The sequence below is a fragment of the Sebastes fasciatus genome, chromosome 19 (genome assembly GCF_043250625.1).
Source record: "Sebastes fasciatus isolate fSebFas1 chromosome 19, fSebFas1.pri, whole genome shotgun sequence".
Lineage (NCBI taxonomy): Eukaryota > Metazoa > Chordata > Actinopteri > Perciformes > Sebastidae > Sebastes > Sebastes fasciatus.
The window spans coordinates 20,684,862-20,754,312 of NC_133813.1; the positions used below are offsets into that span (position 1 = coordinate 20,684,862).

At 39.3% G+C, this 69,451-nt stretch overlaps 8 protein-coding genes across 13 annotated transcripts in view; 3 read left to right on the forward strand and 5 right to left on the reverse strand.

The window, feature by feature from the left end:
- Positions 1–2,104: 2,104 nt before the first annotated feature.
- Positions 2,105–15,117, forward strand: slc20a1b (solute carrier family 20 member 1b). The gene is made up of 11 exons (XM_074618151.1): positions 2,105–2,414; positions 3,567–4,269; positions 4,547–4,687; positions 5,620–5,705; positions 5,996–6,092; positions 9,540–9,659; positions 10,985–11,266; positions 11,406–12,000; positions 12,187–12,372; positions 12,504–12,588; positions 13,491–15,117. The coding sequence occupies exons 2-11, from the start codon at positions 3,921–3,923 to the stop codon at positions 13,644–13,646; spliced, it is 2,097 nt and encodes a 698-aa protein (XP_074474252.1). The 5' UTR covers positions 2,105–2,414; positions 3,567–3,920; the 3' UTR covers positions 13,647–15,117.
- A 232-nt stretch (positions 15,118–15,349) lies between these two features.
- Positions 15,350–20,282, reverse strand: LOC141757594 (uncharacterized). 4 transcript variants are annotated; one of them, XR_012591675.1, is made up of 13 exons: positions 20,146–20,278; positions 19,819–19,872; positions 19,678–19,704; positions 18,682–18,732; positions 18,538–18,573; positions 18,420–18,440; positions 18,309–18,344; positions 18,164–18,199; positions 17,998–18,030; positions 17,873–17,896; positions 17,664–17,702; positions 17,534–17,569; positions 15,350–15,460 (listed from the first exon to the last, which is right to left on the reverse strand). XR_012591675.1 is itself a non-coding variant. In XM_074618176.1 (13 exons), the coding sequence occupies exons 1-13, from the start codon at positions 20,198–20,200 to the stop codon at positions 15,447–15,449; spliced, it is 453 nt and encodes a 150-aa protein (XP_074474277.1). In that variant the 5' UTR covers positions 20,201–20,282; the 3' UTR covers positions 15,350–15,446. The 4 variants fall into 4 exon arrangements, 2 of the variants coding, with proteins under 2 accessions (XP_074474277.1, XP_074474276.1); XR_012591674.1 differs by having other exon boundaries at positions 18,164–18,202; positions 20,146–20,272; XM_074618176.1 differs by having other exon boundaries at positions 17,882–17,896; positions 20,146–20,282.
- A 595-nt stretch (positions 20,283–20,877) lies between these two features.
- pcyox1 (prenylcysteine oxidase 1) lies at positions 20,878–26,355 on the reverse strand. The gene is made up of 7 exons (XM_074618154.1): positions 26,100–26,355; positions 25,683–25,835; positions 24,224–24,430; positions 23,926–24,100; positions 23,620–23,831; positions 23,383–23,535; positions 20,878–23,265 (listed from the first exon to the last, which is right to left on the reverse strand). Exons 2-7 carry the CDS (start codon positions 25,795–25,797, stop codon positions 22,595–22,597), a joined length of 1,533 nt encoding a protein of 510 aa, XP_074474255.1. The 5' UTR covers positions 25,798–25,835; positions 26,100–26,355; the 3' UTR covers positions 20,878–22,594.
- Positions 26,356–27,532: 1,177 nt separating this feature from the next.
- On the forward strand, positions 27,533–33,612 carry fam136a (family with sequence similarity 136 member A). The gene is made up of 3 exons (XM_074617798.1): positions 27,533–27,777; positions 27,887–28,027; positions 32,126–33,612. Exons 1-3 carry the CDS (start codon positions 27,691–27,693, stop codon positions 32,312–32,314), a joined length of 417 nt encoding a protein of 138 aa, XP_074473899.1. The 5' UTR covers positions 27,533–27,690; the 3' UTR covers positions 32,315–33,612.
- A 2,661-nt stretch (positions 33,613–36,273) lies between these two features.
- On the reverse strand, positions 36,274–44,131 carry gmcl1 (germ cell-less, spermatogenesis associated). Of its 3 annotated transcripts, none has more exons than XM_074617664.1 (15): positions 43,741–44,131; positions 42,634–42,816; positions 42,381–42,504; positions 42,161–42,257; positions 41,969–42,066; positions 41,753–41,865; positions 41,583–41,648; positions 41,213–41,297; positions 41,025–41,115; positions 40,776–40,916; positions 39,855–39,924; positions 39,624–39,699; positions 39,396–39,541; positions 38,360–38,447; positions 36,274–38,251 (listed from the first exon to the last, which is right to left on the reverse strand). In XM_074617664.1, the coding sequence occupies exons 2-15, from the start codon at positions 42,807–42,809 to the stop codon at positions 38,111–38,113; spliced, it is 1,512 nt and encodes a 503-aa protein (XP_074473765.1). In that variant the 5' UTR covers positions 42,810–42,816; positions 43,741–44,131; the 3' UTR covers positions 36,274–38,110. The 3 variants fall into 3 exon arrangements, with proteins under 3 accessions (XP_074473765.1, XP_074473766.1, XP_074473767.1); XM_074617665.1 differs by having other exon boundaries at positions 42,634–42,811; positions 43,741–44,121; XM_074617666.1 differs by having other exon boundaries at positions 42,381–42,500; positions 42,630–42,816; positions 43,741–43,882.
- Positions 44,132–47,899: 3,768 nt separating this feature from the next.
- On the forward strand, positions 47,900–56,025 carry ggcx (gamma-glutamyl carboxylase). The gene is made up of 15 exons (XM_074618149.1): positions 47,900–48,120; positions 48,381–48,584; positions 48,696–48,854; positions 50,483–50,648; positions 50,732–50,810; positions 50,912–51,018; positions 51,101–51,264; positions 51,362–51,663; positions 52,545–52,676; positions 53,451–53,602; positions 53,679–53,848; positions 53,972–54,102; positions 54,192–54,339; positions 54,830–55,025; positions 55,110–56,025. The coding sequence occupies exons 1-15, from the start codon at positions 48,096–48,098 to the stop codon at positions 55,267–55,269; spliced, it is 2,295 nt and encodes a 764-aa protein (XP_074474250.1). The 5' UTR covers positions 47,900–48,095; the 3' UTR covers positions 55,270–56,025.
- A 56-nt stretch (positions 56,026–56,081) lies between these two features.
- On the reverse strand, positions 56,082–64,649 carry snx24 (sorting nexin 24). Its single transcript, XM_074618174.1, has 7 exons — positions 64,460–64,649; positions 62,767–62,850; positions 61,311–61,415; positions 60,680–60,774; positions 60,557–60,586; positions 60,264–60,328; positions 56,082–59,414 (listed from the first exon to the last, which is right to left on the reverse strand). The coding sequence occupies exons 1-7, from the start codon at positions 64,586–64,588 to the stop codon at positions 59,344–59,346; spliced, it is 579 nt and encodes a 192-aa protein (XP_074474275.1). The 5' UTR covers positions 64,589–64,649; the 3' UTR covers positions 56,082–59,343.
- A 1,419-nt stretch (positions 64,650–66,068) lies between these two features.
- loxa (lysyl oxidase a) overlaps positions 66,069–69,451 on the reverse strand; it is a 6,835-nt gene continuing 3,452 nt past the window's right edge. The window contains exons 4-7 of the mRNA XM_074617384.1: positions 69,334–69,451; positions 66,934–67,029; positions 66,679–66,794; positions 66,069–66,588 (exon numbers count right to left, since the gene is read on the reverse strand). The exon at positions 69,334–69,451 is cut by the window's right edge and continues 39 nt beyond it. Coding sequence (XP_074473485.1) covers positions 66,582–66,588; positions 66,679–66,794; positions 66,934–67,029; positions 69,334–69,451 — 337 coding nt within the window. The 3' untranslated portion in view covers positions 66,069–66,581. The remainder of the gene's footprint in view (positions 66,589–66,678; positions 66,795–66,933; positions 67,030–69,333) is intronic.

The window sequence follows — 69,451 nt, forward strand, 5'->3', positions numbered from 1 at the left end:
TTCTGCTGTAACACAATCATTTCCCAATTGAGGATCAATAAAGTACATCTATCTATCTATATATGTAATATGAAGAATCTATAATAAGTATAAAGCAACACAAAATAAAAATACTTATGTAAAGTAAGTAACTCAAAATAGTATTGAAGTGCAGTATGTACATGTGTCCACAGGAATCACACTTGTAATCAATATCTAGCTTCAATCTTCATAACACAAGTTTTACAGGGTAAATTCTACGTAATATCTTGAAAGATACTTCCAAAGGACAAAGGAGGACGATCTGCAGGACAGATAATAATGCACACAGTGCACTTTCATAGACTAAGCTACTGGAGTTATCCTGCACTATACTCATTTTTAACTGTCTCTTCTGAACTATATTCACTTTTTAATAGTCGTGTATCACAGCTGTTACCCTGCAATATATTCACTTTTAATAGTTCTCTTCATCTCCTTGTATTTTTATATCTTGTATGTTGTTTTGCACTTTGTACTTTGCACTACTAACTTTTTTACTGCCTTTTTACTAACATGTTTTGCACTATGGAACTGTGATGCTGGAAACTTGAATTTCCCTCAGGATCAATAAAGTTACTATCTATCTATCTATCTATCTATCTATATATCATTCTATCTATCTATTCTTCAAGTTTGTTATTGATGCAGTATGTATTTATTTTCTCCCACTACATATCCACAAATAAGGAAGACCAAAACATCTAGATGAAGGGACAGAAACATAACTGAGTGTGTTCCTAATATTGTTGTTCGAGGACTTCTCTTGAAGTGAGATCTTCTGAGGAACATCCACTGAAAGTGCGACGAGTACAAAAAGAAAAAGAATAACTCCTAGAAAGTTGGCTACATCCATCCAGAACATTCTTGTATATATGCAGTGAAATAATAGATGGGAAATACTCTCTTTTTCAAGTCCACAGGAATCACACTTGTAATCAATATCCAGCTTCGATCTTTCTAACACAAGTTTTACCGGGTAAATTTTATGTTAATATCTTGAAAGATACTTCCTTAAGTAGACATCTGTCCACAATTCACATGTAAATTTACAAGGACCAGAATAAATGAGAGCAAGTTTCAGGATGTGATTCGCAGAAGGAACAATTTACATTTATGTCACTCTTTAACTTTTCTAAGAAATGTTTCACTGTATAGAATCTGTGGATCAACTTAAATGACACCTCTTTTACCTTATTTGTTAGAAGGAACTTTTGCGGTAAGGACCAAACTTTCTTCCACTCAATATCACTAACAAAACTATTCCAATAAAATGTTGCTGCCGTAATAGAAACCATGTTGTCCTGAAACAAGGCCCTTATTCTGGAGTCTTTTAGCTTTTATTTGTTGTTTTCCTTCAGCGTATGATGACCTGGTTGTGGCTCTGAAAAAGAGCTGCCCAGAAGCTTTGAATGCTCCCAACAGTGCTGGAATCACATCTCAAGACCTGCTGAACTGGAGGAAACGTAAAGAGGTTCATTTTTTTTGAAGTGGGATCTTCTGAGGAAACTATCCTTTTAGTAATATATGAGAAAATTAATGTTGTAAAAGATGACTTTGCTGTGAAGAGGGACTTTTTTTGAAGACTTTATTTTAAATCTGTGAACAATACAGTAAACAATTAACTGATAGGTAAATACAAAAGAAATGAAGGGATAAATAAAAACAAACATATAAAATAAAATAAAATAAAGTAACATAAACATGCCAGGGGTTAATAAAATAAATAATAACTAAAAAAGTAAAAACATTAAAATGGGAGCACAATCTCACCATGTCATTGATGCAGCATTTATTTATTTTCACCCACTGCATATCCACAAATAAGGAAGACCAAAACATCTAGATGAAGGGACAGAAATATAACTGAGTGTGTTCCTAATATTTTTGTTCGAGGACTTCTCTTGAAGTGAGGTCTTCTGAGGAACATCCACTGAACGCGTGACGAGTAAATAAAAAAAGAAAAAGAATAACTCCTGCTGTCAGCTGGTCGGTGGTGGGCGGGGCTTCCTGTGGGCGGTGGGCGGGGCTTCCTGAGGGCGTATCCGGGTCTCTGTCTGGGTGTATCCAATAAAAACGAACATCTGTTCCGCTCACCGGCACCAGCTACTTCTCCTCTTCGCCACATGCGGCTGAGACGCTCTCATTCAAACTGAGACCTCCTCTCTGGATTAACAGTTATTTCACATCGATAGTCAGTAAACAGCTTTTTGACGTAGTCACTCTACTACTTTGTTTTAACGTCCGGCATCTTTTGTTTGAACGGAGTCGATCTACAAATTACATTATCCCGCGCGCGCTATCGTAACGACACTTGTCTGGTGCGCGCTTAATTAGCTCACTGGCTAGCTAGCATCAGCAGCCATTCATCACCGGACTGACAACTGCAACGTGTGGTAAGTGCTACCATTTATTTAGACTATTCTTTTAGAGTAGAGCGCTCTTTATGTTTCCTGAACGCGTATTTCGACGTTAACGTAAAGCTAAATTATATATAGCTGTGTTCTAGCTGCTAGCTTAGCGAACGGTTCTGTGGGTTAGCTAAACAGACTGTTTGACCTAGGAGAGGTTATTATGTGAATTTGACAGGTTATTATGTGAATTTGACGTCAGATATACGTAACGTGTGGCTCAAACCACGGTTAACGGTTAAATGAAGCCTTGTCTTTTACGTTAATACGTTAATGTGAAGCTAACAGTATTGACCATCTGTCCAGCAGCTCGTTAATAATAACGGGCAGACACAACCAAGACCTATAAAAGGAGGCTGGGACACGCGTCATATATGCACATGCACTGTAGAATCTGACCGAAATTGAGCCAATTACAACGCACGACCGCAGCTTCGGTTACACTGCGCATGCGTCATACCCCGTTATCCAAGACCAGTGTCCTAGCCTCCTTTTATAGGCCTTGGATACGGCACTCAACCTGCTGGTGGTTTGTTCCTTTTATTGAGTCACATCCGGTCGCTTCCCGTTTTACAACAAAAAAAACACGTCAAACATGATTGTAACTGCGTATATATAATAAGCACAGCAGCCGTTTATAGCGGATATAACGTCAGCCTTATGTTAAATTAATTAAAGACTTAACATCTAGTGAACAGATGGTCGTGTTCACGGCTCTGTTCTATGAATGGATGACGACACGTGGAAACGTAGAAACCACTATAATGTCTCCTATAGATAAAGACACTCCTTATCACGATCAGCAGAGCTAAACAATAACAGTAATAAACTGTTACACAGGTGTAGTGTCTGGGTGACATTGTGGAGGACGGTGGTTTAATATAACCTCCTTGTTTCTTTCTGCGACATGTACTAAAAATGGCTTCCGATTGTTTGTTTTTTCGGGAAAGGCAAAGCGTTTACTACTGGTTTTTCCACACTTCTTGCGTTTGTTTATCTTATTCTGTTGTAAAAGAGGATTCACCTGTTTGGAACCCTCCTGAGTGTTGTTGTCAGTGTCTTTCTGTATTCCTCTCTCCTGCACATGATAAGAAAACTGTTATTAAAGCAGGCCTTTTTCTGTGTTATCTTTTTCAGGATGTACCCCTGCTCATCTGCAGTTCCAGTTGCACAATGGCTGTCTGTTCAATCTGTTTGATATCTGAACACCAAAGAAACAGAAACAGATCTAGTTTAATTACAGGATAGCAATAAGCCCCCACTATACCTCTGTTTACCTTAACTGTTTTCTGGTCAGTACCAGGTGAACACAAGTTTGCACTGCTGAATCATCCTGTTTATAACAGGTGGGCCTAAAGAAGTTAATTATTTATTTTAACATTTACCTCTTTATTTTACTAACTGCTGTTTTAGAAATAGCATTAAGTAGCTCTTTTGACAGGCATTTATTCCCTTTAAGATTGTGAAGTAATTTCTCTATAGTCTATAATCATGGTTTCCACAACTGCGACTGCAATAATACTGGCCAGCACAGCGGTCATAGCTACCCAGACTGCTCTGACAGAGTATACGTGGCTGCTGATTGTCGGCTTCATCATCGCCTTCGTCTTAGCCTTTTCCGTGGGTGCCAATGATGTTGCCAACTCATTTGGCACAGCCGTGGGCTCTGGAGTGGTCACCTTGCGACAGGCATGCATTCTGGCCACGGTGTTTGAGACACTGGGCTCTGTGCTCCTTGGGGCCAAAGTGAGCGAAACCATTCGCAAGGGTATCATCGACGTGGGCATGTACAATGGCTCTGAGCACGTGTTGATGGCTGGATCCATCAGTGCCATGTTTGGTGAGTATCTGCAGCTTATCTTATATGTAGTTAAAGCTGCGATCATTGAACCCAAGAATTCATATGAAAAGGCTATAAACATCAAAAGTTTTTAACTTTTACTAGTTTCTACTGTGTTTTGCCACAGTAGGGCAGGTCTTTAGACTGCTGAGAGCCCTCTAATGTATATATGTGTCATTTTGGCTGATTTTTAAAAGTGATCTGAAAAGGTATGTGGAAAAGCTGAAATGAGGTCAACACGTCAGCTTAATGTGATCAATTTAATTATTCTCATTAGGTTCTGCTGTGTGGCAGCTGGCCGCCTCCTTCCTTAAGCTCCCCATCTCTGGAACACACTGCATTGTTGGTGCTACTATTGGCTTCTCGCTGGTGGCCAGAGGCCAGCAGGGAGTCAAGTGGTTTGAACTTCTCCGTATTGGTAAGTCGGACACTCTTAATCAGCTGACCTAGAAACGTCCTCAGTGTTTGGTTGAAATGCATCACAGACTATGTTAATTATAATGACAGGGTGTGTTTGGTAATGCAGTAATATCATCATAATACATCAGCCAGTGTTATGTCTGTGTTGACCTTCAATACTCAGGTCAACAATCCAATGTTAGAAATTTATGAATGGCTGTTGCAGCTTCAGAGCTAAATTCACAACACATACAATATGGAATGTATTTAAACTTGAAATATTATTATTTGATACATACATCAGTAGTGATTCCAGTAGTCCCTAATGTTTTGGAATATTTGGCTGGGTTGTCCAGGTGGTTAAGGCAGGACGTTGATGAGCTCAGTGCACGTCAGAGAACATGAGGCAATTTTACTCAAAGCTTTACAGGAATATACAGTAGCGGTACTGATTTCACAAGTTGTTTCTCACATTTGTTGCATTAGATGGTGGATTTCAGCTCTATGTTCCTCTACGGAAAGTACAAACCTGATGTAAACCAGACTGCCCTTTTTAGAAAAACAACAAGATGGATCCAAAATAATACAATTTTATGTCAATTATTTAATGGAAAAGTCCTGAAATTTTATACTGAGGTTACAACAATATCCCTTATTGATTGAATGACTGTATGAAATATAACATAATCCACCTTGCCTGTCCATGGGACAGGTAGCTATGTTGCCAAAGAATGTCCCCTTTACCAAGGAAAGATTATAGTTACTCAATAGTTAAAACTGGCATAGCCTGAGACGGAAGCTGAGGTGAGATTTCCCGTTTAGAACGGACATGTCAGGATTTTTTCTCAGTAGGAGTTGCATTTCCTAGAAGAAAATATTTTTTTTAGTGACAGAATTTTCAGATACTACATTTCCACTAAATTGCAATGCTCATATTTCTTTAATTTGCAGTTATTTCCTGGTTCCTGAGTCCCCTTTTGTCTGGAATAATGTCTGCCGTTGTTTTCTACATTGTGCGCGTATTCATCTTACACAAGGTAAGCTGGTTGTTATCAAATTGTAGATGGTATGTATTTTTGTGAGTGGGACAAGAACCTTCCGGGTTGATAACGTTTAGGTCAGTTTCAACACTGTACTGCCAAAATGAAATAGAGGAAATGTTTGTTACATGCTGAGAATCAAGCTACTGTTCTCTGAAGCAGTTCTTTATCGACGACATACGAGATTCAAATTACTGTAACCTGACAAACCCTGCAAAATGGGGCCTTTCTGTTCATACAGTGGAATTTTGTTTTTCTGACTTGGTGCTGTGTTTTTGTCCCTGTAGAAAGACCCTGTACCTAACGGATTGAGGGCCCTGCCTGTCTTCTACGCTGTGACTATGGGAATCAACCTGTTCTCTATCCTGTACACTGGAGCTCCGAGTGAGTATCATTGTTTCAGTCATTTTGCTCTGCGTGCCTGCCCACAGCCACAGCTTAAAATAAACCGCTCCATCAGACAGCCGGATGCCCACACATATTCCAGACTGAACCAGACTGTTTACCATTTTTACACAAGCCGTGTTTATTTTAACATGTTTTTTGGGACTCTCTTGCTTGTGGTTCTATGTGGGTCATAGCTGGAATGAAGTTTTAGAGCGGAGCACAACAGGGAGATGGAAATAAGATTTCACTTAACTCTTGACGTCACTGTCTGCCCTTCAGACATGAAGGAGGAAAAGAGAAGTAAAGAGGGCGTTGGAAATGGTCATAGTTGTCCGCTGCCTGTAAATGTATTGCTGCTCAGAATTTGTAAAAAAAAAAAAAAAAAATGCTCTGAATACCTGTTTCCAGAATCTCTTTTATTAAATGAGCAACTTTTGCTCCTTTTGTTTTCTTCTCTCTACAGGGCCTAACAGTTCAAGATGTTAGCTGGCCTGGGCCATTAAATGGCTGCTACAGGCCAGAGTTTGACCAGATATTGTGCGCTGATGTGTGCATGCACATCAGCAGCACGCTCACAGAGAGGAGATCACTTGCAGTTCCAGCATAGCCCATAGCCCTGCTTAGTCAGGCACATTCTGTACAGTTGTGTGAAGTCCCTCACACCTCAACCCACTGTACACGAGGACCTGTACTTGGGTACCTCACATAAACAAAGGTGCGCGATTGCATTTCAGACACCTTAACAAACCCACTGCATCTTCTTAAATTGTCGCCACGCACACTTGAAATCTCATTGTTAAAGCCCCAGGAGACCACAGTTGAGAATCATCACCTCCTGCATGATGATAATAACAATAATAATAAGAAAAAGCATGAATCACAGCTAGTTCAGTGTCCATGTTGTTTTTTTTAAAAACATATTGTTTTTATCATCTAAAGCCAGACATCCCATGTTTATTTCTGGCCCAGTTTTGGATAGCATACTACACTGGCAAGCAGGACAACAACAGCTCATTATTGCTGATATATGCATGCTAATGCAGCAGCGAGATCTGCACCCAGCTGAGTACAGTATGTTTGGTTCCCTGATCTTGCTCTTATCATATTGGTGCGATTGGACACCAGGCATCCCACAGCACATACCTATACTCAATATACACGCCAGTGCCAGAGACCTCAAGTCAGCATGTGCATGCAATTTGGGCCAAAGAATTTGAGGGTCAGCTGTCGATCCTTTACAGACGAGGCTCAGTGTGACTTGGGTTTTTCAGACCTTATAAATCACTCAGATGCTGTCACTCCACTGCAACCCCATTCATTGTAAAATGAAAATCTACCACATAAACAAAATTAGGATATAATTCATACCCTCTTAAAATGTTCCACAAATGTTTGTCACCTGGATATGAAGACTTGTGGCTTTCTAATTCAGTATAAAATCACTTTAAACTCTTCTGGGCATCTCAGATATTAGGAACTGTTCCCTACATCAGCTGAATTTGCCCTGAATTCTGTCCACGTGGCTGGCCTTCAGAGAAAAGCCTGTTTCATGCTGAGTGTCATAGTGACAGTACATTTTGACCCCCCCCCCCCACACCAGCCTCAATTGACGAACTTCAATGCATTTAGCTGGATACGAATTTTCTGCCTGGGTTAACCTCTGAAAAACAAACACCCGGTAGCGACGGTTGCTCTGGGGACACCTAACAATCGGGAACATAAAACTGATACACACATCTTTTTTAACCTGAGCCATGGTCCTGAAACAAAATCTTAGTTGTTTTCAGAGGCTGCTATTGTTATGGATGGATACTTATTGTGAGGAGTGAACATTGGGCTTATAGATCCCTTCAGTGCTGAGACTTAATTCAGCTGTCACTTAATCCTAATACTCCTGCTAAGTGCTACACTGGGTTCTAGACAAAAGTGAGGACAAATAGCCAAAGTGAGTCATAAACTGCCACTCATTGTAATTTAGGTTGGTGGTGAGATGCACGTACGGTAGTGGGGGAAAAAACATGTTATTGTGTACTATAGGCCATGGGATACAGAGGTTTAAGGGAGGGGGTTGGAACGCAGCCGTGGTTAAAGTCAATTTCCTGTGCAGTCCCATTCATCCCACTGCATGGCTGTGGTATAAACTCACCCCTTTGTGTGGGAGTGTTTATCAGACTGCTGGATTTAGGCTATTTAAATCCTTTCTTTTATATTTTGTAAGAAGTTGCCTACAAACAAGTCACCATGACAAAGAGGGTTCATGTGACTTGTATCAGGCCCCTTTGTCATTTCGGGGTTGTACTTTTGTCCCTTTATATTGTTGAATTCCTCGGAGTGTTACAGCACAGTAATGTCTAGCTGAATCACACCTGTTACTGGATGTCCCACTATATGTGAGCTCATGTACAGTGGAAGACAGGAGGAACAGCTGTTACAGAGCCTCCTTCCCGTTTTTCTTCTAATGCTCCTCCAGTCCTGACGGGAGAGAGCTTCCATTGCGTAACTAAATAAACATCAGTTAGGTGCTCTGCAGTCTCATGCTGCAGCGTGACTCAGTGGAGAGAGTGCACTGTGAACTCAAATGAACACGCCGACCGAAACACTTATCGCTTAGCCTTGGCCAATGTTTTCTTTTGTTTATCTTAAACTTCAGTCCCAAGCTAGTGGATGTGTATTTTGTTTAGTTTTTTTTAATTGAGCATGGCCACCACCTCACCAGAGCGGGTATTGTTGGAATTTTCAGCAGCTCTTGTTTTTGTTTTCTCCTAACCACACTGCTGAATTTTCATCCTCTCTGTGTGACAAAGACAACTGCTTCCCTAGGGATATTTAAATAGTTGCTTTCTGCCAGCATGTGCTGCATTATTATCTACCTCTGCTGCATTGGCTTTGCTGCAGTCTTGGCAAGAGGGTGTCCTTATTGCTACAGCAAACAGCTCCAGTGAAGGACTCCCCTTTTCTTTTCTCCTTAAGTAATGTCACCTTTTAAGGAGCTCATTGTCTATGTGCAGTGTGTTGGCAGGGCCTTTTGGGGTCATGGTGACATTTTTGCTCCTTCACCTTTTGGATGTTGCATAACTGTTCACATCTAGGGGTACACATGCTTTCCATATTTTACTAGGATGTGGCACAGTGAGGCAATACAGCTTTTAACAGTTAGAGTCAAAAGATGACAAACATGATCAGATGTTATTGCTGTTCCCCTGTAGTTAATGGTACCATTCATATTTTAAATAAGAGTAGAAGTTCCTCCTAACGTGAACTCATGTTGACTTACTAAAATACTCTCTTTACTTATATTTTTATAAAATTGCTCAGTTGTAAGTTTGTTATTTCAGTCAACTTTATGTGTTAAAGGTAGCATCTGCTGCCTTGTTTTTTAAAAATGCCTTTCTCTACTCTCCTTTGTGCGTCTGATTCTCTCCGTGGCACCTGGCGGTCCTTCAGTGCTGGGATTTGACAAGGTACCTTGGTGGGGCACCCTGCTCATCTCGTTGGGCTTTTCTGTGCTGACCGCCCTTGTGGTCTGGTTCATTGTCTGCCCTCGCCTCAAGAAGAAGATTGAACGTAAGTCACATTTATGGTTTTTGATTATTCTTTTTTTGGCCACCTGATGATTCAGTTTTCAAATCCCTGTCACCAGTTTCTGCTTGCCACTGAAATTGTGGTTTTCCTCACCGCCTTTGGACAAGCGAGGGATTTCCGCATTGTACATGTAACCTCAACCTATTCACACTGAGGGCTCATTAATCCAGCAAATGGAGCTCAGGGATATTTTGTCATAATGGAGTCGCTCTAATGAAATCTGAAAATATTGTCACCAGTTTTTGTTCTATAATCCTGGATTAAAGCAAAAACCCCAAGAGCCTTCTGCATTTACACACCAATAGTGTGGCTCAAGTGTTGAAGAGGAACACCATTCATTTTAACCGTCATAAATGTTTTGTAGTTCCCTCAGTTGTTAACGATACAATGCTTTGTATTCAGTGCTCCCTCATAACAGGTTATGTCTTGCCTTCTTTGTTATTGCATTAACAATCAATTGGGGCAGATTGCAGAATAGCTGTATTACCGTGGCCCACACATTTAGTTCTCAATAGAATCTTTTACAAAACATAAAATCAAAACTTGATTTAAAAAAAAAAAAAAAAGGTCTTTTAGTTTTCGCTACTTGTAGCAATGTTGATAAACTCATTAATTGTCAGAGAGACCACTCTTAAAATATTTTTTTGGGTGATATTGTCTTTACCTGTTGAGTATCTCTTCTAGTAACCGAGAAACGGCAGGTTTATCTGACTAAGCACGACCTGTCTAGATCAGTCTCCAGCCTAATTGGGTCATAGTGATCCACTAATTGGTCTTTACCTCCTTGACTAAAATAAGCCTAGGTTCCTTAAGGTGTCGACATGGCATTTGCAGTGCATGTGTGGGTAGACGGCTGAGGGTGACTTGAGTGCTTCATGTACGGCTTTGACCAGTTTGGATGACGCAATGTGGCCAACTACTCAGAATACTCGTAGGATTATCACATAGAAAATATTGGCACAGAGTATCTGGTGCACTTTAAAACCACAAACAAATGTTATGTGAGCCACAGGCTGCGTTGAGTCTCATCGTCTTTCATAAGTTAAGCTGCTAGCGGTAGTTTAAATATGTTCCTTGTAAGGTCATAATCCATTTATCTGATCCTGTGAACACCGGGGCTCTCTTTTGGAACACGGCATTTGTAGGTCAAAGGGTTTTTTTCTTGACTCTGGTTATGCAATTCTTGCGATTCCCTACAGCTCGGGTTGAAAGGAAACGCATGTGATGTGCTAGTATTTCTCTTCTGTACAGTGTGTATGTTTGGACATGACCCAAGCAATACCTCACTCCAACTCCTCCCCTACTAGGCGATATCAAGTCTTCCAGCCCCTCTGAGAGCCCCCTGATGGAGAAAAGGGAGCTGAGAGAGGCCCAGTGTCCAATCCTGAAACAGACTGCCAAGGAGACTTCTACGCCTACCGACCCAGCTGACAATCAAAGCCCCTCTGCTCAGCCCCAGGCTGCCCCCGAGGAGCGCAGGGTGGCGTTTGACATCGGAGATTCTGACGATGTTGACAATAATAAGGAACGCAGGGTGGCGTTTGACATCGGAGATTCTGATGACACGGACTACAGCAATGCAAATGGTGGTAAGTTTGCCAAGAAACATCTTTTGCAGCTTAATGGTGTGTGATGTAACTGCTACATATATAATCGTGACATATCATACATGAAGTTGATACAACTTAAGACCTTTTTTTTCTTCTTCTTTTTTACCCCTTTCTGCAGCTCCCAAACCGGTTCAACCAAACAACCAGCATTCAGCCAATCAGGTCCAGTTCAACAACCAGGTTCAGTTCAACAACAGGCCAGCACAAGCTCCAAGTAACGGTTACAGCCAGTACCACACAGTCCACAAGGACTCGGGTCTCTACAAGGACCTCTTGCACAAGCTCCACCTGGCCAAAGTCGGCGACTGCATGGGAGAGGGGGGTGACCGACCCATCCGGCGCAACAACAGCTACACCTCCTACACCATGGCCATCATCGGCATGCACGGAGACTTCAAGCATAAGGAAGGGGACTACCGTGCCTACGAGGATGGCGACAAGGGCGCAGTGCCAGGGGGTCAGGAAAGGAAGCGCGTGCGTATGGACAGTTACACTAGCTACTGCAACGCTGTGGCCGAGCACACGACTCCCGAAGCTCTGGGAGAGGCTGATGTGACGCTAGAAATTGCGAAGGAGGATGCAGGTAGCAGCCAAAGCTCTCTGGATGATGACAGGCTCGAGGCAGACAAGCCAGAAGTCTCGACTCTCTTCCAGTTCCTCCAAATTCTCACCGCCTGCTTCGGATCCTTTGCCCATGGAGGAAACGACGTCAGGTAGGCAGATACCTTCATGAAGGTCATGTTAATATCAGTCATCAATGTCATGTTATAATCAGTCATTGATGTCATGTCATCAGCCTGATGGATGACACTTTTTTGTATGACATTTTGACTTATCAAGGTTGAACTCAGTCAGAATCTTTGACCCCTGTTGAAATAATGTCATTCTTTCCTCTGCAGTAATGCCATTGGACCACTTGTAGCTCTGTGGCTGGTTTACACATCCAGCAGTGTGTATTCAAATGAGCCCACACCCATTTGGCTGCTACTGTACGGCGGCGTGGGCATCTGCGCCGGACTCTGGGTGTGGGGTCGCAGAGTAATCCAGACCATGGGCAAGGACCTTACCCCCATCACCCCCTCAAGGTATAGACTCCACAAACATTCTTTTAGTCATAAAACCACATCCTCCTCAGACATTACCAGTCTTTTGAATTTAGCAAGCATGTTCAGACACATCCACCAGAGACATGAGTGTTGTTTTTATTTCCCCGCAGTGGTTTCAGCATCGAACTGGCCTCAGCCGTGACTGTCGTGGTAGCCTCTAACATTGGCCTGCCTGTTTCCACCACCCACTGCAAGGTAAGCTGGTCAAACACTGTGGTCTGGGAAATGGACTGAGACATGGGGGAAGAGCCTATTTAGTGTGAGGGAGGCTAAAGTAAACAGGAACAAAGTCTAGGAAACTGTCCAAATGTGGAGCAACTTTCTCCTCAATAAAATTTTACATTTTAGGTTTTCAGACAGATAATTAGAAGTCATAAGTATAAAGACCCAGATACACCAAACGGATATCGAAGAAGTAACGGTGATGAAGGCCAGCCATTTTGTTGCTTCACGTTGCCTGTGTCCTGGTCAAAAAGTTGCACTCGAACACACCGCAAAGTCTACAGCTGATGGCCAAATACCATGCATGTTCTGTGCCTGCGTAAAAGGAAATAGTTCTCCTAATCAGCAGGTGACAGTAGTCTGTATTTGTCAATCAAAAAGGGAAACTGGAAGACCAAGGACTATACGGATTAGGACTAGGACGGATATACAAGCCGCTATGATACGTACATGAAACAAAGCAGCGTTTTCCGACCATTTTCACACCACTATCGCTCGCCACTTAGCTTCATTCCAGATGGCCATGTTGTGAAAATATCCATGTATTGAAGTGATCAGGTGAGTTGAAGATGAAAAATGAGAAGAGCCTTCTGTGTTTATCCTCTTGACTTTACTCGTTGGCTTGCTGATTCATTTAAGCTGAACAGCCAATCGGAGTGATTTCTCTCACCGACGAGCTCCGCCGCCGATTCAACGTGCTGGTACAGCCAAAAAGCTTCCAACACGGGCAGATTAGAGCCGAGCGTGCGGGAGACACCGCAAAAACTAGGGCGGCAGATGCTCACAGACGGCCCGATAATAGCCGGCAGTCGGCTTGGTGTGTCAGGGCCTTAAGGAAGATGATGGGATTTATCTGACAACTGCTGTGTTTCCAGGTGGGCTCTGTGGTTGCAGTAGGATGGCTGCGCTCAAGGAAGGCAGTAGACTGGCGTCTCTTCAGAAACATCTTCATGGCGTGGTTTGTGACTGTGCCCATCTCTGGTCTGATCAGTGCCGCCATCATGGCCATCTTCATCTATGGCATCCTTTGAGCATTCGGGCTGCACCCCAAGCAGGGGAGGAGAAAGAAACCGCTCCATTGCGCACCAGGAGAAGAGGAGCAAAGTTGGAAGGCCAAAATATATCGCTTACCTCAAGCCGACAACTTTGGAAGAAAAAGGAAAAAAAAATAGAAATGTTTGAAAGGACTTGTGATATGGGCCTGTGGTTCTTGGCTGCATCATCTTCAACCTAGAATTTGCAGTTTGTTCCATTTGGGCCACATTACTTCTAGCGGGAAACTTGCATTTCTTTGTTCTGACTTGCTTTTTCATATCTCATCATTCTGTAACGAGTTAATCTAAAAGCATCAACTGATTTTTTTCTAATACTCATTCTTCCATATTTTTTTTTACTTTGCAACTATGTATATACAACCATGTTCTGTTTTACATGTTAGAAAGAAATGAACAATCGAAATGCAGTATAAGCCTTTTGCCGATGTAACTCTCCAGTCATAACACATGCTGAAAGTAACGTAGATGCAAAAGCAGTATTTTTAGGTGAAAACAAGTTTGTGTGTATGTGCGCGTTTTTTTTCCTCAATTCCAAGTAATTGTTATTAATGTTTTCCATCGGGCTTCATTGTATCCCCTAAACTGTTGGGACACTTGCTGTCCCCCCTCTTGTTATAGAACAAAATTGACTCTAAACTGACTGTAAATTCAGAGAGTTTCAGTGTTTTCTACCATACTTATGCGATCACATTCGTCTTTATGACAATTATCGGAATAATTGACTATGGTAGAGGCACTAATGGTACACACTGGATGACCACTTTCAGAATATATGAAATACTGTATCAAAAAATCAGCGCACCTCTGGCAGGAAATGAGAAAACCCTAATCGTTGAAGTCAGTGGATTATCTACAATCCAGCTCTTTCATCAGTATCTCCTGAGGCTCCTCCTTATCGATCAGCACAGAAATAACTGCCTGAAATTATCAGCCACTTGAATTTGAGAAATGTAACAGCAGAATGTCAACTAACAAACACATGCTGTCAAACAAGACCTCTTAAGTTTCCTGTTAAAACTTGATTGCATCATCTTTGATGGTTAAATGCTTTGGGCCTTCTTCAGCGTTGTTTTTCCAGTTCACCGTGTATCGGCTACTTCCCAGTATGTTTGCACCTGCCCAGTCGTTTGGGTAATTCTAGCTTTCCTCTTTCTTTCTCGGCCTGAAGGTTGTAAAAGAGGACGAACAGGAACCCCATACTGGAAGTCATCTTAACTAGGTGGTTTGGTGTTGAGCTGTTTGAATCAGGCAGACATATGTTGCATGCCACCAGTGTGTGGTCATTTGGCTGCAGTACTAAATGCATATCGGATCTATAGATGCTGTAGTTGCCTTAATTGTTTTGATTTTCCCTTTAGGTACCAAAGAATTTTTTTTTTTTTTTAATGCACATCAACATACTATAGTCCACACTTGTGGATGAAAAAAACAAATAAAAATGGGAAAATATACTGGTGTTAAACTTATTTTTGTCACTAATTTATAATATATAAAACCTTCTATATATAATAGTATATATCACAACAACCAACAAAGTATTGTACTTTAAACACTCAAAGTCAGGTTCTTGTGGTAAAATAATGCTGTATTATCTGAGTAAATATCCCAATAAGCAGCACTGAAATACTGCACAGAAGCATTTTGTCACATGAAACAAAAGAGGACAGAGGATGCACAGATAGGTGGAATAGTTCCCTTTTTATTGGCAGTAAGCTCAGTGCCGCTCAGACACCGGGTAATGAGAGAGCGCTGGGATCCACGTGCTGCTGCGCTTCCTCACTCCAGTACATCTGTGACGCAGGGACAGACAAGAAAGGATTCCTTTACGCTAGCTTTACATTGCAAACACACCACAATTCAGTAGTTTTCCAGGGCTTCACATCCAGGGCTTTCTGATATATGACTCACTAGCTCACTCCTGCGCATCTAGTGATGAATGATGACTGTACCAGTGTTATTTTACTGCCGTAGAGCACAAAGCGAGGCATAATCTATCCCCAAAGGGTTAGGATGTACTGCTACAGGCTGATTCTCTTTTTAACCCTCTGAGACCCACAACAGACCAGTTTTTGTCTTTTTTAGGGGGAGTACAGGGGGTCTTTAGGGGGAGATAGCAGGTCAACAGTAGATGTCCCATAGAAGTGGTGTAAATCATCTTAAAGTTTGGAACCTGAAGATTAATTTGAGATGCAGCTCAGCACTGTGTGTCAAAGTTGTTTAGTCATAAATCAGAAAAAAACATGAATTAATTATTTAAAATAAATTGTAAAAGTGAATAAAGGTTTAGAGCATTATGACGGAAATACATGAAGGTCATTCCTATGCTCTATTATGTCTATGTTGTTGCAGCAATTTGTGGGTTGATACTATTTGTTACACAGATTTGGTGCTAAATTTAACCTTTTTTTACCAATCGAGAATTGATAAATATGATCAATAATCCCACCAAAATACCAGATTAAGTCACCAAGACCTTGAGGAACACCATAGAAAAAGCCATGCTTGTGATTTGTAATAAAAAAAATTCACTTCTGTTCTGAAAACTGCTCTGAAACTGTGTTTTTGTCCATATACCTAGGAAAGCTACACATCCTCTGAATGCTCTAGGTCTCTAGTTTATGGCTGTGAAGTTTCATGAGGCAAACAAATGGTCTCGCTACAACGAAATGGCTGCTATGGGGACTAACATCATCACACATGAATACAATTGGGCTCATTGGATCCACAAGAGTCTCAGCTTTACAGTGATACCCAATTTATGCAATTCCACGACTATTTAGGGAGCTCAGTATGCAGAAATATGCAAACACATCATTTTAGAATAGGCGAAAATAACAAATTTGTACTGCATTAAAAAAGCTGGATGTTTTTTGCCCAGAACTAAAGGGGAGACTCGTGGGTACCCATAGAACCATTTTTATTCACATATCTTGCGGTCAGAGCTCAAGGGACCCCTTTGAAAATGGCCATGCCAGTTTTTCCTTGCTAAAATATAGCCCAAATGTGGAGCATTACTTTGTCTCCTTACCGACAAGCAACCATGACCTGGTTGGTACCGATGGATTTGTTAGGTTTTTTAGTTTCATATGATAGCTGTACCTTCACTCTACCTCTAAAACTGAACCTCCTGCTACAGCCTCTGAAAAATGGTAAAGTCGGTCGGGATTTTGCCCTCTCAGGAATTTGAATCTAAAAGATGACCCTTTATCGCCGCATCAATAACCTTGGACCAGAGGAATTTCATCAATTTTAAAACAATCCGTTTGGCATCTTTTAGGTTAGGGACAGTGCATCCTTGGTCTAAAAATAACCAGGAGCAGATGATACAGTATAAATCAAGGACAATAGCTACCTGGGGACAGACGTCTCAGACTGCCCTGGATTCTTGTCCTAGATTTACTCACATACAAGGAGGACTGTGTTCCAATAAACAATCTTATTTTGGAGGTCAAGCAGCCAACCGATCTCTGTGCTGACTCAAATATCTCTCTAGAACATTTGTTTTGACTCTTTTTACTCATTAAAACTGTTTTTACAAGCTGTGGAGCTGTGAATTTATAAGTGCTCTTGAGTCATTTTACAGTTGATTTTGAACCCGACCTATAAAGGCTTTTTAACACCATTTGAATCTAGCTGAGACCAGCTCTGACTGGCTCTGTTTTGCACATTCTGTTCATTGCATAACCTACAATTTGACTTTCACTGTGTTGCTCAAAACAGTTCACCACATCTTGCCTCAGCAGGTACTACGAGTCCGCCTAAAAAAAAAAAGTTAACCACCGTCTCTGGATAATACTAGTGAACAGATAAGGATACATTTATCATTACAGATGTATGTGTGTGTGGCATTTAGACGTTTTCACCTTGTTCCTTCTTGGTTGAATCCTGATTGGCTTCATCTGCAGAGGAGAAAATGGAGAGTCACAGCAAGTAGTTTTAGTGTGGGATTCATCAGTATGTGAGTGAGTCAGTGGCCATTTTACTTGATCTTACCCACACTGCTCACAGTCTCTGACACTGTCTCATGGTGCTCTGGGAAGACATGAAAATTAATTTGAGTTTAAAAAAACTAGAGACAGTAAAAAAACTCTTAAATCCTATTTGGACAAACTGCTGTGTACTATATATTGTTGTTTATCACTAAATAAAAGAAGTTTAACAACTAAAAATGTATTAGTTGTAGTGTTTTAGTGTAGATTTACATCACTTACCCCTCCTCTGTCTCCCTGTCAATAAATAATAGACACAAATTGTCATTGATAGAATGAAAGGAGCTGAAATTACAGTTTTAATGTGCTGAAATAAAAACTTAGTGTCGCAATCTCACCATCTGCTTCCTCAGAGGACTCAGACTGGGATTCTGTGGGCGAGATATCAGTCACAAGTTGTGATATTTTACATGTTAGTGTACTTTGAGGTACTGCAGACCTTTTTCTAATCTGTCCTTTATTACCATCTGCAGGCGGATACTTGAACAGTAAAACCTCTCTCACCCTCTTGAGCTGCTGCGTCAGAGTTCCCACCTCCCTCTGCTGGAGGAGGATTTCACAGTTACGTAATGTTGAGATATCAGGTACAGAAAGATCACATGTTGTCTTTTAATTCAAGCCAGCAGGATGCTGTTGTTTTTTTACACACCTGTGTTGTCATCCTGAGCTCCAGTTTGCTCCTCCACTGTTGGAAACAGGTGGCGTTTAACACACGATGAATATGTTCAAGTGTTCATCATAGTATATAAGTATAACTTACCAGATCCATCTTTAACGGCCTCTGCATGTAAAATGTTTGAAAGATTGCATTACAAACTGAGCCTGAATCAGCATTTATTAGTTTTGAATGTGGTCAGAACTCATGTAGTTCCTCTTACCAAGGTAGCGAGTTTCCTCATTCTGTTCCTCTGTAACTGCACAGGAAAGGGTTAAAAATAACACAATGAATGAAAGGTATATTTGCTTATGAAGTTGCCTCATTTTGGGTTTTGGGTCATTGCCCTGGACTTTGTCAAACTTACCATTCATCTGAGCGGCCTCACCCTTTTGAGCGGCCTCAAACTCCATCTGATCTGAGGACACAGAGTGATAGGATGACGCAATACAAGACAATGGGCAGTTTATGTAGTAATAAAAGTGAAGAAATGTAGTGTTACAGATCAAATAAAAGTGAGTCTGGTAGGTGGCTTTCACAAACCGATGAGTCTCCCTGTGTCATTATAAAGTAAGGCTGTCAATCTATTAAAATATTTAATCGTGATTGATCGCAAATTTTCAAAATGTACCTTAAAGGGAGATTTGTCAAGTATGTAATACTCTTATCAACATGGGAGTGGGCAAATATGCTTGCTTCATGCAAAGTATGTATATATTTATTATTGGAAATAAATTAACAACACAAAACAATGTCAAATATTGTCCAGAAACCCTCACAGGTACTGCATTTAGCATAAAAAATATACTCAAATCATAACATGGCAAACTGCAGCCCAACAGACAACAACAGCTGTCAGTGTGTCAGTGTGCTGACTTGACTATGACTTGCCCCAAACTGTATGTGATTATCATAAAGTGGGCATGTCTGTAAAGGGGAGACTCGTGGGTACCCATAGAACCCATTTTCATTCACATATTTTGAGGTCAGAGGTCAAGGGACCCCTTTGAAAATGGCCATGCCAGTTTTTCCAAGCCAAAATTTAACACAAGTTTGGAGCATTATTTAGCCTCCTTTGCGACAATCTAGTATGACATGACATGGATTCTACAGGTTTTCTAATATTCATATGATAGCAGTATCTTCACTTTTAACTTTTTGAGGCTGCTACAACCTAAAAATCGCAAGTGTGTTAAAGAAATTAGTGCCACAAATTTGCGTTAACACGGTATTATCGCGTTAACTTTGACAGCCCTGTTATTAAGCAAATGAAAAAGCTGCCACTCTTGCAGCCAGGTGAATTAATACACACAGACTTGAACATAAAGTACATAAAACACATCAAACATCAGTTTCACAGTACCTATCTTCTGCAGTTCACTTAGCCCTTCTGCATGAAAGACACAAGGCATTTGCATCAGTGTTGAAGCATGCAAGTATCATCACCCTTACATAACTAATTTTTATTATTGTTGATAATTGTATTATGACAATAATTCCTCACCGGGCTGAGCAACTACTTCCTCTTTCTCTGCAGATTCCAGAGAAGCTGAGAGAGCTAGAAGTCATCACAAGTACATAAAGACATCGGTCAGTAAGCACATCAGTAAGGCTTTAAATAAATACATAACTGAACATCTTCTGCAGTAAATAGGCATGAATGGGTTTTCTGTAGAAGCACATTATCAAGTGAACATACATAAAAACAAACAAGACTTGAATGTTTGTACCAGATTATACCCTCCCAGTCTCCATCAGTGGAGATCACCCCATTTTAAATCGTAGTCATATTCTAATTCCCTTAAAAATCATAACTATTTATTTTTCTTACCGGAGTGAAATGCTGCTACAGCGAGGAAAACGCATATTGGCACTAGAAATCTCATCTTGGCTGTTGGTCTGGGTAGTGGAAGATTTTGGGTTGTTGTCAGTCTCCAGCCTCTTATATCTTCAGTCACATCACATGCTCTGCATGGACAGGCGGCTCTGGTACCATTGTCCCTCCCTACCTGAGAGGACAGCTGGGTGGCACATCACCACACAGACGTAGCCTTATTCAGGCCGTCAATGCCGCCCATTGTTGGCCCCTCAGTCACACGGGCCTTTATTTAGGGTGTTACTGTGTCTGTGTCTGTACAAAAGAGAAAAAAACGGGAGTCCTTGCATCAGAGCTGAAAACAATGTTCATTTCCTTTTTGGGGGATGGAAATGGTGATTTCACCGCACGTCCATGTGCTTATGAATGATCGGTCACAATGTCGCTCAGTGAGACAATTCCTCAATTAATAGTGCAGATCAAAGAGAGGATGCAAATGGATTTTAAAAGTGAAACGAGATAGAAAGAAATAGTAAACAAGAGTACAAGTTGAGTCTAATACACAGGCGAGAATAAAATGGGCATCAATATCACCATTACACATCTAATTTGCAAATTGCTTCATAGAAAGTGAGATGTATGAGTGCAGAATGTCTTGAGAAGTGATTCAAACACAATTGAATCCGTCTTTTAATACATACCAGATATGGCTTTGGAGTAAAATGTCAAATAAGAGTACAAAGCAGACAAGGTCTCATCTCTTTATTGTGATTGTAAACACTTGCAAAACATACTGTTTAGTTTGGAAGGTTTCAGTATTGATTAAAATTATATTGTAATATAATAATTTTGTAAATAAGAGCCTCATTTTATTTGTGCAGAAGAAGCCAGACAAAATACTCCACATGGTTGTTTTTTTGGCATTTATAAAGAGAAGTGTAAACCTGAAACTTTTCCGTCAATTAAACAGCACTATTAACATTTTTGCTACAGTGTCTTGACTCACAACCAGAAAACTTCTTTCAAAAATCTAGAAATATACACCTTTAAAAGTGCTTTAAGAAACAATTAGCAAACTACAATTTTCTTCCCAAAGTAGCTAAAGAACGTGAAAGTGGTTTACATAGGTACAGTAGCATGACATCTGATAAACCACAGGCACAGGATACTTTAAAAAACAGATTCTCCTCCATGTTACAACAAAACACAGAAATGCATTGTGCTCTCTCAGTTTGGTCCCGGTGATCTGACTCACTTCATTAAAAATGACACAGGAAGACCCAAAGGACAAATGATTTCCAAAATTAAAGGGAGACTTATCATGTAATAAAGATGCAAGCCGATTACTCAGATATATTTAAGGCACAATCATAGTTTTAACAAGCTGAATTCATACACCTCGTCAGCGTGATTAGACTGTCCAAGTTATTAAATTTATCAGTAAACATGGACTTGTTAATACTTTTCTTAACTGAAATCAATGACATCCGATTTACAAAGACAACGTCTTAGTTGCACAAGTCTGTACTCACTGACAACATATGTCTGCTGAGGAGGTAGAGAGACAGAAGACATCAATAAAAGGGCAGTAACAAGCTGATTTGCAAGACGTTAGCTGTACCGTGTTCATACCTGCAGCAGTGCACATAAAAAAAATCAAAAAATTTGTTCAAGACACACTCTAAGACAGAGGAACACTTAAAAAGCGTGTGTCTACCCTGGAGTGCAGCGTGGTTCACAGTGATTTACAAAATTCAGCACAGTACATTGTTGACCCACCTTTAAGTGTGATTTGTGCTATTGTTGCTGCTGAATGATGAACCGTGGTGGCTATTGATTGGGTGATTAAAGGATCATTCCAGTTGGTCCTTTTTTTTTTTTTTTCGGTCAATATTCCTATTGGTAAGAATAACATTGTACTCACCAAGTTAACTTGTTGCTGAGATCTGGGAAAGCAGAGACAACGCTAAAAAAGAAGTGAGACGGGGCAAGAGACGGGTAGGCAGACAGGTTTAAAACAAACCCCCCAGGTTAGCCAGAAGCGTTTGGAAGAACAGCTGCTGGTTTAACTGTAAAACACCATATTTGTATGTGTGCACAAGGATTAGAAACGGTTTTACCTCCAAGTAAAGTAGTTTAGATAATCTGTTGACTCGTGTACAACCTGTCTGACTGTTTGACTGCTCGTGTTCTTTCCCCTGTCATTATAGCGACGTCACTGTATTTCCCAGATCTTAGCAACCACTTTGCTGAGCAAAAGATAGAAATGATGGCCAAAACTACAACAATAAGATCCAACTTGTAATAAACTGGAATTGTCCTTTGAGTTTAAAGGGGTCAGAGCACCCCAGATACCTGAAAGAGAGTTGCCCTGACAGGAGTGTATTTATAGTGCAGCAGGCGGTGTCCACGAGTATCTGTGCGGGTTTATACTGTACTTGATTGATCGTATTTTATTGCTTTTTCAGAGTTCCCCTCTTAGTCGGGTGTGCAGGTCTTCCTGGTCGATCTTGTCAACCTGTTGGTGCCAGCGGTGGTGCGCCAGCAGGGCCACGTTCCTGCCGGAGATGGCGCTGATCTCCATGGCGCTAGCCGCCCACTCCAGAGCGTTGAGGTAGTACAGCCGGTCGTGCAGGACGAAGGGAGGCGTCCTACGGTGCGGCGGGTGGTAAGAAGGATAAGCCAGCCACCGAGTCTCCGACACTGAATCCCAGGAGAGGAACATGTCCTGCAGCTGCTCTTGGGACAGCGGCTGTTGGGAGAACACCTTCCAGACTTTGGTCTGGCTGGCGGGGGGGCGTTTGTAACCCTCAGGGATGTGCACGGGGTCAAGAGAGCTCAGGCTGTTGATGAGGGAGCCCTCCGAGTCTTTGGTGAGGACGTCAGACACGGTGAACTTCGAGGCCAGTTCGGTGGTCCCGAGGTAGGACATGTTGAGCATGCCGTGGACCAAAGTGGCGACAGTCTGGTGGTAACGTCCGGGGTAGTGAGAGGGGATTGGAGGGGAGAAACCCGAGAAGGTGATGTCGGACTTTCCCTGGTGTAGCGGTGTTGCTATTACCACTATGTCGTACAGAGAGTGTGCTGAGCCTGATTCTCCGACATAGTTAACCTCGTAGAAACTGGCCACTGTGCCTGAAAATGGGAGACGGAGGGAAGTTAAGTATTTGACATTAAAAAAGTGTGAACATTAGAAATGCATCGGTGGGAGAAAATGGCCAGTTCTGCCAAACGAAGGAATGTGAAAGGTACCTGTCTTGGATGGTCGGACTTTTACTGAAATCGACGTCACTCTGGCAGGGATGAGCTCACTTTTGCTGTTGTACAGCAGTCCTGAGCACACCCTCTTATTGCCGCCGTCCACTGCCCACAGGCCTGAATCTGCTCCTGCTAATGACACTGCCCCTAGAAGACAACACATACAGTAAATGTTACCTCTATTTTACAGATTTTCAACAAAAACCTTGGGATACGCAATTCCAAACATACCAACAAAGCCATTGATGCGGACACTTTGGCCGTAGTTGACTCGAGCGATGGGTACGACAATATCGTTGAGGAAGGTCTGCGAAAATCCTTCGCCGATCATCGCTTCCTCCAGGGTCTGATTCCGCAGGGTAAGAAAACTATCGCCGCCCATGGCGTGAAGGAGCCGATCCACACTGGAGAATGAGTAACCAAACTGCTGATACTGGTAGATCCTGTGAATAAAAGGATTTACATGATCACCTGTGTTGATATTCGTGGATCTCATGTTGAGATTTAGGAGCCATGACAACTACTTTTCCTCCTCACCTCATGAATTTGTCCATAATACTCTCCACCCACATATGCATTCGGAGAAAGGTGAACCCGTATCGCCAGAGCATGCGCAAGAAATTTACTATAAACCAGTCGCTCTCTTCAAACGTGAGCTCCTTTCCATCAAAGATTGCCATTTTAGAGGGGACATCTGTCCTTGGAGGAATACCTGAACACAAACATATAGTAAGAGGGTTATTCTCTAAGTTTCAAATACAGTGGATTACATACCAATAATATTTTCAATTATTCATGTGTTTGTGCTGAATCTGTTTAAATTAGGATAAGTTACCTAGTTTTTCAATGAAGTGCTTCATATGCAGGTTCAGAGGATGGATCACGGAGCCTCCCGTCTCATACTCATACTCTCCGATCTTCACCGTCGCTAGTCGTCCGCCAACAACGCCGGGTTCGAACACATCGATCTTCACCCCGGCTCCAAACTCCTGCCTCAGGTAAAACGCTGCACTTGTGCCACCTATGCCTGCTCCGACCACAGCTTTAAAAGGAGCAATGACAACACAGTGAACCCACTTTGTAACAGCTGGAATCATTCTCTTGAGGTCACTTAAATATATGTATGTGAATATTTTCATTTGATTCATTAATTATTCTTCATTTGAATAATAGCGCTGGTTATACTGTTGGTCCATATGCACATTTATAAGATGAACTTTCCCCAGTTTTATTTTATTTGACACCTGCAGCTTTACTTTTGTGAGATTACTTATTTATATATTATTATTATTTTTGATCATTCAGTCTACAAAATGTCAATATATTCTTTGTTGCATTTAAAGAGATGTGGTTTTGTGATTTATTTAAGAGGGTGAAAATCAACCAGGTTATTTGAGTCTCATTGCAATGATTAAAAGGGTTCATGTGATTTATATGGTGTATTCTGATGCATGTACCCTTTGTAGCGTTTGACAAGACTCTGACTATAAAAATTGTCAGGCCCCGACCTGACTGGCCGACCAGCAACTTTAAGACAAACCGCTACAATATTTTCCCAGAGCTCAAGGTGACGTTTTGAGACGGCTTTTTTTTCTCAATAAATGACTAATAAATAAATGATTCATCTATTATCAGAATCGATCGAGTAACTGATTAATCGACTTTCATTCTGTTCCCTCTGATGAGGCCTCATAGTTTGGGCAACGGCAATATCCTCTTAGAAGTGACTTTACGAGTCCCTGATTCAGTTAAATCATAGGTAAAAAAAAAAGATCAGACTACTGTCTAATATATAAAATATCATCCCATTAAATTATTGGTGATCTTTCATATTGACTAACTGACTGATGAATTTGACAGGGCACTACAGGAGGGCAACTAATCAGCAGTTTAAGTATTGAGGGGATTTTATTGCAAATGCCATCTCACTGTAAACTCACATACTGAGTGTGCCACCAGATAGCAACCTTATTTGCACAAATTATACCATATGCAAATGATGATGTATGATAATCTATTTTTTCTTTAAGTTTTATGTACTTCAAGTATTTTTGTTTTAGTTTTTTTTACTTGCTCACATATGTCAATGCAACTGTATTGTGGGTAAGGTCACAGTGAGGTCTCGCCCACATAAATATAATATTATGAACCCTCTACTTTAAGCATCATAGGGAGGATAATGCTTGTCTATCCTCCAGTGTGTCAGACTTTAGAAGATGGAAGTATCAGAACAAATTGAGTAGGTATTCTAGTTATAGAAAGAATGATTGATGTGTTTTTTGGGACAGGCTTACCTATCTTTTTGGGCTGATCTTGCAGCTCTGGTGGGGCTGAGGCTAGACTTCTTCTCCCAGTGTGCCAAAGCCCCAGAAACAGCAGGGCTCTCAGTGGCAGGGTCCGTGGATTCATTGTGGTTTGTCTAGTTCTCTACTGCACTATTGGAGCATCTGTACAGAGAGGAGTAAGCATCAGCCATCATCAGTTCCGCATACACTCTTCTTACAGTATGGGTGAGTTCCTGAAGGCAACAGTCTTTATCAGTCCTGGTCAAAGGTCACACTCACAGGAGTTCACACTCACGCCAAGAATAACAACACTAACTTGTTATAAAGTCGAGGCTAACGCTATCAGGTCTGTCTAGTATAATATATATAGTATATATCTAATATTAAACACGTTATAAAGAGAAAGAGGTGCGTTTAAAGACTCACTATTCACACTGACACTAGAGGAGGGCTGCTGTTGATCCAGAAGTAGCTTCACAGTTATCCTCTCCGTTACAACTCAAGATAAATATAAAAGTAAAAGTAAATCTTCTCCCTGTCTACTTAAACAGACAACTTAACTGTTAACAAAAGCCACTATCGGACTAGAAAGTGTCAATAACTAACTAAACTAGTTTAAGGGTTGAATCATGTCGGAGCGCCGTGAACGTCTCTTACTGTTGACACACACTTCCGGGTACGCTTATATTTGAATTTCACAATAAAAGGTCGTAAAATCTTATTTTGAGATTTAAAAACTGAGATAAGTGTGAGCAATTTCTCTACAATTAATGAATAATATAATTAACCTTTTCACAAGATAAAAAAAATGATGTATAGGCAAGCCAACGCAAGGCAGCTTTATTTGTATAGCACATTTCAGCAACAGGGCAATTCAAAGTGCTTTACATAAACATTCAATAATTAAAACAGTTATAAAAACATTAAAGATTAGAAAATAAAAACAAGCTAAAAAAAAAGCTAGGATACAAGCTAAAATAGAGTATAACACACAAGAGTAAAAGCTCTAGTGCATTATAAGATCATTATCTGGTTTAATAAAAGGCAGCAGCAGCAAACAGGAAAGTTTGAAGCTTTGATTTAAAGGAACTCAGAGTTGGAGTTGGTCCTGCAGGTTTGTGGGAGCTTGTTCTAAATATTTGGTGCATAAAAACTGAAAACTGCTTCTTCTGCATGTTTAGTTCAGAGTCTGGGGACACTAAGCAGACCTGATCCAGATGACCTGAGAGGTCTGGATGGTTCATAACATAGAAGAAGATCAGAAATGTATTTTGGCCCTAAACCATTTAGTGCTTTGTAAACCAGCAGGAATATTTTTAAATCATTGCTCTGAGAGACATACAGTAAAGGCTAATTTGTAATTTAAAATCCAGTTATGATAACGTACTGTTCAATGATTTATACATGAAAAAGGGCTTGTGGACGTTTGAAGAACCTGAGCATCATTTCTCACGAGATAAATAAATAAATATTGAGAATAAAAAGGTAGTTTAGTTTATTTATTGACTACACTTAGGGCGTTTTATATTTTAATAATTTATTTATTTATTGTGTTGAGTTGAATGTGCTACTTATTTTGTACTGTTATTACCTTGTGCCTTTTCTACCTTTTTTCTTTTCTTAAAGCTGACTCGGTGTAAACTGCTCAGAATTCCAATGTACTTATAGGTGCAAATGGCAAATAAAACTCTTGAATCTTGAATAGTTCATCATCTCTGATAAGTCTGAATCAACTGGGACTCAATTTTGAAAAACAAAGCGGAAGTGGAGATTTTGTTTCTATAACCGGTTGCGGAAGTAAAGCGGAAGTAGCTGCCAATGTCTCCTCCTCATCTTGAACCATGCTTGAATGGAGGTGACCTTAGTAGTAAGTGTTTGTTATATTGTAGGCTAAAGGAACTTGCCGTGGACACATCGCGTCAGTCCGGTCTGGTTTAGATGCTAAGCTTGAATCTTAAATATCAGTTTAATCTTAAATATCAGTGAAGACTTGTTGGAGAGAGCAGCCCGGACAGAGATGGCAGAGGCACATCAGGCTCGAGTTCATGCTGCTGTAGAAGACATGGTCCAAAGCCTGGAGAGGGACCACATCCGTGTGATGCAGGCAGGTGTCTTATCTGTGCAAACATGAACTGTGCATGCAGTGCTTTATTGTTCTACCAGTCTGATTATGTGCAGCACATGTGTCTTATGTGTGTGTGTTGTTGCTGCAGGGTCGCATGTTCAGGTGCTCTGCAGACTGCTGTGATCGCTCCTCTGACTCCATGTCTGTGGTGCATCGGTGCATCGAGAGGTGTCACACTCCTCTGGCCCAGGCTCAGGGACTGGTCACTTCAGAGCTGGAGAAGTTTCAGGTGAGGCAACATTTCGATGAAATAAAGTTTTTTTTTTTTGTTTTTTTTTTAATAAATAAAATACTTTATTTCAAAAGCTCGATACAGTAGATTCATATACATGTTCAGATTGTTTTTTTCTTTGACTTTTGTATTTTTAATGACTTTTTTTATGACAAACTATACTATATTTTTATGACTTTTATATGACATACTATGTTTTTATTAATGACTTTATGACAAACTATAATATTACTTTTTATATGACTTTATTTTATGACATACTATACTATGATTTTTTAGTGACTTTTTAATGACATACTATTATATCACTTTTGTATGACATAATATATTATGATTTTTTATGACTTTTATATGACATACTATGATTTTATTCATGACTTTATGACAAACTATAATATTACTTTTTATATGACTTTATTTTATGACATACTATACTAGGTATAGTTAGGTTAGGTTTTTTTTTTTAATCAATAAAATACTTTATTTCAAAAGTTCAATACAGTAAATTCATATACATGTTCAGATTTTTCAGTACAATTCTGCAAATATATTTTACATTATAAAAATAATATAAAAATAAAATAAATTATACAACAAATAAAATGTAAGGAAAGGAAAAGATGAATAAAAACAAAATAATAAAACAAACAAAAAACAATCAGGGTCTGTTAAACAATTGGAATATATTTAAAATGTCTAAACAATCTAATAGTTTTTGCTAATTTAGAATTTTTGAGATTTAAGTTATCAATCAGACAAATATATTTTAAAATCAGTATCTTTAAAAATAAAAAAGGGTATTATTTTAAGCCATATCATTTTATGTATAATATTTGGTAAGATAATCATACAATTATGTAAATCTCATCTGCCGAAAAACTGGGATTGTTGACAGTGAGTAATATCTCAATCTTTGTTAGTATGATATCTTTTTCAAAATGTTTTGAGAGATTCTTCTGTAAATTTAACCAAAAAGAAGTAGCATGATCTACAAACACATGTTCAATAGGTTCCCCTTTTCAATTGCAAAAAGTGCTTATATTGTTAGCAGTTGCGAAGAACTTGCAAATAGTATCTTTAGCAGGGTAGTACCTGTGTACAATCTTAAATAGAAACTCCTTGATTTTATTTGGAATTATATATTTATGAGGTAACAGATATATAGTTTTTCATTGTTTTCTTTTTAAATATAGCCACCTATATTTACATATGGGGGGTAGTAATATGTTCAAGATGAACATGTTCAAGATGATTTCTAATAAAAGTGTTAGTACACTTTCTATCAGATATAGAAACCCCATTAATAGTAAGGGGATATACATTTGAACATTATATATGTCTGAGGAAACCTCATAACTATATTTAAAATAATGTATACACACACACAGTGAACCTGAGACTTTTGGGGCCCCTGAGTGCCCACTTTGCCTAGTTGGTACTGTAATTCAGCCTTGCAACATGCAGATATAATTGAGGTGCTGTTGAAACTACAGCATTACAATGATTATTAGAAAGATTAAGGGATTCTTATTACTGCGTTGCTTCTAACTGGAGTATTTTTTTAAAGTCAGTATTTAAGTAGGATTATACTAAAGTGAAAATACTTCAGTTCTCTTCATTTCAGCATAAGCTACAATGTCCCTAAATAACCGTTATGCTTGCAGCCAGGAAAAGCAGTAAACCAAATAATATCAAGTTAGGTTACAACAGCATTAGCAATACAACACACAGCTGAAATCATAGAGTTCAAAGGTTATGCGCTCTGATAAGCGTCCGAAATTGGGTGAAAACGAGGCCATTCATAGTAAACAGTCAGTGAACAAGAGAAGAGTAATCTGGTTCTGTTTTGTGCAGTACATTTTATAATTTTTCCAATTTCCTCTGCAAAGCGGTTGATTTTTGGAACCCGTTTTTCCTTTTTTTCTTGCACTAATGTATTCCTTTTTTCTCATGACTTGTAATTTTTATTTTGAAATATGACATTAGCACTGTAATTCAGGAAAACAATGTGTCTTTTTCCAAAAACAGAACTTTCAGACAGATCAAGGACGGTCAACCAAAATACAGTGTTTTTCTTAAAAAATAAAGAGAAAAAGAAACCATTCAAAATGCAATTCTGAGAGACGGTACAAAAGCATAACTCGCCTCACTGCCTATGTATTTATGAAAAGAAAGAAAAGCCCCACTTGAATAAATGTTTCCTGCCACACATCGTTTGTGAAAATCTTTCATATGCGGCGACTTCTTCTAACTCACCCTGTCCTGAAGAGGAGGTGTCTTCTAGTTCTTAGAAGAATTCACCTTCCAAACATTATTGTCGTCTGGGTCCAGTCCTCCAGTGTTTGTTGAAAAACAGACTAAACCTCAAAATCTCCTAAGATGTGAAGTTTTGGACAGAATACAAACGGAATGAATCATCATCCAGAATTGATGTATTTGGGGTCCATAGTGTGTGTACTAGTATACTCTTAGTCTTAAGGCTTTTTAAATGAAATTGCATACTATACTATGATTTTATATTACCTTTATGACATACTATAATATATTTTTTTTTATGACGTTTGATTACATGCTATGCTTTTATGACACACTATATTTTTATGACTTTTTTATGACACTATTGTTTTTGTAAGGAGTTTTTATGACACTATAATATGACTTTTTAATGACATACTGTGATTTTTTTATGACATACTATATTTATGACATGTATTTAAGACCTACTATAATTTGAATTTATGACTATTTTATCGCATACTATAGTATAATTTTTTATGATTTTATATAATATGACTTTTATGATGTTTTGACATACTGTACTGTATTTTTATGACTTTTTCATGATGTACTATGACTCTTTTATAACTTTTTTATAACATACTGTGATTTTATACTATATATATTATATTATATCACATTTAATACTATTAATATGACTTTTTATGACATACTATACTATATTTATGACATTTTTTACGACATACTTTAATGTGACTTTTTATATGACTATTTTATGGCATACTATGGTTTTTTTATAACTTTGTGACATGCAATTTTTTTTATGACATACTATACTATGATTTTTTTTGTGACTTTTTATTGACATACTATTATATCACTTTTGTATGACATACTATATTATGATTTTTTATGACATTTATATGACATACTATGATTTTATTAATAACTTTATGACAAACTATTATATTACTTTTTATGACGTTTTATGACGTATGCTTTTTTATGGCATACTATACTATGATTTTCTTATGACATAATATGACTTTTTTTAATGGCCTTTATGGCATGTTATACTATGATTTTTTTTTTTAATGACATTCATATATCATACTGTACTATGATTTATTTATGGCATGGACCAGGTGGTAGAGCAGTTGTCCAGAAATCAGAAGGTTGCTGGTTTGATACCCGGCTCGTTTTATGACATACTATACTATTTTTTCATGACATACTATGACTCTTTTATAACATACTGTGATTTTTTTTAAAGACGTACTATAATATGATTTTTATATGACTTTATTTTATGGCATACTATACTATGATTTTTATATTACTTTTATGAAATACTATAATATGACTTTTTTATGACATACTATATTTTGACTTTTAAATAACGTACTATGATTTTATTAGTGACTTTTAATGACTTTATGACAAACTATAATGTGACTATTTGTATAACATACTATGATTTATTTATGACATATTACTTTTTTTTAATGACTTTTATGACATGCTATTCTTAGATATTTTTTTTTAATGACTTTTGTGTCATACTACACAAGGATTTTTTTATGTCACGATCCAGGTGGTATTGAGGTTGTCCAGTAATCAGAAGGTTGTTGGTTAGATCCTAGGCTCATCTAGAGAGTGTTGAAGTTTCCTTGAGCAAGACACTGAACCCCTAACCGCTCCTGAAGAGCAGTATGGCAGCCTCTGCCATCAGTGTATAAATGTGTAAATGTATAAATATGGGCGCCAAAATAAAAAGCAACAGGTTCCACGACGCAAACGCACTGCTCATGTTCCCAATGTGTCCCGGCCAACTAGCTATCCTCTTTGCCCCCTCAGGACCGTCTGACCAGATGCACAATGCACTGCAACGATAAGGCGAAGGATCTTTTCGATTCCGGCGCTAAGGAGCCAGCTGTTCGATCACTGATGGACAGCTGTGTGGGCAGTTGTGTAGATGACCATGTGAACCTGATCCCCAGCATGACCCGAAGACTCAAAGACAATTTGGACTCTATACAACAGTAAGGAGCGGGATGGAAGACCGTAGTCCTTCCTGCGGTCATTGCACATACAGAGGTGCACGGTCACTCAACTCAGCCAGTTTGACCAGTAACAAGTGAAGAATAGAGGGCTGGAATACTATGAAAGGGCAGAGAGTGAAGTTTAAAATGCATTGTGTGATGCAAAAGAGTTTTGACTGGTTTTAGAGACGGATTCTGAATACTGGTGTTGTGGAGATTCAAAACGGCTCACGAGACTTGTTATTGTACTATGTGTAATCTACAAGCAGTAACCTCCCTGGAGACTGGGAGCTTGGAGTTTTGTCAGATTTTGGTTTATCTGCAACAAGAAAGAAATCCAGTGACGCATCTGGTGTCGCGTCATTAGGTGTTTTCGGACCAAACGGTTCTGGGGACTCACTGAGAGGAACTGCCCACTGAGAACTACATACTTTCAAGGGCTTTTTTCTGTTTGCACTCGCACCGCCAATTGGAACGCTGAAGTGACGTAAGCCGGCCAGCGCCGCACGCACACATCTCTAGCTGGGATATCAGCAAGCAGCTAGTTTGCTACATTTCACAAGCTCTCATAGCTTTTTTTAGTATAAGAATAAATAAACAACTTTGTTGCATGCCACAGTCATATAAACTCAAGCAAAATAGTTGTCACCAAAGTACCGTTTGCGATTTCAGTTTGAATCTGCTATCGTTTCTTCGGCTCAGTGGGTTAGCCTTTGAGCTACTGGGTTAACTCGCTAAGCAGCGGCTCTTGCATGTTCTTTGGCTCAGTGTTTTTGAAAAACATGGCTCATTGGCTCATGTGATCGACCAATCACCGCACACTTATGTCACTCACGGTTCCCATTGTGCTGGGAGAGTACCTACTCTGAAATAGGAGCTAAAAAAGTCCCTCAATCCGGCGTTCCAAGAACTACGATCGTTCCTAGTTCTTGCGGTGAAAAAGTTCCTCCGGTCCGAAAACGCCTATTGTGTGTGAACAAGATGCCAACTCAGACATGCATTGAAGAGAAGTGTGCATAGGAAACACTCACTCACAGTGCATATCTGAGTATCACATTTTAAAATACTGGTATAGAGTACACCACCCAATGAACATGATCCACATCTGCATCAATTCCTGCATAAAGTTTTGACTGTACGTTATGTTGAATTCTTCTTCTCAGTCATATTTAATTACTGAAGGTTTTCTCCAGTATGAGCCCTCATTCTTTTTTTTGTCATTTCATTGTTGTTGAGCTGTTCTGTGATTGTCTGACCTCTCGTGAGATATGTTCATATATCTGAATTAAAAGTACTGTACCTGTACCTTTTGGACTGCATTACTTCCACAATATCAACAACATGAGCTCTGCTTGCAAATAAAAATACAAGGCAATGATGAATGCCAGTGATGCTTTTCTTATTTCAAGGTCTGCAAAAATCTCAATTATATACAAATAATGGTACAAGAAAGGCAACACAGTAAGGTGGACGTCTGACTAACTGCAGGTGAATATTGTACATAAACAAATACAAGGAGCAGTTAACGCACTAGATCTGATTGATTTTTTTTACCCAAAATATTTCAGCAAAATATAGCAAGGGAAATTATATTCAAACTTTACTTCAGAAACCACAACAGACTCTGCAGAGGAGTCAACTGAAAACAAAAGTTGCACCACCTACACATTGATCGTTGAGTCACTGACAGAAAATACAGCGATGAGTCTCTTTCTGCTTCTTGCATAATTTAGTTTACACCTTATGGAATGAGGACGGAACCTGCCAAAATCAATATATAAATAAATTACTCTACAAACAAAAGTTATTAAATGTAGCTAAAATATTTAAAATATTATTTATTTTCCCAAACTTATTAATTTCTGTATTCTTTTCTTTATACATTTCTTAACAAATTTCTTTATGTATTTCTGCCTCATTATTTAAATGCGGGGGCTGTCATTCAACGTGTGTTGTCATGGGGTCAGCGTGCATAGATTGACTATAAGCTAGCTAATGGGGTCTGCTTCTGCTTGTCAAATCCAGTCTTCATTCCCAGCTCCATGCAGCGGGTCATCAGCCTGTTGCTGCTCCCCCCGCCGCTGCCCCGTACCGGTAAAGGTGTGCAGCTCAACCGTCTGCAGCTGAACTGTTTCGCAGACCCACCGCCAGTCACCTCCCCGAGATTGAGCTCGTTCAGAGTGTGGACCTCCAGGCCGAAGCCGCTGGAAATGCGCCGCGCCTCTTAGCGACAACGGCACCCTGATATCAGAGACTCTACTCGAGCCCGGAACAGTGGCACACACTGGACTGCTGGGCGCTGTACACAACCCCGCTTCCTATGATGGAGATAATGGGCACGGCAGCATGTCAGATATCAGAAAAAAAAAAAAGTCATAATATAGTGTGTCGTTAAAAAAGATCATACTATAGTATGTTGTTAAAAAAAGGTCAAGGTATAGTAAATTGTTGTTAAAAAAGACCATAGTACAGTATGTCGTTGAAATATCATTCACGACATACTATACTATGGCCTTTTTTTTAACGATATACTATACTATGGCCTTTTTTTCAGGACATACTATAGTATGACTTTTTTAATGACATACTGTACTATAGCCTTTTTTTAACGATAATTTACTACACCTTGACCTGTTTTTTAACGACATTGTGTACTATGACCTTTTTTTTAATGACATACTATACTATGACCTTTTTTGTCGTTGAAAAAAGGTCATAGTATAGCATGTCGTGGAAAAAAGGTCATAGTATAGTATGTCGTTAAAAAAAGGTCATAGTATGGTATGTCGTTAAAAAAAGGCCATAGTATAGTATGTCGTTAAAAAAAGGCCATAGTATAGTATGTCGTTAAAAAAAGGTCATACTATAGTATGTCGTTACAAAAAGGCCATAGTATAGTATGTCGTTAAAAAAAGGTCATAGTATAGTATGTTGTTAAAAAAAGGTCAAGGTATAGTAAATTGTTGTTAAAAGAGGCCATAGTACAGTATGTCGTTGAAATATCATTCACGACATACTATAGTATGACTTTTTTAATGGCATACTGTACTATGGCCTTTTTTTAACGATAATTTAGTATACCTTGACCTGTTTTTTAACGACATTGTATACTATGACCTTTTTTTTAATGACCTTTTTTAATGACCTTTTTAATGACCTTTTTTGTCGTTGAGAAAAAGTCATAGTATAGTATGTCGTTAAAAAGAGGCCTACTTTAGGCTTTTATGACTTTTAATGAAGTTTTTGGACATACTATACTATAACTTTTTAGACATACTATACTATGACTTTTTTCGACATACTGTACTATACTATGACTTTTTATGCATTTTGTCAACTACTATACCTATGACTTTTTTGACCTACTATACTATGGTTTTTTTAATGACTTTTTCAACTTGCTATACTATGGCTTTTTTAAATATACTATACAGTAATTATGACAATTTTACACAAATGTGTAACAGGATAAAATGATGAAGTGATGACATTTTGGACAGATCTAAACTGCAACTTGACTGATTGGCAGAGGCATAGAACCGCGAGGCAGTAACTAGTTTCTAATTAGTGCTGAGCCTAAGATCTCCTAGTTTCTTCATTCATTCTTCATCCAACCTTTTTCATTCGTTGCTCCTACTGAACAGAGATCAACCTGAATCTGGACCATTTTGCAGAGAATATGTTGTGTGGGACTGGTTGTTGAAGTTTTTCATCGATCATCTGATAAATGAAAATGATAAATGTATGCAATAAAGGCTTAGTCATCACATCAAGTGTTAAATCACTGACATAAATAGAATAAAATTGCTGGACAGCTTTGTCAAATATGTTACTGTAAGAGTGTGCCAGTGAACGTCAACTAGTAGGAAATCAGGCAAAAACTTTTGTAATATCTACCGAAGCATAAATACATGAATAACTGCAGCTGTAGTAAAGACCTACATTGAAAAAGAGATAGGATCATGTGATAGCACCACAGCCCATGTGAATGGGCAGTTTTATTGGCTGTCGAGAATTGTATTTTCTTTTGCAAAAAATAAATCCATACAAATACAAATGAAGTGAAAAAAATAAATAAAAACTGAACAAAAACACCTTAAAACTTCATGCCAGTTACAGTTGCAGCTATACAGGTGAGCAATACTGACTAGAATTAGTTAGCAGTACATGTTCGCTTTACAGATTTTCAAAACAGCATGAGGTAACTGATTGCCAAAATTGCCAAACAAATAGTGACCAAATCAATAGCACAAAAGTGTACAACGACGTAACTGCAAAGGTATTTTGTGTGGTGATGGGAGCAGTCTAAATAGCCTGCCTAAATGTGTCAAACAAGGAAGTAAAAGAGGAGCAGTGGGCTCCAGTAACAGCAGTAAATGGACATTTGACAGCGTAGCTGGTAAACACTGCAGACAGTCTCAAAATCTGAAGTCTGTCAACATTTCTGTTATGCTGTCAACATCAGAACGCTGGTGTCAATGATCGTACATCCAAGTGTAAACAGTGTAAATCAGGCCAATGAACAAAAACTCCTGAAGGCTAAAAAAAAAAGAAGGATTATTGGGTTTATATGGATTTTTTTTACCTCACGATGCAGGTTTACATTTAGGTATGTAACATCATGGTTACTTGGGCTTTGTGACTTTACTTTTATCACTTGAATGCAATGTTGTTTTATAATGTGAATACTGCAGTAAATGTTATTTACAAAGTACAAAGAATACTTGATATTGAGTATAATCTGGGAGAGGGGGTGGTGGACTTTCCAATCCGAAAGCCTTAACAGAAGCTACTCTGGTGTAGAACCGCACAGATACATGTCCAATTTAAGACTGAGTGAGATGGACCTCAAGGGATTAAAGAGTGATAAAAACACAGGCTGAAACTCCTGCTTTTACTGCATCTATCAGTTAGTTTTCACAATTCAAAAAGGGATGTCTGTTGAATGTCGTCATCAGCTACGCTACATTTGACCGTACAACTTTTCACAGGCGTGGAAGGTTGCTTACGTTACGTCTTACGAGTGGTAGAGATGCTGTGTCAAGATTTAATTTACTCTTTTTGCACCTTTTAAGTGTTGGCAGAGATTGTACAGCATCTTTCCCATTTGGATTCAGCCAAAACAAGTCATGTGAAATGTGTGCCAAGTTTGTTTACGACACTGTTGGTATACGTGGTGTTTTGCGTGCTTGCTGCAATGCACAGAGCAGTTGATTCAAGTCAGTGCAAACAACAGGTGAGTTTTTGAGCGCACCCATCAGTGGAGGGAAGGGGACACATCTCTGACCAAATCCCACAGTCAGTTTACATAATGGTCAAAACGAGCAACAGACTTGAAACTTCCCATACAAGTCAGTAAAGGTCCAGTTTCACCCTCTGAAGCTGTTCCCTGATGATGTTCCCATATTCCAGGATGATAAACAAATTCCTGGTGGTTGATAGAAGTAACTCGGGGGGGTTCCCATCTTGAGAAATGGTCCGACATCCCAGTGCAGACAGTTCATGGCAGAGGTCCAAAGTTTGAAGCTGCTCTGAAGTCAAAGGTGGCCGAATCCCTCCTGGCCACTGCCTCTGCCACGCCGTAAATCCTATTTATGCGTGGCTGACCCCCAATGTGCCAAAACACTGAATACACAGATACAAAACATTTTCGCGAAACACCTCACTGTGTTACATAGCATGCTGATGGTATGTCCAATGTCGAAGTGATGTTAAATGTGGCGGTGGATTGTACGTACAAGCTTGTGTCAGTGTCTCAGCTTTACCAGAGTGAAAGGACCAGTTAAATGCTGAACGGGCATCAAGACACGCAGCGAGCAGTGCTTTCTTGTTCTGAGGAGTCTGGACGGTGGTCCGAGTGAGGCGACGTATACAGGAAGTTACAGCACACGTAGAGGGGGAATGTTAACAACCGGCTGTCCAGGTTCATCACCACATACTCCTGTAGTCATTGGAGGGACAGTAAGAATATTTAACAAGTCAAGAAGAGCATCTTATACAAGGTAATGAATAAATTGAGCCATCTATTAGGTTAACAGTGCTCACTGACCTGGTCTTTCTCAAGGGTGAGAAGCTGGTAACCTGTTGAGCGACTGCAGACCAGCTTTCCACGGCTATCGAAGGAGGCAAGACGTAGCCTGAACAGATAAAAAGTGTCAGGTAGGTTAAAGACTTTCCAAGATTAAAGCTGCAGACACATACACATTGTTTTAAAAGGAATTTGTCTGTTTATACTTTATTTCGAACATGTAAAAACAAAACTAGATAACAGTAAAAATTTAATTATTGATAAACCTATACACATACTCAGTAAATGTTTATCATAAACGACACAATTTACATCTGACATGTTCGAAGAGTAGGAGGAAGTATGCGCTTATTTATTCCTACTCCTTATTCGCTAATAATCCATTAATTCATAAACTTTATCTCATATATATATATATATATATATATATATATATATATATATGTATGTAACATTTTGGGAAACACGCTTATTTACTCTCTTACCGAGAGCTAGAGAAGATCGATACCACTCACATGTCTGCACGATAAATATGAAGCTACCACCGGTAGATGGCTAACGTAGCTTAGCATAAAGACTGCAAACAGGTGGAAACAGCTAGCCTGGCTCTGTCCAAGAATAACATCTAACTCTCGCGAAAAAAGTGAATGTATTTCCCAAAATGTCAAAATATTCCTTTAAACAAACATCAGACACCTAGTTTCAATACATGACTATTATTTACAACAGCTAAATAAGCTCAGTTGTACAAATGTGAATGAGAAATGTGATAGAGAAGTGTAACAACTACTCATCATATTAAATAGGTACACAATACATTAGTAAAAGGTTCCCAATTCTGTTGCAGTTGAACTCCAATACGTATCCCCAACTTACAATGTAGTACAACTTTACTGCTATATCACTACATATGTGTTTGGTTTGAGACAATTCTTCCAGATGAGTTACTATGTTCTTTCCAGATTATACCTTTATCAAGTTTATAAAATGATCATCTTAGTTTTCTTATTAAATCCACAGTTTAGATGAATATTCAAAGGTTGGCTGCACTACACACCTGAATGCCAGATGCCTTCGAGGTTGCAGACTCACGGCGCCCCCACATGGCTGACTCAGAGTATTTCTTTTGAAGACTATGAAACGGTTTGTGTAGGTCACCAGCAGGTCAAAACCAAAGTTGAAACCTGTCCACCGCCAGCAGTACTGAGGAAAGGAAAATATTTGTTTTTTTTTACTGTAAAAATTAAGTCAAATACAGGAGAAAAAGTTTGATTGACCGACTCACATCTCCATCTTTAGTCAGTTTCCTGCCGCACCTCATGCTGCTCAGCTCAAATTCATCTTTGTTAGCTTCCTGGGGACTAATGACAGAAAGGTGCCTTTGTCATCCCAACAGCATTAAAATCATATTATGCATACAGTATAAAGGTTGTATAAAGATGCCGCAGCAGCTGAAAGATACAGGTGAAATTAAACAGTCTAATGACATTACAATTGTTCGGTCTCAGGTTCTCACCCATTATCATTGTCAAATTCTGTCCGGAGCATAGCAAACCACTGGTTTTTGTACACCGACGTTAACCAATCTGGAATAAGTTGAAAAATAGAAAATATCAGCAGCTCATAAACACATGCAAAGAGATGTAAACATTAGGATGAACGATGGTAAAACTGCTTTACAATTTGTCTTAAAGTTTTTGTTAAATTCAGTAAAATGTATGTATGCAAGTTTGATTCTTTAAACCACTTACAATGAAATGAGACAACTTAAGCAACTGAATTGCGTACAAAGATGGAAATAGCACATTGATCAAATAACTGGGCTTATTTGTCCTAGAATAATCAGTCAAGTAACAAGAAATCCAATGAAAACTGAATTTAAATCAAATCCTTCACTGTATTCAAAACCACTTTATAGGGGTGTAAATCACAGGTTTCATCACAATACGATATTATATAGATTATTTGAACAACAATACGTTATTTGCAGATATCACAAAGTCTGCTACGATGCAATTTAGATTTGATTCAATTCAGGGGCCTGCGATCAATATGAGATAATATCATATGGCCATTTAGAACAATCAGTTAAATTTATATTAACTCACGAAAAGCAAGTTAATTATGTTTTGACAATGTTATTACTGAGCTCTTCTAGATATCTTAATGAGAAACAATCTATTCTTTTAATAAAAAGAATAAATATAAAGTGGGAATTTCAAAAATAAAGATTTATCTTAAAGATGAAAATATGTATTGAAGTTTTCACTTTGCATCAATGATATTGGATCGTTGAATCAATCGATCCAGATCAATGTATCTTTACACTCTTACCGCTTTACGGCTTTGATACTAGATAATGAAATTAAAGATTTATTTTTCCAGAGCATAGAAGAAGCATATTCATGAAATTAGGTCAGACAGAGCCACATCTTACCAGGGGGCAAAATATTGTCTCTCTCCAGGATGCGTGCAGATGCGAGGTCGTTGATGATGTACTGGAGACGAACGTATTTGAACACTGAACGAAAAGGTTCGCCCTCCTCTGTGATCAAGAAGGGCTCTTTCTCACACAGGTCTGTGGAATGAAGTCAATTGGAAACAATGTCAAACATCTGTGTGTGGCTGCCAACGAAAAAGATTGCATATGAAGATCACTCTTTCATAAGATGTGGCCTTACTGTACCTGTCCTGCGTTTGCAAAGCCAGGCATCGGCGTCAGCCAGAAGCTGCTTGATTGGGCCGTCCCATGACGGATTGATCTGCAGAAACATCCACTGCAGAGAGAGGAAATGACAAAGAGAGCTCTTAGGAACAGGTCTGATGCTACAGCGAGTGTATCTGGGAGTTGTAAAGCTAAACGTCTTCATGTACCTTTTTCAGAGCAGTGTATACATCCATCTCCACCTGCATGACAAACAGGTCTGAGGACTGGATGAGCTGCTCCATCATATCTGCCCTGTGAATGCAGGGCAGAGACAAATGGTGAGTATGATCAAAGACAATATTTTCACACCATGGTTCGAAACATAATTTAACAACACATTTCATTGTCCTTATTAAAAAGGTCACAGCGCTAAAACTTTTTGAGAACATTTTAATTAAGTAGCACATTGTAATCAGATTAATCAGTAATCAGAAAATTTGAGTTGATACCTTCATTATCAGAAAAGTTACGATGATACCTAAAGAGAGGATAAGGGCTAGAAGAAAAACTAAAAAACTGTGAGCTGAGCACACTCACCCAAGTTCCTTCATCAGGTCGACGTTTTGGTGGGTCATCAGGTTGTTCAGAAGCCACTCAAGACACCTGCAGAAAGAGATGCACAAACACATATACAGTGTGATATGAGAACACAGCATAAAACAGTTTTACCCTTTAGTCGCTGCAATTTGCAATAATTAAAATCTGACTTTTTCATGACTAAATCCAAGCCATAGATGCTGGCACAAGCATAGTAGCCGCACACGGTCTTCGCACTGATGTTTTCCTTCATGGTCTCTCCGCACTGCTGGATCAAGCCGTCCTGTAGACAACAGCAAACCACGAGACTTGATTCGATTTTGTATCATATGACTGCGTGTACAAAAGTCAAGATGGTCATTTTGCGTTTGAGACAATGTACTGACCAGCTGTAGCATACAAGCAGCTGCAAGAATACTGACAACTCTGCTGGGCTTGATCAGAACATCATCCCGGTACAGGGATCCAAACACGACTTGTAGAGCTACACACACACACACAAAACAGTAAAGCACTATCAGTAAAACACATAAACAAACACAATCGACTGCTGCTCTCTGAGACTGAAGGCTTCTCACCTTCAGTGTCGATGTTCTGGTCGGGGATCTCTAAGTTGATTTCCATCATGTTGGACTCCTTCCAAGAGCCGCTGAACATGCTGGAGAAATATCCTGACTGCAACATGCAAGAAGGAGGGAGAGAAACAAGAAAAAGAAAGAGTATTAAAGGATAGACAATGATAACCCACATCAATATAGCACTGATTGTCTTTGTGTTGTTTTTGCATTGATGTTTTACCTGGCACAGGTACACTTTGTGGAGGTTCCACTCCTGTCCCAGAGCACTGATGCGGATGTCACTGTTTTCCCCATTCAGGAACAAAGTCTGATAAATGTATCGTGATGTGCTTTTCAATTTCTTCCTGCTCAAGTTTGGAAAACACAACCAAACAACAGACAAGAGACAAAAACAAATTAAAACAAAATATTGATGACTTAAAAATATTTGACACTGAATTGCTTTTTCTTTTTTTTTTTTAAACCAGACTTGCCTGCGAGGTGTATCTAGTATGCTGTCGTCCTCCTCTTGTTCACTGTCACAGTCACACTGGGCATTTCGTTTCCTCTTCTTACACTCACATCCATGCTTGTGGCTGGTACTTGTGCCCTCTGCGACCTCCTCTGGTTCCTGAGAGGGCGACTGGAACCTGCTGCCCAGACTTCCCATCTCTACACTTTCAAAGAGACGTGAGATAAACAAAACAAGTCAGCTGCACATTGATCTTGACATTGCAACAGAGCTGCATAGATCAATATAATATCAAAATCATTAGAGCAGATACTGTTGGGGACTTTGCTTTTGCAGTATCGTGATATAGCTTGTGTTGGGAGTTTTTTGTTACTTTTCTTTAGGGTTTTAACTAACAATTAGTTTAATTCCTAATTATTTTGTCGATTAATTTTTCGATTAATTGACTGTTCAGTCTATAAAATGTCAGAAGACAATGAAAAATGGCTATTACAAATTCACAGAACCAAGGTGACGTCTTTGAATTACTTATTTTGTCCAACCAATAGCTGAAAAAACTGCAAATTCACACATTTGTGAGGCTGAAACAAGCAAATGTTTGTCATTTTTGCTCGATTAATGACTTGAAATTGATTGATTATCAAAATTGTTGCTGATTAATTATCTGTTGATTCACTTTTCCTAAAGGCTACATTACAGTTCAGCGATGCAATTGCATTAACTTATTTGAATGTCTTGTGAAATTAATTAAATATATTCCACATTTTGATAATAAATAGTAAGACTCTCCAAAATATAAGCACTTCTGATCACATACAGGGTATATGTATTTGGTAAAATAAACATTGAGAATGTAGTATACATCTTCATAAAAAAAGTTAATGTTCAAGAATGAAGCAAATGACATTAAAACATATATTAGGACTATAATAATCTACCTATTAAACTAAAAGAAAGGTAAACATTTGGCCCAAAAGGCTTAGAGATTTACATATGCTTGTATTTGTATGAAGTAGCTCCACTTGTGCATAACACAGTCTGATGCAAGGGGCTCCCTCCTGCAGCCTATATGCAAACCAGATGTAACATTACAGTGTGTTCAACACAAACAACCACAAAGCTAACTCACCTGATGATCAGCACCGGGCAGGCTGAGGGAGAGGTGTAGGGTTAATGTGGACGGTAAACACCGGCTGATTATCTCTGGGTCAGACAGTCTGTCAGACAAACAAACCTGAGGGGAGCTAGTCAGAGCTAGTCTCAGAGATAGCCTCAGAGCCTCACAGCTAGCTTAGCTGCAGGATTCACCAACGAAAACAGGTCTGAAAACAATAACAGAGATGTCTCTGACAAGCTGCTGCTCCACACAAGCCTCCAGACCGCCAAACTCTCTCTGGTTCCAGTCACATGTTTCTAAATTACAGCTTTAATGAACCAGGAGGCAGGATATGATGAGGTGTTGTTTCTGCCTCAGAAGAGCTGTGGCTGCTTTTGTTACTCTTCTTCTCTCGCTGAATAGTGGTAGCTTTCTACGTCACAGGCGGCTTCTCTGCTCAATGGCACCACCTACTGGTAGACGGACGGTATTGCACAAACCTGGAAAATGGCCTTCAAATCTATCAAAACACTGTTTGTCTGCATATGTCTGCCTAATTGTGGTGGCTTTTTTTTTAACTTTGATATTTATTTTGCATTTCCAGCTCTGGGTTGAACATCATGAGCATCCATACAGAATTCAGCAAACAATACAACACTTAACAAATTGAGCAAACAGTACAACATTTAACAAAAACAGTTGTCAGGGGCAGTCAAACATGTATATATTCTCCAACAACACATGCATCATGTTTCATGTTCCGTGTAAATCATCCATTTTTCCCAGTTCTTGTTAAAGATATTGCTTTAAATTTTTAGTTGGTATGTCAGCTTTTCCATTGAAAAAATATCACGGACAATCTCAAACCAGTGATCTTTCCCTGGAGGTTACACTTTATTCCAGTCTCTTGTTATAGCTTTTTTGCTGGCTATAAGCAGAATTTTTGCCAGATATCTATCTGATCCATGCAACTCTTCAATGTTCCCTATAGGTACATGACAGCACAATTGTTTGGAATAGCATATCCCATAATGTCATTAATAGTTACATTTACATTATTCCAGAAAGGCTTTAGTTTAGTGCACCTCCAGAAAACATAGGTATGGTTGGCCTCCAGATTGCCACAGATTGCTGGGTCTTTAGCTGTCTGCTTTTGATTTGCGGTGTTATGAAGAACCTAGTAAGATTTTTCCATCCAAATTCTCTCCATACTCGCGAACTAGTAGTGGTACACTGTGTCATACACATTTTATAATAATTATTTAATACTGCACCCATTAATGTAATTCACCATACAAGTCTAAAACAGATAAATATGATAATGATAAAGTAAAAAAATAACAACATGAAAACTTGATAACCAGAGCTGAACCTTACTGACCAGTCCATCTGGCTCCTTTTGAGTCCAAAGGGCACTGCAAAACCAACAGTGTTTAGTCATTTAGGTTAACCCTGATGCCTTTGCCAAATTCAGACTTTAATTAAGACTGCACTGAAACCTTTGAGAGGAAGATTATGATTTAATCATTTATATTGAGGAAAAAATGGCCCAAAAATTTATATTTAGGCTATTAATTATATTTTCTTTTTTTTGTTTTCATTGATTTGATAGGCTAACTTTAGAATATGTTTGAATCAATACTGAAAGCAGAAAGCAGGGTGGAAGGGTGGAACAGCCACCATTTCTTTTTGTGTGAAAAGCCTGCTCAATATCATGTTAAAAAAAGGTGTCATCTCCTGCTTTCTGTTGGTTAATTCAGAGGGTAAAAACAACAACAAAAGCAGCTTTTATTTTATTATACATTACACAAATAGCCTATAATTCAAACAGTAAATTTCAAGGAGAAAAGATATTATGTAATTTGTCACCAATTATAGGTAAAATACTGTATATTTAACCTTACTTATACCCCTATTTTTTCACTACTTGTGTACATAGCAGTCCTGTCTATTCCTCACCTTTATGTGTCCAGCTTTGTTGTACTTGTCCTTGCTGTTTTTTCTGTTTCTGTGTAAGTACATTTAGACAGATGCATAAAAACCGGAGTCAAATCCTTGTATGTATGTACTTGGCAAATAAAACTAATTCAGATTCTTTATTTAATCAGGTTGTCTCATTGAGATCAGGATCTCTTTTGTAACATTTCCAATAACTAATGAATAATGTGTGATTTTTTACATGGGTTTAAATGGAGAAGGGAGTTAAACGGAGGAAGTCTGGGAGTTCAAAAATGCTTGGAAACACAACTAACTAAATCGTAACTAAGCAAGCAAAGAGCTTTGTCTCTATTTCCCCTATAATTAGGGCCAAATTACACAGTCTTTGATGAAAGCACTGCCTGAAACAACACGCTTTCTTGTAATGTTGACAGGTTTTATTATGTACACTTGAGTTGTCTGTGTGAGACAGTGTCAGTGCATCCAAGGCAACCAGTGCACAAAGTCCTTTCTTGTTTTGCCCATTCAGACCACTTCAAAACCTCTCACACCCTTAACCACTCACATTATAAATACACACCCAGAAAGACCAAGACCACACTGAATGGAGGCTAAGCTAATACCTGAGTATGATGAAGTGTTTAGTCTACAATCATCTGCAGTGTGGTCAAAACATACCACCAGTTTTTACAGACAATTGAGATTCAGTCGACGATCACCTTCCAAACCCTTAAAGAAATAATTAAAAACTTGACTCCACCTGCCACTGTGAAAGAAGGGATACATCAAATTGGAAATGATTCTGCACTATTAATCAGCCTCCAAAAACTATATTCAATGAGGACTTATCCATACACAAAAGCCAGATCCAAATATATAAAACTGATTAATGATTTATGCAACAACAGCGATTTTGTGAAGGGTTACTGTATTCTAGTAGCGCGTAAAAAGTTTTCCTTGGGTCGTACTATTCTAGGGAGAAAGTCAAGTCTATAGTTATTTTCTTCTGTGAAGATATACACACAATATCTGATATGGTGATCTGTGTTTAATTCAAAACAAGGCATTAAACACTTCACTCCCTCTTTCTTTTAGATGCAGAGTAAATAGCATTTAGCATCAACAACTCTGACATTGCCACCTGTCTTTAATAATGTGACTGGCCTCTTCCTTAAATCCTGAGATTAAATCCCTCATAGCACTATCTTTACTCCAAAACCTCTGGGTCGATAAACACAATGCAGGCAAACAGATATGATTATACAACACATGACTGCCCTCCAGTGGTATCCTGTGGTATTCTAGTCATGACAGTAGCTTCACATATTGAAGGAAAAGGAGTCACAAGAAGAGTCACAAGATGTATATGTGTGGTAAACTATGAAAACACAACATGTAGCAAAGAGCACAGATGTTTGTCAGTGTGACTTGTTGACCAGGGTTTGCCCTCCTCTTGAGTACACATGCAGTTGTTGTACAATAAGAAGAAAAATGTATTGATGCAAAGAAAAATAAGGGGGGCTAGCGAGTCATAAGGGGGCGCTGGCGAGTCATTTTGCAACGGCGAGTCCGAGACCTTTAAAATATCAAATTTTTCACCGCGTCTGATAAGTCTGCCAAGTTAAGCAACTTTTTGAGATGGCTAAGGTCGTCAAAAAGGCGATTCATTTCGGAGGAGAAAAATAATAAGAACCCTTACAGTTTCAATAGGGCCTTCGCTGGCGCGACGTTGTCGGTGCTCGGGCCCTAAATATAATATTATATATAATGTAATAAATACATATGAATATCTATTTTTCAATTTAAATAATTATTTTATTGTATTTTTCTTCTTTTTTAAAAGGGAGGAAAATGTGGTACAAAATGTTTAAGTGTGACCTGATTTTCTTTTTTTTTTTTTATTGTTTTTCCAAGAGAGGTTACATTACACAACAAATACATCAGAAACAAAAAAGAAAACAATAATAACAATAAAACCAATAAGACTGCAGAAATAAATAAACAAATATATATACTCTACATAATATACAAAAGATAAATGTTTATTTTTTTAAGATTATTCTAAATTTATCAGTTTTTGAAAATTAATGACAAATAATACACAAATCTTTTGTTTTTGTTGATGTAAGGAAAAATATTGTATCTTCTAAAACAGAGCTACTGTCGACCGGATATGACGTACGGTGTGTTCCCTTAATGGGCATGGCCACATGAAGAATCAGCCAATGAACGACATTCCAATCCCTCCGAACCTCCCATCATGCTCCCTCCTCTCCCTGCCCGGACTCGCAAGTGTGTGTGGGACTGTGACACGTAACTTTGTCCCCTTTCAGAGACGTGACCAGGCAGCAAACCTCCACCTGGGGCAGGGAGAGAAGAGACGGGACCTTTCTGACCCCCTGTCCCCAAACAAAACCCGTTTTTACCGTTTATACTGAACATTTTGCACCATGGAGGCGAGAGACGCAGCTGCAGGTGAGTTTTTTATTACCAGTGAGAATCAATGTGGCGTTGTGTTGTTGTTTAGCCAGTGTAATAACAGCATTTAACCAAGCAGAAGCTGTAATTTAAACCATAGTTTGGTGTATAGATAAGAGCTGCATGTTTTGTAAATCATGCAAGGATTAGCATGCTACATGTTGACTATGTTGACATAGTGTTCAAAACACAATATATTGCTTAGTCTTAAAAACATTGTACCTTGTATCACGTTTATGGTCCTGTTCAACGTCCAGGTGCTCTTGTGAGCAGTGATGGAGAGGAACAAACTGCACAGGAGGATGCAGCTTCTAAAAAAGATGCACAAACACAGACCAAAAGCAAGATGGAGATGATCTTTGGGTTCAGGAAGGAGGACCTGACCTCCTGGCACAGCCTGGTGACCCTCCTGAACCGCCCCACTGACCCTGCATCCCTGGGCATCTTCCGCTGCTTGTTTGGTAAATTGCTCAGACCAAGACTGCCTGCAGGGTTTAAGGGATTTTGCAACATGGTTGAGATTGCTCCTAGAGGAGCTAATAAAACAACTTCATCATGTGTCTTTCATGCAGGTTTGCTGATGGTTATCGACATCACGCAGGAACGTGGCCTAAGTCACCTGGACTATAAGTACCTGGATGGGGCCCCCGTGTGCCGCTTTCCCCTCTTCAATTTCCTACAGCCACTGCCGCTGGATTTGATGTATCTGGTGTATGTGGTGATGTTCTTCGGTGGGTCACACTCCTTTTTTTTAAAGTTAGAAGCTTGTGTCCAAAAGGTTACAGGTTGTTTTCTCACACTTCAGTGTTCCCTGTGGCTTGGTGAGGGAAGGGGACCCCAGTCCTTTTGAGTCTAAGCGGATGCAAATGTTTAATAGGAGACGGTCTCTGTGGGGTGGCTGTCTGGGAAAGATGAAAGCACATATACCAGACCTGCAGTTTTCCCTCCAAGCCAACTAAACCATGCAAGATTTAGTTTGAGTCTTACAAAGATTTTGACAACTAATGCAAATGTGGCATTCACTAGTTTATGCAAGAATGCAAACTGAAAGCAGAACACTGTAAATAAATACTGATAAATAAAATAATTGGGGTTACAAACCTGGTACTTTACCAAGCGGATACACCAGCCTGGGTACAAATACATGTTCTGCTCTTAATCTCAACACTTCACCTCTCAAATTGGTTTCTCCTAAAAAATCACGTTGATTTAACACCAGAGAGGAATTTCAAACCCACTTAATAACTGACATTTCCAACATTAAAACCATCTGTTAAAATATATTGTTTTGTATGTAGTACTTAAGTACTCCATTTGTATATGATATTTGTCATATTATACAACTTTTAACGTAGATTATTTACATACAACATACATTATAATGCACAAATTGTGTGGCAAAAAAGTGGCAAGAATTATCTCAGTCAAAATAAATACATTGTATGTTCATATCCAAATCATGTTATGGCACATGTTACTATGTCAATTATTCTCACTGATTCTCTATTTAGTGGCAAGTAAATTCATTATAAATTGTAATCATTTTGCATGTTTTATTTAACTGTCTTGATTTTGTCCAAATTTCTCCAGCAAATTTAGTATTGCACTGCCATAAAGTTGGGGGACTTGTAAGAGTCCCTAGCATTGGTCAAACTTCAAACTCCTATATTGCCCATAATGCAACACTCTATAGCATCTAGAAATACCCACGTCTGTGAAACTCTACACCTCCATTTTTTAACGCACGCTTTCGGTTTAAAGTTTGTACCCTCCAATCCCAAAGAACTACAGAAGACATTAAACAACTGTATTCACCAGCTGAGTAGCACTCCCCATGGACTAGTTAACAGATATTTATGTGTAAAAATAGATAAATTAATAGTAACAACTGTATTTTATTATTAACAAGGGGTGTAAGAAATTACCGATACACGCGAGTATCACAATATTATGTTTTGTGATACTGTATTGATTCTCAAAAACACTCGACTTTTAAGTAATAGTTTATATGCAAATATTTGTGGCAGACCGTGGCTCAGATTGCACAAAAAGTAGTGCTATATGATGCAGGATGTGACAGGGACTGTGGCAAATGCAAATGCAGGTCCCACTGTTCTGATTGCATAAAAAGCAAACTTTTTTTTCCTCAGATTTTATGCATATGGTGGTGTGTTCTTTTTACAATGAATTGTCCTAAAATTAGATAAAAAAAAAAGAAATTGCATTATATCGCCTTGCTTACCAGTATCGCGATATATTGAATGGTAACCCTGTATCATGATACGCATCGTATCGTCAGCTTCTTGCCAATACACAGCCCTAATGTTAACTAAAGTTGTGTGTATGTTTCTCATTCAAGGCGCTTTGGGCATCATGCTTGGCTGTTTCTACCGTCTCTCCTGCCTCATGTTCATCTCGACGTACTGGTACATCTTCTTCCTGGACAAAACGGCGTGGAACAATCACTCGTACCTGTACGGCCTCATTGGGTTTCAGCTCACATTCATGGACGCCAACAGATACTGGTGAGATGATGGTTATAGGTGTGTGTCTGTACGTCTATATATGTGCGAGCTCAACTTAGCTGATGCCTGTGTCTTATTTGTAGGTCAATCGATGGATTGCGGAGGCCTTCTATAAGAAATGCTCACGTGCCTCTGTGGAATTACACCATGTTGAGGACGCAGGTTTGTGCACTCGTTTAACAGATAATACTGCATATATTTCCAATTATTTATAAACATGGCTTTGGTACAGGTGATCTAATGATGCTTTTTGCTCCTCAAAGATATTTATTGTATACTTCCTCGCTGGAATCAAAAAGTTGGATGCTGATTGGGTGGAGGGATACTCGATGTCATACCTGGCTCACCATTGGCTGTTTGATCCTTTCAAGTAGGTGTTATTTAGCAGCCTTCGATCACTGACTGTTGTATCTCAGTACCCTCTCGCTGATCTACCACACATTATTTTTCAGAGTGATCCTTCCTGTGGAGTTAATTAATCTGCTGGTGGTGCACGGAGGCGGTCTCTTTCTCGATCTGACGGCCGGCTACCTACTGTTTTTTGATGTCACACGACCGTATGGGATATTCTTCGTCTCCTACTTTCACTGCATGAACTCTCAGCTCTTCAGCATCGGTGAGTCGTCATTAAAAACACTTCTCTCGTTGCCGTGGATACTTTAAATTCTGCCTTTAATTTGTATAATCTTATTGCGAATGTTAATCCTCCACAGGGATGTTTTCCTACACAATGCTCGCCACCAGTCCCCTCTTCTGCTACACCGACTGGCCAAGAAAATTCTTCGCCCGTTTCCCAGCGTTCCTCGGGGCTGTCCTGCCGTTCACCTCGCCGGACCCTCAGCCCAGTACTTCCTGTGTTTACAACGAGATCCAAAGCACCAGCACCGAACGCCAGGAGACCCTGCCTGTCGCCAAAGTTTCCAAACTGAGACTAAAGCACAAGCTGGCCTCCATTTTCACTATTCTCTACATAATGGAACAGTTCTTCCTGCCTTACTCCCACTTCATCACACAGGTACGTCTAAGATCCTGTCTTTTTCAACATTGAAGATCCTAAAAGACTTTTACAGCTGACTTGATCTAAAGAACCAATTAGTAAATTGTTGCATAACGTTCTTCCGGCACTTTTTTCTACACAGAGAAATTCTGTTTAATAAGATTGTACTTTGCTGTCAGCAAAAGCCATTTAAACCTTCTCTGAGTCACCAGACTGATAGTTGCTCAATCAGAGTCAACAGTCATTGATCCACAGCAAACAACAGCTCAGACCGGTGTTGTCAGCAGGAGGGTGAAAGCTTACTCAAAGAGAAAGATACTCATCATCCAGTCTCTGATATGAACATTTTGCATTTTCTCTTGATTCTTTATTAATTTAAAGGTGCTAAATGCAAGATTGGGAGCATTTCTATTGCCTCTGCACAGCTCTCAACATGGCGACAGATTAGCTTGTAGCTAATAGTGAAAACAAAGGTAACACAGCTGACAGAGCTAACAGTGTTAACCTGGGGGGGAACCAGAGGGTGGGTGCTACACTTCCACAACAACAGCGGCGCCGGTCGGTACGGCGTTATCAGCTGTAACTGCAGTATGAGAGCAGTGCAGAGCGGTGGCGCTCACATGCACTAAAAGCATGTGCGGTTGGCCCAGCGATGTCAACAAAACAGATAGAAGCTTGAGGAAGAGAGACTTCATTCTCTGCTCAGGTAGACATTACTCCTCTATATTTTTACATAGCAAATAGTTGTTTGCTGCTATATTAATACTCTGAATATTGTATAGAGCACCTTTAAAAAAAGTCTTGGTTTATATATAACTTAAATAAAAACTGGTAAAAGGGTGAGAAATATTTTAATGTGTGATTTCTATTAGTATCCTAATATTTTTGTTTTTCTGCAGGGTTACAACAACTGGACCAATGGCTTGTACGGCTACTCGTGGGACATGATGGTTCACTCCCGCAGCCATCAGCATGTTAAGATCACCTACAAAGACGGAAAAACTGGAGATATAGGATATCTGAACCCGGGGGTGAGTTACAGGGAAAAACACTGTCAGACACAGAGTATGAGAGCAGTACAGTTTGTCTTAACGGTATATCAGTGCAGCATAGACGATCATGATGTAGAGTACGTATGTACGCAAGTAGAGCTGCACGATTATGGCCAAAATGATAATTATGATTATTTTGATCAATATTGAGATCACAATTATTTATCACGATTATTCATTGATTTTAAGGACAACATATTTGTATTGCACTTTCACATTTAAATAAACAGAGTGCTTTTACTTCCATGTTGTGCTACATTCCTGCTAACGTACAAGTCTTTGCGTCAAAATAAGACTTAAAAAAAGTTCGTTGCATTTTCGTTTTGTCGGGCAAAGCGAGTAATATACAGTATATTACTCTCCTACTCTGGACTGCACTGGAGATTTTCACAGGCTGCAGCTGTAGCACTTGATTTGATATGCAGCAGAGTTTTCTATGAGTGGAGCGCACTTTTTAAACGTCAATATCGCAGTCGATCATGTTCATTTAATTCAAAATCGTGATAGCGGTTAATATTCGATTAATTGTGCAGCCCATGAGTCACATTGCAAATCATGTACTGTAAGGTAAATAGGGCCCTTCAGTCATGTCATGATAACACGCTTTAAAGTTTAGATGGCAAAAACAAGTTTTGCTTGTTTAAGAAAAAATATTAGCACTATTTAAACCACTTTTGAGAATGTAATTTTCTCTTAAGTTCAGTTTAGCCGACTACTAATTAAGTATATAATTACACCGTCTGTATACTGAAGGTGTTCACACAAAGCCGTCGCTGGAAAGACCACGGAGACATGCTGAAGCAGTACTCCACGTGCCTCAATCACTTCCTGCCCCGCTATAACATCTCTGATCCTGAAATCTACTTTGACATCTGGGTGTCCATCAACGAACGCTTCCAGCAAAGGTATGAGAGAAAAAAGATGCTATTAATGTAATTACTTCAAATGTATCAAATAAATAATGTTTTTTTTTCCTCTAAGGATCTTTGATCCCCGTGTGGACGTTGTGAAGGCAGATTGGTCACCTTTCCGACCAAACTCATGGCTGATGCCTCTACTGGTAGACCTCTCACCGTGGAGGACCAAGTTCCAGGAGATTGAGGGCAGTTTGGACAATCAGACTGAGATCGTCTTTATCGCCGATTTCCCAGGTTGCAAATCTCTCCTGGTCCTTTTTATTTAGATGGAACATTTTGTTGTTGCGTTTACCTTTTATTAATTCTTGTTGCTACATGGGTTGCCTTTGTGCTAACTGACAGTGTGTTAACTTTTAGGTCTCCACTTAGAAAACTTTGTAAGTGAAGATCTGGGCAACACCAGCATCAGTGTACTGCAGGGCAAAGTGAGCGTTGAGATAGTGGAGGAGAAGAAGAACTACACTCTTCAGCCTGGCGAACAGATAAAAGTAAAGTAACACGCCATCATCGCCATTACTGTTTAACCTGGACACACAAGCAAGCATTCACCATAATGTGTGTGTGTGTGTGTGTGTAGGTACCTGCTGGGGCTTACCATAAGGTGTACACAGTGTCTGAAGACCCGTCTTGCTACATGTACATATACGTCAACACCACAGAGGCGGCGCTACAGGAGAACTTCACCAAGCTGCATGATCTTCAGGAGCGTGTTCGCAACGGGACAGGTAAATGAGAATATAAATATAAGAATATAATAGCAAGTGGATGTAGTCACCATGACGTCACCCATTGGTTTGTGGACTACCGTTTTGAAGCCTCGAGTTTGGCATTTTGGCCTTCGCCATCTTGGTTATTTGCAACCAGGAGTGACATGGGAGGGTGGCCAGCGATTGAGACCATAAACTCATGTTTACAATATTTACTGAGGTAATAAATCAAGTGAGAAGTAGGGTCATTTTCTCATAGACTTCTGTACAATCACACTTCTTTTTGCAACGAGAGGAGTCGCCCCCTGCTGGCTATTAGAAAGAATGCAAGTTTAAGACACTTCTGCATTGGCTTCACTTTACAGACCCGGAGGTTGCCACCTGGTTAACACCATGAAGCGCAGCGTTTAATAATGGAATTATTGTATGAGGAAAAATAGAGTCCAATGCAAAATTTATAAAAAATGTGCTAAAGAAAATCACCAGACTGGACGGTCTCTTCCAACAGAAACCGAGCCCCTTCCTCCTGAGCTGCAGCCTCTTATTGACGATGAAGGGTCAGAGGTCAACGCCACTGACCCGATTGTGCGAATGTTCCTGAAGAGGCAACGCCGTATGAAGGAGGTGAAGAAGCGCAGGGAGGCCGGTGCACTGGAGCGACTGGAGCGCTTTGCAGTGAAGAAGTACTATACGCTAAGGAGGGGGTGAGTGTTGTCCTCTAACGGCGCACTAACATGCCAAAAACATCCGTGAATGTGTCTCATTAACTCCGTCCCTTTCTCCGTTAGATTCTTGATGACAGCCATCGCTATGAGAAACCTGGCGGTGGGTCTCCCTCCTCTGGAACAGCTATCAAGAGAAGTTGCCTTCGCCAACATGAAAGAACCTCAGGCAGAGGCCAACCAGGACGAACGGCTGAAAGATGAAGTCGGTCACGGAGAACTTTAAAGCCGTCGTTGGGACCAAAGATGCTGTGTTGAAGTGCTGGATCACACATCAGATCATAAAACAGATGTGTGTTGTTACTACTGGACTGTTACTGGGGCATCGCTGCCCAGAAAATCAAAGGATTTTTAATTTTCTATGCCTCTGAAATATTCTGCGTTTCAGATTATTTCTAAATGTAAAGCCAGTATTTTGTTTACGAACCTGAATTTATTCAGCAGCACATGTTTCTGTTATAGCTGCAGCAAAAGCAGAATACTTTATGTCAACAGATGTGCACTACTTTGCTGTGCAATATTACATTTCCTATTTGTTAAATTTTGTTAATTTTATAATTGCAATTACGGCTCGGTGACATGACCAAAAAGAAATATCAAGACAACACAGTGACAATTAATTAAAAGTGCTCCATGACAGATGCATTACATGATCTGCTGGAGGATCCTAATTTAAATACGCTAAATGCTTCTTTGTTTTGAATTAAAACCAACAAGCATGTTACTGAACCGTTTTGAGTTTTAAGGGGACAGATTTTGGCAAACATACTGACATGAACAGGATCAGGTTGGGTGATAACTCCTCCTGTTGGCTTGAATTTCAATAATTCTGGTCAGTTTTTAGGGAATATAATTCTCTGATCTTTTATGCTAACCCTACAATGTGATAAAAACTGACTGATTGAAGTACAGAGCAATTGTTAATGTGTCAATCGACAGCCTTTTCTAGTCACTTTTCTAATAAAGAGCTTGTGTCAATACATTTGATGTTATTTTAATTAAGAATCAACTTGAAGACTTGCAGTCCGACAAACGAGGTTTGTGGAAATAATGAGTTTTATTGGTGTCAGTAACATGTCGCCCATCTTAAAGTGCTACAGTAGAAATCCAGTGTTCACTGTAGGTTGACATTATGGCACATAAATGACACTTTTCACATATAGTCAGAGCACAAACGGTAAAACGTTACACAATATAAATACATTTATAAATCTACAAGATGGATCTCTAGGAAATGATTGTTAAAACATAAAATCATGATGTATTTAGTTGAGGTTAAGAATTCATTTGATTCAGTATAAATATGTAGTCGTCACTGTGCTGTAGTTGAGGTCCAGTCACATAAAACAGACAAGTGTCATTAATTACTGCCCAAAAAGTGACATGCAACATATTGTTTCACAAGAGCTACAAGTCATTTCAAGTGTCCACATCAGGAGATGGTTTGTACTTAACAAGGAACAATATAAAGACAATATATATATGTATTTTATTTCATATTGCACAGTGTTTTACTGGTTCTAAGTCTTTTAAATTACCATCCCTTATTTTAAAAATGCTCTGTAAAACAAAACACACGTTGCATCCCTTTAAATGATGGATGACTATACCTATAATCACCACAAGTGAAAAACTCACCTTCTATATTATGTGTAAATTCAACATTAAACTTAACAGGACTGGTATTAGTGTTAGATACTGGCCTTTAGTGAGTGTTATCAGAGGCATTTTTTTCCTACTTGTGTACGCAAATCAAACATGATCCTCATTTTCATGCGAAAATAATGTGAAAATCTACTTGCACCAAAATCTACCAAACGTGTGTTTTTATTTTTGGGACAATATAACAGGAACAGGCCTGTGCCAGCTCTAGTCCGAGATTTCTGCTTTGATTTAATGATTATAATATCCTTTTGTTTTCTTGCGTTAAAGGGTAACTTCTGTATTTGTCAACCTGGATCCTATTTCCCCATGTTTTTGTGTCTAACTGACTAATGGGGACAATTTCGTTCCAGTATTGAGGGAGAGTGCTGTAGACGGCAGCTGCTCATGGGGTGCAAATTAATCCTATTGGGGCAAGCTGGCACCGCTATTTACAGTACAACCACTAAAAGTGTTTGTTTTTGCCACAACAGGCTCTGATTGTTATTATAAGTGTCTGACATTATGGAAAGAGTCTCGCTCAAAGAGAAGTCTCGTTCTGAAATCTGGCGAGGTGACGTGTTGCTGGAAGACAACGGTGGAATAGTGGTATACATCCATGGTGGAAATGCAAGGGCCAGACGGGCAGTTTGTTGTGTTTGAGTACAGAGAGGGTAGCTTAGTGTTATCTAAAAGATTTTCAATGTCATGGCTGAATATTTAGATGATTTCCACGATGAGGTCTTTGAATTCGATGGCCGACAATATTTATTTAAGCCAGAGTATACGGATATTCAGATTTCACAACGAGACTTCTCCTTGAGCGGGACTTGGACACAAGAACAAACAGACCGGATCAAGCGAAAGGTAAGAAAATGCTATATTTCTTTGTAGGTTTCTTTCCATAATGTTGTCAGCCACTTATCATAACAATCTGAGCCTGTCCGTGGCAAAAACAAGCACTTTTAGTGAACATAGCGTTACAATGACGTTGCTCACTTGCCCTCGCAGCTTGTTTTGTGGCTGCCGTCTACAGCGTTATCCCTCAATACTGGACCAATTTCAAAAATTGTTGTCCCCATTAGTCACTTAGACACAAAAACATGGAGAAATAGGGTCCAAGTTGAAAAAAAGCTAAGTTACCCTTTAATGTTATTTTGAACAAACTATAACTATTTTCAAATGTTGTACTTAGATTTAGCATGTGCTGTGGGACATCAACAAACAGGCTCATTCTTCTGCTATGCTATCAGCTGTCAGTCCTCATATCTCATCATTGCATCTTTCGTTGAACATCTGTCAAAATGCAAATGAAGGAAGCAAGAAGGCATAGATAACAAATGGAGAAGTGCCCTTGAGTTTGACCTTATCCTCTCTTAAAGGGGAACTCCACCAATTTTACATTGGGGGGGGGGGTACTACTGCATATGTGAAAAAAGTTCCAGAGCTCCAGACGGAGCTGCACCAAATCTGATAAATTGCCTCAATTGTCAATTGAGTCAGCATCAGTTGGGGCTGAAAACAACAAGTCTGATAACTAAAAAATCTGGGAGTGTGGAGTTTGAAAGAGTTTAACAGACCTCTGTAGGCCGCTCCTAATCTTAACTTGAGGCTAGAAGCTTGAGGCTACATTAGCCACTACTAGGAATACGTGAAATAAAATGTGTTTAACTACAACTCTGATGACATCACTCTTTGCTCACAGGTTGTGCCACATATTTCCGTCTGTCTTAGGTTACATTTCAAATTCCTCAAGCTCATCACCTCCCCAAACTGAGCTACTGCTCCTCCAGTAGCGCCACTGTAAACACTACAGTACTCCTTCACAGACATCTGATGCTCAATAAAAAGAGCTCCACATCCCAACTCTCATTTCACTTCCACCCTAACATGTGGCACATAGCTGTCAACTCCACCAGAATGCACAAAACACACTCAAAATTGTTCCACGCTGTCCCACTGCTCTCCTTCAGATGGCTAGATTTGGCAGCTCAGAAGAAACCACAGTAGTTGTGCTACAAAGAGAGAGGGCACCTCCCTGTTTGCAGGCCAACATCCAGCTCCGCTCTTAAAGGCGTGCTCTGTGTCTGGCAAACTAACCTTCAGTCCAGCTGGCATCAGCATTTCCTTTCTGGTTCCCCAGAGTTTCAACTTCTGCTATTTACGTACTAAAAGCTCTCAAAACAACACTTCAGTTCTCACGTACTTTGATCTGCCTCTTATCTCTATTTCCAGTTGATCCTGTGTGTTAATTTCACTCATTACTTTCTTAAGAAAGAAGGAAAATATAAGTTAATTTATTTGCTATAATCTGAAAATAATCTTTGTAGTCTTTACTTAATTATTTAGATTCTAATGCCTCGAAACATCCAAGTTAAGTTGCCAAACTGTTTCGCATGTAGTTACATTTTATAGCTGACTATTTCTTTCCATTGAAATATGGGTCAATATTGCTTCTTTTAAAAACAACTGATGGTGACGGTGCCAGTCGTTTATCGAGAGAAGAAAATAAATGTATGGGTTTTTTGTTTTATGCTTTGGAAAATGTAAATGAGGCTCAGTGTAACATGCCACGCCCTTCCTGATGCACACCTAAAAAGGTGTGAAAACACGAAGCGTCCGTTTGTAGTGACGTGCCCGTAGATTCAGCTCTGCAGCTCTACCTTGGTTGAAGATCTGGGTAGAAAATTCCATGAACCACACCTTCAATCACAACATTTGAAAATGCATCTGAAAGGAAAGAAGAAAAGAAAGTAGGGCGATTAAAATAGTTCATCACAATTAATCGCACAATTCTTATCTGTTCAAAATGTACTTTAAAGGGAGATTTGTCAAGTATTTAATACTCTTATCAACATGCAAGTGGGCAAATATGCTGCTTTACGCAAATGTGTGTATATATTTATTATTGGAAATCAACTAACATCACAAAACAATGACAAATATTGTCCAGAAACCCTCACAGGTACTGCATTTTGCATAACAAATATGCTCAAATCATAACATGGCAAACTCAAGCCCAACAGGCAACAACAGCTGCCAGTGTGCTGACTTGACTATGACTTGCCCCAAACTGCATGTGATTATCATAAAGTGGGCATGTCTGTAAAGGGGAGATTCGTGGGTACCCATAGAACCCATTTTCATTCACATATGTTGAGGTCAGAGGTCAAGGGACCCCTTTGAAAATGGCTATGCCAGTTTTTCCTCGCAAACATTTAGCGCAAGTTTGGAGCGTTATTTAACCTCCTTTGCGACAAGCTAATTTGACATGGTTTTCTAGTTTCATATGATGCCAGTATCTTCACTCTAGCTTTAAAACTGAGCCCGCTACAACCTAAAAATCACAAGTTGCATTCAAGAAATTAGTGGCATTAAAAACCAATTTGCGTTAAGGCATTATTATCCCGTTAACTTTAACAGCCCTAAAAGAAAGTTTTTCAAATTAAAGATAAGATGAGTAAGAAGTTCATGCCTATTTTTTGCCTGAAAAGGATATGTACAATAGTACATATAATAGTACAATTTACCATAAAGCACAGAGACATTACGATATAGACGTAGGTAGCCTGAACTCACCGTGAGCAGAGGGCAGCAGGTAGGGGTCTCTCAGAAACAGCAAGACCGGCTGATGTGAAAGTTTACTGAGACGAGACAAAAAAGGAGAAATCAGAGGGTTTGTGGGAGGCAACATGCTGCATATGAATTAACAGGATGAAGAAACGTAGGTGGTGTCACTGACATGCTGCTGGGTGAAGCTCAAGAGCAGAGCAAATAGTGACTCACCGGTTCAAAATGGTGCAAAACCAGAATCTGACGTGCTGTTTTCATACTCTAGTTTTTAAAATATTCACTGAAACAAATCGACTCACCTTGATTCTTCTGATTCTGTATCAAACGACCTGAGAGAAGAAAAATAAAAGTTAAGTCTTCTAGTAGCCTGGCAACAAACAGATAAAAAAAAGAAAAAGCCATGAAATTGAGTTTCAACTCACCCACAGCTTTCTGTTTTTGGCACTGAAGGAAAATGGCGGATGTTCAGGAAATCCAGGAATATCTTTGGAAGAACTCCGTTTTCCATAATTATAGACTGACAAAACAGACAAGAACAAAAGCAAATTGCAACGTGCACATGAAGCAGCGGCACACAACTGCAGTGACCTGCATGACCTTTTGGGTGAACGGTTTGTTTAATCTGCCTACATCTGTACTGGGAGCTTTGTGTGTTTGCTTTGGGACAGCTGTGGCTCAAGAGAAAGAGCGGCGGTTCGATCCCCGGCTCCTCCAGTCCGCATGTTGAAGTGTCCTTGGGAAAGATACTGAACCCAAAAATTGCTCCTGAAGGCTGTGTGTGAGTGAGTACTTAGATTAGATCCTGATGTGCAGGTTTGCACCTTGCATGGCAGCCTCTGCCATCAGTGTGTGTCTGTGTGTGTGTGTTGTAAAGCGCTTTAAGTGGACTAGAAAGGTGCTATATAAATACAAGACCATTTACTTTGAGTTAGACAAAATCTGTATTTGGTGAAATAAATAAAGTTCACACGTTCACGATACTGACTTCATATACATAAAGAAATGTTTTGTTTCTTTATTTTCAGCAGGTGGGGTGGAGGTGTGTCACAGTACCTGCAGGTAGAGCTCCAGACCTTGCCTCCTCTGCTCCAGGACTTTGGGAACCCAGTTTCTAACATGTTTGGAAGGGATCTCAGGAGGCTTTATGCTCTTCTTTAGCTGGAAGGATTCAAAAACATCATTAAACTAGGGACCATCTTTCGATGGGATCACACCCCTTCCACACTTCCTACTACCCCCCTACTTCAGGCGGCCTTGCTTGGACCACATCCATCTTCAAACTCAGCCTTCATCTTGATGTCAACTACACTCCTGTAAAGTTTCGTGACTGCATCTTGCACGGTTGTGACGCTATCGCAGTGACAAATCTGTCCATAGACAGAACTAAAAAACATCTTGTCAAAGTGCTCAAAACTTCTTCTGTGGTAGTTCCTGCTACAGTAAGTGTCTCCAGGACCACATATTTACATGATGATACACACAGACTGACAAGGTGAAAACAACACAGCGTCACTCTCACAGATGGTAAAAATAAACAGGACAAACAAGAGTCTATAGCCATACTAGCAGCATTTTAGCATGCTGACTTTTGTTAATTACCAGGAGCACAATACCAGGACCCTGAAACTGAGGCAGCTAAATGAAACTAAGCCATCATTACTTTATTATGATGGCTTACACCTGTGCTTTGAATACTGTGACAGTTTTCAGTGGAAACAGGCCTGTACAGAAAGCGGCCTTCCAATCCAACTAAATGCTGAATGCTATTGAGCAGGACAGGAAGAGGAACTCAGCTGTAAACCTACGACCTCAAACAAACTGGTATGGTGAACGTGGTTAACCGCCAGGAAGCACATTAATCATTTATTCATTTGTTGCTGTGATTTCCTGAGTGTGACTACACACTTAGGAATTTTGCGCTAGTAAATAAATAGTAAATGTTATGTTTAATGTTCACATTTCTTGCATCTTTCTTTTTATGTTTGTTTATTTGTTTTCATGTTTTTATGAAGCCCTCTGCATTGCATATTTTTTAATGAAATGGGCTAAATAAATAAAGTTGTATTTGTTTCATTTATTAGTTTTTGATCACCCAATTCATCGTTTACTCTCTAAAATGTCAGACATTGAAGATGGGGCACATAGAGCCTCAGTTAATAATAATATGAGAAAAGCTTGCATTGAAGAAACTGCAACCTACAAATGTCAGACATTTTTGTTTGATGAATTCCTTAAAATTATAAACGATGATTAAACTGGTTGTCGTTCAATTTTCAATAGTTTGACGAATTGATTCATTGATTAATCCTTTTGGCACATTATGCCATAAATCGCAGACATTCAAATGTTTCTGCTGGTCAAATATAAACTATAGTGAAAAGTGGTGGTTAATCATAAGATCTCCACTTATTGAAGGTTAAGGACTTGAACACTATGAACTCATGAGATAGGAGGACTCTGTTAATACTCAACACCAGATCAGAAACTTTGGGGATGCATTGAAGCTCACCATTTTATGCAACGCGTGGAATTCACTGTAGCGTTTCTCAACAGCATGTTGTCTGCCGTTCATCAACACGTCAATTCTAAAGACCTGAAAGAAAGAAAAGAAAGAAAAACGTTAGTATCACTCTTGCCAAAAAGGGCTAATTCTGTTGTTGAGATTCAGTTAAGGGAATCATGATTTATCACCATCAGCCAAACGCGACCCCTCCCAGTGCTGACTGACCACAGTGACCAGCTGACTGCAGAGCTGCCAGTTACTGTCTATGTCAGCTAGTTACCAAAAGGAAACATCTGGCTGCTGTGAAAAATGTGATCTGTCAGAGTAACTGTCATTCTAACATCCCTAAACAGACATCTACTTCCCTCACTCTGCTGGATTCTTCCGTAAAACGGCCGCTCTTTTCGCCAACATTATGTAAATGAAGAAATCCACTCTTAAATGACGGCAGTGTTGTTACTGCAGTTCTGTACTGGCAACGTCAATGCATACTGCATCTCCCATGACAGAGAGCTGACAAGTAAGAATTATTAACAAATCCTGGGAGGTTTTAAATGAGACAACAGCACAGCAAAAAAATTATGTCTTCACTGTGGACAAAAAAACTGCAAAAAAAGTGAAAAACAGCCCAAAGAGACCGATTACGGCAGTCTCAGGAATAGTTCGACATTTTTGGAAACGTAGTTATTCGCTTTCCTACCAGGTGTTAGATGTAGGGATGCATCGATAGAGATATCGGATATTGGACCGATACTGACGGATCGTGATATCGTTGAAGTTCGTATAAGTTTGGACCAATTTGTTGCTGCATTAAAAGGTTTACACTTAAATGGAAATTCCTGTTGATTGTGAAGACTTCTTTTTACCAAGCTGCTGGTGTAAGAGTTGATATTTTAATAATAAATAACAAAAAAATACTGGTTACTAATTCAAACAGGAGTATACAAAAATAGGCTTTACCATGTGGTTATTTCATATGGACTATTTATTTATTGAATTACCAGAAAACATGCTATATAGATAAGATGAACATTTATTAATCCCTCCAGGGAAATTCAAGTGTCAAAGCAGCAAGAACAGCAAACAGAGTGAATTGAAAAGAAAATGAATTATATATATATATATATATATTTTGGCCAAAATGCCTCGCCCTAGGCTATTGAATGCATTATGGGAAATGTAGGCTCCAATGATTTTGGAGGTTTACCTCCACTAATAAGGACTAAAAGTCAGTATATCTCAGCCTCTGTTGCTGTATTGTGACTACTAGTCTATTTAAAAAAAAGTCTTATTGCAACATTATATATCTGGTATGCCCCTTTAAGGTGAAATTTAAGGGGGATTAAAGGGTTCATCAACACATAATATGAGGTTCCCTGTTTATTCTAATCAGTCTTTATTTATGTCAAACAGCTGGGGAGGTTTACTATTAGTATAGACACAAATTCTTGCTAAAACAAACATTAAAATATAGAGCTAACATTTTCTCTGTTTTGACATGTTTATATAATGTATAAAAACAAGCTGCATTCAAGACAACCAACCAGACAGCAAACGTTGTATTAACAGCGACATGTTGATGTTAAACAGACGATGGTTTATTATTTCAAGGGTCCATAAATAGCATCAGAGTGAGAAACTGATGAGAGCAGCAGAGCAGACGACACACAGAGGTTATTATTATTATACAGCAGCTTACCGTGAATCCTTTCTCCATCGGGTTGGTCTCTGAACGAAACGACGGGATCGACACTCTGACTGGATGCATTTTAACATGAAAAACTAACAGATTAACTAGGTAATATATATATCTGATCCACACACACATACACACTCACACTGCTGGTGGTTGACTCCACTTTCTCCAACAGCCTGATAATAATCACTGGATTCAAACAACATGGACATTGAAGTCTCTGTGTTGCCTCCTGCTGGACTGGAGGACACACACAGGACAGGTTGTGATTTATTATAGGAGCCCCAATTTGTTAGATATTAAAACAATTAAATTAAATCAGTAATTATTTAATAAAATCATCTCATGAATAAATTGTGTAACTGACCAAATAAGTTATTAATAATAAAATAATAATGATTTGATATTTTATAATTATTAGTCATATTATGTACACACATACAGATGATTTGGGCATGTATATATTTTACACAATTATTCATGTGATATTGATATACATTAGGGCTGGCAAATCAAAATATTTAATCATGATTAATCGCATGATTGTCCATAGTTAATCCCGATTAAAGGGACTGTTTGTGAGAATCAGAAATGCTTGTTAACAGCAACACCTGTGGCCATTAAGTCAACGAAAGTCAGCGTCGGGCTCGCGCTTGTGCTCGCTCTACATAGACATTAACGAGCATCGCTCAAAACAGTGAGGCGACACACGTCAGCTAAAACCACAATATCACTCTATATTTCACCTGCTTGGCAGTAATGTTAGCTGACCAGACGAAGGTCTCTCCATGAATCAATGCTGATCCTAGTGTTGGCTCCGAGGCCGGAGGAAACAGGGAAAACACCGGCACCCGGTCGGAGACGATAACGTTTCTCGCTGCGGAGCCCCGTCACTTCACAAGACACGGAAAACCTCTGTTGGTTTGGAGGAGCTGCAGCAGTTATTTCTGCACAAACATCCACTGTACATTCACTAGATATTCTCAGAGCTACTAACTCCTCTACAGTGTGGAGTGTGCGCGCATGCATGTGAGGTGGAGCGAGCTGAGTGAAGGCAAGCAGGCAGGCAGAGGAACAGAGGAGCAGAGACTCCAGTCCTGGAGACCAAAGCTAGGGTCTCCCCTGTGTCCTCCGACCGCGACCAACACTGTTTTGCAAGACGGGCTTCACTAGATATAACTTTGGTGCTTCCGTGTAGTTTATGTTGTAGTCTGAGTCTGAACAGCGTAGCCACATGCGAGCGCGAATGGGACACCGACCCGGATCAAGAAGTTACAAACAGTCCCTTTAATTCATCACGCAATTTAATCACATATTTTTTATCTGTTCAAAATGTACCTTAAAGGGAGATTTGTCAAGTATTTGATATTCTTTTCAACATGGGAGTGGGCAAATATGCTTGCTTTATGCAAATGTATATATATATATTTATTATGGAAATCAATTAACAATAAAAAAAGACAAATATTGCATGTGATTTTATTATCAGTAGGTTGCAGCCCTAATTTTGACCTTTTGTATCTGGCCTTTTTATAGGTGTGTGTGTGTGTGTGTGTGTGGAAAACACAACGAGACGTAGAAAAAGGTAAGAAACAAAGGCAAGACAGGGACGTCACTTCAAGTGATACAATATCACAAAGTTTTATTCAACTCAGTTTCAACAAAAGCTTTGAAGTAAAGTGAGTTTCTCCCGTTGCATATAAATATAACAAATACAGTTTCCTTTACAGCTGGTTCATTTTAAAATTGGGATATAATTGATATTGATTTAACAAGGAGGGTAAGATGGTTTACATTTCTAACTTGCCAAGATTAAAAATGTCATGGATTTTATTCTTGAACTATCTTACAAGTGGTATAAAAGGCAAGCATACAGTACAATGCAATAGAAGTAAAAAAAAAATAAAAAATATTCTAAAGAAAAGAAGAGATAAGAATATATCAGTATGGAGAAAAACAAGCAAAGAAATTAGACATAATCCGTCACTATGACGTCAAATGATTCCTACTTTTTCTTTCTAAATTGGGAGTATTTTAAATTTACAATTCAACATTTATTTCCTGATGTTTCATAAGCTTTCATATGCAGTCCTCTGCATTGTCATTTACATCTTCTCTGAGTTGCTTAATACCTGAAAAAAGGAATAAAAACAGCATGAGGATTAATGGAGGATGCCAGAAAATATCAAAGAAATATTTGTCACCTGAGACCTGATACTCACGATGACAGTTGACAACCTGACACGTAGGCGTAGTTGCCAGTGTAGCGAACGTCACAGCGCACAACGTTGTTGCTGTAGTCTGATTCTGGGACGTGATAGGACGGATTTACACTGATCTGTAGAGAACAATATAATATACGAAATGTAAGAATCAAAAAACACAGCAACAAATGGGATTGCACACAGTGTAACTTTTTAAAAGGGTTTTTAGTGTCTCATGAGGAAGACAAATGTCATCTGGTATTTCTAACAAACCTTGAGGATATAGTTTCCAGGTTTCACATCTGTGATGTCAATCCACTGGCAGTCGATGTCTGCGTTGTAGGTATCATAACATCCTGGGCTCAGGCCCTGCACATTGGACAGCATCCACATGAAACATTATATAAACAAACTACTTATGAAACAATATAAGGCCCTTTACATATATTATATTACAGTATGATATCTAATAGGAAGTCTAAAACGCTTATAATAAAAAAGAACAACAATTATAAGAAAGAGAAGAAAAAACAGCCAGTCAAAATTAAAAAAAAACGAAAAAAAGAAAAGAGGATGGAAAAAGAAATCATATGCCAAACAACTGATCACAGACATTCAGGAAGGTGGGATCATCTGACAGGAGAAACAGGAAATCATTAAATCACCACTGGCTCATGCAAAAAGGAAATACTAAAGTTGTTCTCTAAAGGACATCTGCCTCAGTAAAAGAGCACTTGTTTTTCTTAGTTCCACTCTCCTTTATCGAAATTTAGGAACCAAAATCCAGTCAGTGAAGTCGTTATCCTCTATTTTGGTTTAATGAAACTAAATCATTATAATGTGAATATGTAACAAGGTATCATTGCAGTTTTTAGTTATCTTTATAGCTATATTTCTCGAGGTGAACTGGCTTTTATTTTGCAACCACGATAATTCATTCAATCTTTTTCACTGGAGACATTTTGACATGTCACAGTAGGAAACGCACAAGTGTAAATAATAAAATGAATGGTGGCCGAATTCCATTTAGCTGCTTCAGTTTCAGGGTCTTGGTATTGATGAAACTGTATCAACAGATTAGCCTCGTCTTTTTGGTTATTGTGGTCATTTTCAAAAAGAATGCCCAATCGTAAAAAATAATCCAGACACAATGAGGGCAGAGTATACAAGTGTAACCATTAAAATATGGTATCTCCAGGGGTGTGTATAAAAAGTTTAAACCTGCAATAAATGTTTTTTTGGTTAGTTAGATGTAACTGTGTCTGTGCGCTGTGTTTATTTACAGCAGCAGCTAGTTGGTAGATTCAGAATGACTTTGACATTGTTGCTGCAGTAGCTAACAGGACCTAGCTGGCTAAATGTTGTGTTAGCTTGTGAGCTTAAACCTGAATTAACTGATTTTTTTGCCCACTTGGGGGCAGCGGAAACAAGCTGTAAACAGAAGACTGATATATTATAACCTTATAAAGTAGATGTGGCTAATTTCTTTGCAAAAAGTTGCTTATTTACTCATCCAGCAAACACAGAGCAACATTCATTTGGAGTCGTGTCTCTGGCCACCTGATGAATAGAAGTCCAATATCAACTGTCCTTTTAGCTCTATTTTTGGTCTCCACCAACTCCTGAGGGAAATATCTGTCTCTTTAGCTGCTAAATGATCCACTATGTTCACCAGCTAGTTGCTGACTTTGTCTGTCTGCTTTGGTGCTGTGCAGTTAGCGTACAGTGGATTCATCAGAGGTTTTACTGCCTGCTGTGGTCAACACATTCTCACTCTCAACTCCTAAAATACCGTTGTTTGGTCAGTGCCCCTCGGCATTGGAGACCGACACACTGGGTACCCCTCTTACGTTACTTTTGGACGGACCAGGGAGGGTGTGTCAATATATGCTCCTACATGCATAGTGTCCTTTCAAAATAAACCTTTTCACAGGATGTTAGGTTTAGGCAACACAACCACTTAGTTAGGGTTAGGAAATGGTCACAGTCGACGGTAACTTCACTGACTAGCGACTCATGTGACTCATGGGACTGACGATACTAACGAGTCATGTGACTAACAACTGACGTGACAAAATAAGACAACATTACTTTTAGTTTCAAACGGGACACGAACAACGGTCTCCTGGTTGAAAGTCTTGTGTGTGTTTGGCCCAAAAAAACATCCCACCCGCCCTTTGCGGACTCTCACGCTATTAATACCACGTCACTTGCTCCGACTGTCGGATAATGCCGTGGGTGGGTTTATATTGCAGTTAGTTGAAAACCTAGTTCGTCACATACTGTCGCTAAAGAGTGCCTCCGTGCGTCGGTATCCGATGGCGAGGGGCGCTGCCCAATCGGCACTATTTGACGAATTGGGAGTGAGACCCGGTTGCTGCGGCAGGAAAGGAGCAGATGAGAGCGGTGAGAGTGAACCAAAACAGTAAAGTTGTGGGCAGTAAAAACAAAACAATGCTGAAAAGAGCTTAAAAAAACAAGAGCTGAAAAATGCATAACGCAGAGGAGAGGAAAAGTTTAGAGTTGGGTGATAATTCTCTGTGGGTTTGTCACTATGAACAACCATTTTCACATACAAGTACTAATCCATTGTTAATATTTAAACATTGATAAGAGCAGCTTTAAAGTCAGTAATAGCAACATTTCAACAGTTTCAGCAGGTATCTGTGAGACCTGGGTATGTGAGGTGCAGGCAAATCGTCTGTAGTAGCCGTAGTCACAGGAAGTGTCCTCCAGGCAGAAGCTGGCTTTGTGGCCCTCGGCCACTGAGTGGTGAGAGGAGGCGTCCAGC

Bases quoted from the DNA above. Each gene is read 5' to 3' on its own strand.
- LOC141757594 (XM_074618175.1), bottom strand. From the start codon at position 20,200: ATGAGATTTCTAGTGCCAATATGCGTTTTCCTCGCTGTAGCAGCATTT. The intron at 19,705-19,818 runs GTGAGGAATTAT...TCTTTCATGCAG, and splicing joins GGAAGTAGTTGCTCAGCCCG to AAGGGCTAAGTGAACTGCAG. The intron at 18,203-18,308 runs GTGTGTAAAAAA...ATCCTCCTCCAG, and splicing joins AGCTCAGGATGACAACACAG to CAGAGGGAGGTGGGAACTCT.
- gmcl1 (XM_074617664.1), bottom strand. From the start codon at position 42,809: ATGGGAAGTCTGGGCAGCAGGTTCCAGTCGCCCTCTCAGGAACCAGAG. The intron at 41,649-41,752 runs GTCAGATTTTAA...CTCTTTCTGCAG, and splicing joins TTGGATTTAGTCATGAAAAA to GTGTCTTGAGTGGCTTCTGA. The intron at 39,700-39,854 runs GTGAGAACCTGA...TTCTGTCATTAG, and splicing joins GAATTTGACAATGATAATGG to TCCCCAGGAAGCTAACAAAG.
- snx24 (XM_074618174.1), bottom strand. From the start codon at position 64,588: ATGTGTGTGTGGATCAGATATATATATTACCTAGTTAATCTGTTAGTT. The intron at 60,587-60,679 runs GTGAGTTGAAAC...TTCTTCTCTCAG, and splicing joins CCAAAAACAGAAAGCTGTGG to GTCGTTTGATACAGAATCAG. The intron at 59,415-60,263 runs GTGAGTTCAGGC...CTTTCCTTTCAG, and splicing joins CCTGCTGCCCTCTGCTCACG to ATGCATTTTCAAATGTTGTG.
- slc20a1b (XM_074618151.1), top strand. From the start codon at position 3,921: ATGGTTTCCACAACTGCGACTGCAATAATACTGGCCAGCACAGCGGTC. The intron at 12,001-12,186 runs GTAGGCAGATAC...TTTCCTCTGCAG, and splicing joins CATGGAGGAAACGACGTCAG to TAATGCCATTGGACCACTTG. The intron at 12,589-13,490 runs GTAAGCTGGTCA...CTGTGTTTCCAG, and splicing joins TTTCCACCACCCACTGCAAG to GTGGGCTCTGTGGTTGCAGT.
- fam136a (XM_074617798.1), top strand. From the start codon at position 27,691: ATGGCAGAGGCACATCAGGCTCGAGTTCATGCTGCTGTAGAAGACATG. The intron at 27,778-27,886 runs GCAGGTGTCTTA...TTGTTGCTGCAG, and splicing joins ACCACATCCGTGTGATGCAG to GGTCGCATGTTCAGGTGCTC. The intron at 28,028-32,125 runs GTGAGGCAACAT...TTGCCCCCTCAG, and splicing joins CAGAGCTGGAGAAGTTTCAG to GACCGTCTGACCAGATGCAC.
- ggcx (XM_074618149.1), top strand. From the start codon at position 48,096: ATGGAGGCGAGAGACGCAGCTGCAG. The intron at 50,811-50,911 runs GTTTGTGCACTC...TGCTCCTCAAAG, and splicing joins ACACCATGTTGAGGACGCAG to ATATTTATTGTATACTTCCT. The intron at 55,026-55,109 runs GTGAGTGTTGTC...TTTCTCCGTTAG, and splicing joins TACTATACGCTAAGGAGGGG to ATTCTTGATGACAGCCATCG.
- pcyox1 (XM_074618154.1), bottom strand. From the start codon at position 25,797: ATGAATCCACGGACCCTGCCACTGAGAGCCCTGCTGTTTCTGGGGCTT. The intron at 24,431-25,682 runs GTAAGCCTGTCC...CTCCTTTTAAAG, and splicing joins AGATCAGCCCAAAAAGATAG to CTGTGGTCGGAGCAGGCATA. The intron at 24,101-24,223 runs GTAACTTATCCT...GTTTGTGTTCAG, and splicing joins GCACTTCATTGAAAAACTAG to GTATTCCTCCAAGGACAGAT.